The 72,089-nt window shown below is 39.8% G+C and overlaps 1 protein-coding gene and 1 long non-coding RNA gene across 2 annotated transcripts; one reads left to right on the top strand and one right to left on the bottom strand.

The window, feature by feature from the left end:
• The first annotated feature begins 33,251 nt into the window (after nt 1-33,251).
• PTGDR (prostaglandin D2 receptor) lies at nt 33,252-50,968 on the top strand. Its single transcript, XM_004454080.3, has 2 exons — nt 33,252-34,226; nt 43,792-50,968. Exons 1-2 carry the CDS (start codon nt 33,378-33,380, stop codon nt 44,029-44,031), a joined length of 1,089 nt encoding a protein of 362 aa, XP_004454137.1. The 5' UTR covers nt 33,252-33,377; the 3' UTR covers nt 44,032-50,968.
• Nucleotides 50,969-50,977: 9 nt separating this feature from the next.
• LOC139438658 (uncharacterized) lies at nt 50,978-60,591 on the bottom strand. The gene is made up of 2 exons (XR_011648341.1): nt 59,965-60,591; nt 50,978-52,233 (listed from the first exon to the last, which is right to left on the bottom strand). It is a non-coding gene; the product is annotated as an uncharacterized lncRNA (long non-coding RNA).
• Nucleotides 60,592-72,089: the final 11,498 nt, after the last annotated feature.

Here is a 72,089-nt window from a genome sequence, read left to right as displayed (position 1 = left end):
TTTCTGAGCTATTACATATTCCATTAACATGAAATGGCATCAAATATTCCATTTACTCCCTTTCCTACCCTGCCCCTTTGAAGTTAAGGCATGGACAAATGACTTGCTTTGGACAATGAAATGTGAGCAGAATTGATGTGTCACTTGTGGAAGGAAACATTTAATTGCAGGCACTCAAACTCCGAGCTGCTCTTTCTGCCTCGGTGAAGGCAGCAGCACATGTTGGGATGAAGCCTCCCTCAGCCTGCTTCCCTAAGATAGAACAATAAGAATTGTATGCCAAGCTTGTGGGGTGAGCAAGAAATAAGCTTTTGTTATTTTAAGTCACAAAGATTTTTTCTTTAACTCCATTGCAACCTACTTTATTCTAATAGAGGAGCATTAAGGACTACCATGTGAAAAAAAAGGCAAAATGAAGGCTTTCATGGATGAGCAACTAAAGAAAGAAGTGGTCAGCTTGAGGCAAAGGCTGGGGGCCAGAGTTGAAGAGGGGTCCAGTGGTCATGGAATTGACGTTTGGGCTATGTTCCTTGGAGAGGCCCCAAGAGTTGGTGCCAGAGTGTTGGGCCAAGAACAGGATGCCTGTCAAGTGTCCAAAACTGATGGAATATGAGAACAGACCAGCTCTTCTAATCCAGGAAGCACGTGCTTTCCAGGGTTCAAGAGAATTGTCATTGCTAACAATTCTTCTAGATGCTATAGGACTTTAACAGGAAGTTAAATTCTTGATCTGCATTAGCCCAGGTTTCTATGAAGCAGGCACTAAAATGAGATCAAACAAGCAAGAGATTTGTTGGGGCAATAGCAGTGGGGAAAGATAAGGAGGGAGCTGGAGGAGGTGAGGAGAGCTGCCAGACTGCAATGGAGAGGGGGAAGGATGGAAGGGGGAAGTGCCAGTCCACTGTGCAGTTCTAGGAATGTTTTGGCAGGGCAAGGCGGATTAAGACTCCTCGACCCCAAACTGCTCATTAGAAAAGTCCTGTGTTTCCCATGTCTTAGAATCCCTGCTGCACTTAGACATTGGCAGAAAGCAGTCCATGGAAAATATGCCCTTCATGTTTAATGCTGTGATGAATTCCAGAGCTTAGCAGTTGGAATTCTCATTAATTATGCTTCCACAGAGGGAGATCTAAGGGGCAAATTTTCACAGCCACCACAGCATCTTTTATATATATATATATATATATATATATATATATATATATATATACACACATACATAATTATGTTTTTTTTTTTTTTAATTTTTAAAGAAGCTTTAGATTACCTGGGGATTCCCATATCCTCCACTCCCTTCCACATCCTATACATTCCCACATTAACAACATCCTTCGTATATATAGCTTATAAAAGTCTAAAAGGGAAGATCACCTACTGCACACAGCATGCAGAACACCATTTCCTGGTAATAATAATACTACTCTCATATTTGTTTCAGGGTTTACAACTTACCAAGAACTTTCCATATGTCCTCTCATTTTAAATAGTCAGGGTAACATATTCCTCCTTATAAGGATGGGAATCCTGAAGCTCTTTGGGACATAGGACCATGCCTAGGTGAACTGAGCTGAGCTTATACCATCTCATTCTTAGTCCAGGGCTCAGTCTAGTATGTAATGAAAGCACCTGCTGAAACCTGAGGCTCCTGAAATTTGTGTAATATCCTTAAGGTGAAAATTAATCTTAGGCCACTTACTTTACAGGACGCTCCAGAAATAAGTTCACTCCAAAAAAATCTTCTCCTGTGTTTGTTCCTTCACTGGAAGCAGCATAAGATGAGAAAAGATTTGCCTCTGGCACAGAAACCCATGGAGATGGGGCTCAAGATGCCCTGTCTCCTGAGAAACTCCTCCTGAAGGGGTGCACATTGGCTGGTATCTCTGACTGACATGGACATGGAGAGAGTTGTCACTGTGGAGAGATGTTGTCACAAGTGGGGAGAAGGCGAAAGTCTACCTCAGAGATGGAGGTACTGAGGTGAATCCCATCCCAAGAACCATATACTCTTCATCAATGTTAATGAGCATTTTCTTCTTCTTAAAGAGAAAGAACCAAAAACAGTGAAGCTGGAATTACCCAGACTGGAGACAATATCTAGGCCACCGTTCCATTCCCTGAACTGGCACACTCGGTGAGGAGGCTGAAGCATTGGGCTTTCTGTAAAGCCTCTCCTTCTGGCTGGATACTTTCAAGGTTTCACCTAAAATCAAAGAGACCAGATAAAGGCAACCCAATAAATGAGCTATGGCAGATGATGTGAAAACAAACAGGAACCCTCAATTACTAAGAAGAAAGGAACACAGAGTGTCAATTTTAGGATTACTGATTATATGGAAACCATCTGAAAGCAATGAAGTTTTCACTGGGTATAAGAGAAACACCCACGAACAAAGACCTTTTAAATTATAAAGTTATCTCCCAGGGGAATAAAATGGGAAACATTTCTATTGCTATAGTGTACTTCACCGTTCAACTTCCTTTCTGAATGGGACAGAAACAATTAAACTTCTCTGGGCTTGCTTTCAGCAAGAGGAAAATGTTTTTTAGTTATAATGGCACCCCATTAAACAAGACTGGACCTGGCTTTTATTTTTATTTTATACTTAAGAATCACTTATTTGGGAATGGGAAATCACTTTTCTTTCTCATGGAAAACAATTGCCCAGGGCAGCCAAACAGAAAATCCTAGGTTGGTGGGCTGAAAAGGGTTTTCTGAGTTCCAGTCCTGATGCCATCAGTAACTAGATCTTCTTGGGCGGTCACACACCAGCTCACAAACTCCATTTCCTTATTTATAAAATGGAAAGACTGTTAATGGTTCAAAGCCTCTTTGCTCCTTTGAAAGAACTTCCTGGGACCTACCACAGACCTACAGAATTGGACTCTCTGTCAATCTGTTTTTATTTATTTATCACCCCCCCTCCCCGCCTTTATTGTTCATGGTCATTTTTTGCTCTCAGTGTCCATTTGCTGAGTGCTCTCTGTGTCTACTCGTCTTCTCTTTAGGAAGCACTGGAAATCAAATCCGGGATCTCCTGTGTGGAAGAGAGGTGCTCAATCACCTGAGCTACACTAGCTTCCGTGTCTTTCCTCTTTGTGTCTCTTTTGTTGTGTCATCTTGTTACATAAGCTCACCGCAGCTGCCCACCATGCCAGCTCGCCTTCTCCAGGATACATCAGGAACCGAACCCAGGACCTCCCATGTGGTAGGCAGATGCCCAATTGTTTGAGCCACATCTGCTTCCCTGAATCTGTTTTTAAAGCTCCCCTGGTGATTCAGATGCAGTCACTCCACAGACCAGTATTTTAGGAGTACTTTACAAGATGTCCAAGGTCCCTTCCACTTCTAAAACCCTAAAGTTTTCTATGCCACAGAGCAGCAGCTCCTGCATCACCTGGGAGCTGGTCAGAAATGCAAAGTCTTGGCCCTATGGCAGAAGCCTGCTGAATTTGAATCTATATTTTAGCAAGATCCCCAGATGACTCACAGGTACATTAAAATTAGAGAAGCCCTGCTCCATTCCACACAGTTAGGAGTGGATCCATCTACCTGTATTTTCCTACCCAGTCTCTGTGGCATGACCAACCCAGAAACCATCCCAGGGAAACACTGAAGTTCTGGTGATATCTTTTGCTGGTTGCTGTAAAATAACTTACCTAGAATTGTAAAAGAAATCCATGGCTAAGAAGTGAAGTACTTTTTTACTTCTACCTTCATAAATTAAAAATTGGCAAACTTTTGCAAGTGCATTTAGAACTTGGCCGGCCTTAGGACTGAGGACAAGAAGAAGGTTTTCCCTGAGACTTGCTCACTGTCTGCCCCTTTCTGCCCACCTCTGGTATTTTGCTCCCAGCAGCTTTAGCAAACCGAAACACTCATTCTGTAGGGATAGGTGAGTCAACTGGTCATTCATACCAATAGTGTAAATTTCACAGATTGTTATCCTTAGAAACTAAGCAGACTGTAAATATGGGGAAAGAATCTGGTGGAGCAGATTTTGGGGAGTGGGGAGACAGAGTAGTTGATGTAGGGCAGATGCCGTTCTGCTTCAGAGACCCTGAATGGGGAGTCAGCTTGCACTCCGTAAGGGCAGCGTGATCATTCAATGACTTGAAGGTCAAGGATACATGCGAAATGGAAGAGAGCTACAGCAAAGTTAGAGAACATCCGGTGTCCCAACAACATTGTGTCTAGGTCTTTTGATGGCTGGATGAACACCACCTTAGGATGCTTGTGGTCGATTGCCAATGCTATTCTAGGCCACTTCTCCTAAGTGACACCCTCCAACCATCTCTCTACCAAACACACAACTCTCACATACAGAGTCATCAGTAAGTGATTTTCAGGCTTTGAATTCATTTTTCCTAAGCGGAATTTCACTACATCCTGGGGTTGCCCATTTCAATATTGGGCAGTAGTTGTAAAAGATCTCCCTCCCTCTTATAATGAATGGAAATGTTTCCATATAATTTGGCCCTCTTGCACCAAAGGAGAAATCTAATTTCCATTTCATGACACAACCCTTCAGATATCTGAAAAGGCTATTAGTTCTTCATAGAACTATCAATTTGCCATGTCATACATTCAATAAATCATGCACTTAAGCCATCCTTTGTTCAAGTGACCAAAATGAAGCAACTGGTTAAATCACATATTCCTTATGAAGGCCTAGGCAGCCATTCTCAAAAAGTGAACTCTCCCTGCTAAATCTGTCAGGATAATGCTTGTTTATAACTTTACCTTTCCTTAGGTCAACTTGCTTCATTAACTGGGGACACTTTATTTACAATGATTCTAAACCTAAATTCTTTTTTAAACCCAATAGATAGATAGATAGATAGATAGATAGATATAGATATATAAATTGAAGTGTAATCAATATAGCATAAAACTAACCATTTTCATCTTTTTAAAATCAGTTTTGATACATATTCATAAAGCATACAACCCATCAAATGTGTATAATAATTATATCTAGTATAATCACATAGTTGTGCATTCATCACTTCAATCATTATTAGAGCATTGTCATTACTTTACTACTAATAAGAAAATAAAAAACAAAAACCAAAAAACTCTACCCCTTAATAATCACTTCTCAATGTCTCTATCCTTCCCCTGCCATGTATAGTTGCTATTCTTTCCCTTCCCAGTGAGCAGCAAGGGAGGAGCAGAGCTAGCGCTCAAGACCCTGGAATCTGTGCTCTTAGGGAAAATGTGCTCTCACGTTCATTTCAAATCAGCAATATTTAAAATAATCGGAGAAGAGGGTATTGGAACAATTGGCTCTTAATGTGAGAGTTAAAAATAAAGTGGGGAGAAAAAAGATCTCTGACATAAAAAAATCTTTTAAGTGAACTAAAATCTGGAAAGTTAAAAATAAAATAAAAGTATCGTATTTAGTATGGAACATTTTTATAATCTTAGAATGAAGAAAGCCATTTTTAGAATAACATCAAGGCCGGAAATATCAAAGAAAACACATATTTGACAATTTATGTGGACAAAGACATTATAAAGAAAGTTAAATAAACCATTTTCATGGTTTCCTTACTATATAGCCCTAGTGTATAAAATGCATTCACAAATTAACACAAAAAAGATCAGCATCCTGATTTAAAAAAAATGGAAAAGGATATTAACAGGCATTTCCCAAAAGAAGAAAGATAAATTGCCAAAAAAACATTGTTGCACAGATACACCCAAATTCACTAACTATCAAAATTATAAAATACTGAAAATGCCCAAGGCTAGTGAGAAAGTGTGTGCAGAAGCAGGCATTCTCTTACACTGCTCATAGCTGCATAAATTGATACAAAGAAATAAAAATTTCCTTACCCAGAAAATAAAGGAAATTTATTAATTTCTAAGATTCTTTCGAGATCTAAATTTCTAAGGGTCTATAATTTTTATGAATTGCTCTGATGATGTACAAAGGTTGTTAGCAATCAATAAGATATATTTTTTGTATAACTAAATTAAGATATGTTTCCTTCTCTAGTGATGTAAACATATTCTGAGAACTTACGTGACTCTTGTAAAAACTCTTATTGCAACCAACACAAGTATCAATACAAACATTTACCAAGTTATTATATACCAAACATTTAGAAGCACTAGGGGATACTAGAGGCTGCCAGGAGGTAACTGTGCAGACAACCTGAGATGTAAGTAAACAATGCTAACATAGTGAACAGCTTGATCAGCCTAAACACAGGCTGAGGAAGCACATGAGATGGGCATTTAAACCAGGTTGCGGGGCAAGAAGGGTTGGATGGTGTCCCCATAGGTAGTAACTTCTGAAATGTGACTTAAAGCATAGACAATCATTAGACACATGAGAGAGGGATGCAATATATGCAAGGAAGCAATATATGCAAAGACAAGGGGACATTGGAGAGAATGTTGAGTCTTGAGAACTATTAGTATTTACTCAGGCTAGAAAGTTCGACAACTAGAAGTCTAGAGGGAGGTCAGGCTTATATGTCATCCTATGAAGACTGGACTTATTCTTATGGTAACTATAAACCACCAAAGGATTTTTTTTTTTTAAGATTTATTTATCTATTTATTTCTCTCCCCTTCCCCCCCACCCCCCCTCCACCCCGGTTGTCTGTTCTCTGAGTCGATTTGTTGCGTCTTCTTCTTTGTTCGCTTCTGTTGTTGTCAGCAGCACGGGAATCTGTGTTTCTTTTTGTTACATCATCTTGTGTCAGCTCTCTGTGTGTGCAGCGCCATTCTTGGGCAGGCTGCACTTACTTTCGCGCTGGGTGGCTCTCCTTGCAGGGCGCACCCCTTGCGCGTGGGGCTCCCCTATGCGGGGGACACTGCTGCGTGGCACGGCACTCCTTGCGCACATTAGCACTGCGCATGGGCCAGCTCCACACGGGTCAAGGAGGCCTGGGGTTTGAACCGTGGACCTCCCATGTGGTAGGCAGACGCCCTAACCACTGGGCCAAGACCAAAGGATTTTAAGCAGACAAATTATCTAATCAGATTTGCATTTAAGAAAAGTCACTCTAAGAGATTTCCATCTCCAGTAAGATGGTGAATTGAGATACGCAGAAAAATGTCCAGGTACAAACACCTGAAATGGGTAAATGCTTTAATTTTAAAAGTGTAGTTTAAATCACAAAGGAAGGGAAGGAAGGAAGCAAGGAAGGTGGGAAGGAAGGAAGGAAGGTAGAAAGGAAGGAAGGAAGAAGAAAGGAAGGAAGGAAGAAGAAAGGAAGGAAAGGAGGGACGGAGGGAGGGAGGGAAGGAGGGAGGGAAGAAAGAAAGAAAAGAGAGAGAGAAATCTTTAGGTACTACATAAAAAATGGGACTGAAAATCAGAGTGATCTGTTCCTGAGCTGATGCAACACTTCCTGAAGAGAGATTGGATTTAACTGACCCCTGGGGGAAGCAGGGAGTGGAGCTAAGACTCCTTGAAGAGCTCCAGGTCAGTGGTCTCTTCCCTTCTCATCTACTCAAGGGCAGCACTCCAGCATTATTTTATCTCTACTGGATTATTCCCATCAGCATATTTATAAACTATCTCTTCCATTTTAAGAATCTTTTTTTTTAACCTCAGTTCCCATGCCAACTACCACTCCATTTCTCAGTACTCCTTTGCAATTAAACTCCTCAAAAAAGTTGCCTATGTCTATTGTCTCCAATTCCTGTCCTCCCGTTGTCTCTGAAACACACTCCAATCATGTTTAACCCACATGCCTCACTGAAACATGCCAATGACCTCCACCTTGTTAAACCCCTGTTCTTAACTTGCATGTTGAGCAGCATCTCTGTTACACTTGATCACTCCTCTTCTTGGATATGCTTTTGTCGCTTAGCTTTAAGAACACCACGTGCTCTTGGTTTTCTTTCTATGCCACTGGCTGCTCCTTCTCATTCTCTACTTTTAATTCTTTCTCTTCTCTTTCACTCTGAATGCTGGAAAGCCCCAGAGCTCAGTCCTTGGTTCTCTTCTAATTTCTATCTGCACTCATAATAGCAACAATCTCACCCAGTCTATGGTTTTAAATATCAAGGGTTAGTTAAAATTCTCCCAAGAAACAGATGCCACGATGGGATTAGAAGTACAAGAGATTTATAGGGGAAAACAACTGTGATGCATAAAGGAAGACGGAATAGGCAAGGAGGGCCTTCAGATCTACAAAAAGAGAGGGGGAAGGTAGGATGTTTGAGTAGGAAAGTTCTAAGAAAGTTTGGCCAGGCTAATGGAGAGTCCTCGAGCCAAAGTTTCCCATCAGAGTTGTTCCGTGACCCCACAAATGGGTCTGCACTAGTACCGCAGCTGTGCTCAGTCACGGGCTGCAGCAGCCCCAGGGAAGCAAAAGTCCCAGGTTAATTTGGTGGTAGATATGGAGTGGGCAGCAACTGGGCCTGTCAGTGAAACTCTGCCCCCTGCAGGAGATCTAAGCAGCTCAATTCCACAGCTGCCTCAGTCAAGCCCTTACATCATAGAGACCTACTTCTCAATGTGGGTTTGGGAAGCAGCGCTTCCATTGTTCCCGTGGTCGCCATTCCTAAGGAAAAACTTAGAAGGAGCATTATTACTTTGGGACATGACTAGTACTCATTCTCTCCCCGCCACTATCCATTCTAAATTTCCCTTACCTCCAGCCATCTCCCCAGCAGGTCTTGGCAGCTTACGTGGTGGTATGACCCAAAACTTCATTCCTGATGTGTGTGAGCCCTTGGTGATCATACCCTTCTCAGGGTGGGGTTGCTGCATGCATCCATTCACAGTTATAATGGTGCCAGAAAGTACCAAGAGATGGATACCCAAGTGCATCACCTGGGTTCCACTGTCCCCCTTGTGTAAAAGCCTCCTGTCTACATAGTGACACCTCTTCTCACCTGCTTGGCCCTGGATATAAGGAATCCAAAGTGCTTTTGCAGAAGCTCTAGTTTGACATTCAATAGTATCCTGGTAAGAGTGAGACTCTTTGGGGGACTAGTGTGTATAATCTTGCAAGTCCCAGAGTTATAAGGTCAGGAACATAATATCCCCCAATGGATCTTTGGGAATGATGGAAAATGCAACCACTTTTGCTTCTACTCTTTGGTTTCCAGACTCATATATTTGTTCTAATGGGAACACCGTGTCATATGGAGTTCTCTGATTTAACACGTATACTATATCCCATCCTTTTCATAGTATTACCTCTGAGTTGGTGTTTCAGCTGTGTTCTATGAGGCCAGCTTCTGATGTGGTAGGTGATACAACCAATTAATCCTATGGTCATGGGCTCACTCTTATACCTACTTTATTATGAAATGGTCTTCTGTCAAGCCCTATGCTGTGTGGGATCCATTGCCAGTAAGTCAAGCATTCTGTAAAGCCTCCATATTGGGATACTGGCTGAAGGTCTATGAGTAAGAAAAGCAAAATCATGCCCAGAATAAGTATCTATCCCTTTGAGAATAAACTGCTGATCCTTCCAGAATGAAAAGGATTAATGTAATTGACTTGCCACTGAGTGACCAGTTGGTCTCACCAAGGGAGAATGCTTGATTGGGTTCTCAGTGTTGGTCTCTGTCACTGATAGGTTGAACATTCAGAGGTAGCAATAGCTAGATCAAGTCAGTAGACTCTATTTTTGCCATCATGGCCACTCCATTCATGTGCTCATCATGCTGTTTCGGGGGGCGGGGAGGGGCAGCTGATGATGACAAATGCTGAATAGTATTTACTAGTTGAGTCAATCTGTCTACTTGGTGTCTCAGAGCCCCTTCCACTGTGGATTCTTCTTGGTGGGCATTAACTCAATATAAAAATCTTCATTATATACTCCATGCTTACTCCCATAGGTCCATTGACATGCCTCTACACCACACTTCCTTGTACCTCATCTTTCCATATATTTCCTTTTAGGCCCTTGTCTAGACAGTCCAGCCATTGGTCACTGCCCAGAAATCTATATACATTTTCACATTAGGCTACTTTGTCAACACAAAGTACATGACCAGGTGGCCCTCTTGGAGCTGTGCCCATTGGGAAGATTTTCACTCTCCACTGTTTTTCAAGGCAACTCATAAATGTGGCTATAATACACCCACTATCCATTTTTTGCTTATGCAACATCCCAAGCCAAATCATCCATAAACCAAGTCTGGGATTATGCTTCCTTTAGCTGGGCATATGGGACCCACCATGTGACCATAAGTGTGAGCTGGAGAAGGGCACTGGTGCAACTGTGGGAGTGACATGGCCGGGGGGGGGGGGTGGGCCGGGGCGGGAAGAGTGTCTACCTGTCTTAGGATGCTTTCTCATGTCCTCTGGTCTTGCTTGGGCTATCTCAGATGTACCATTTCTTTCTTAAAATGGATTGCTCCTGGGCTCATCTGAATTTAAGACTAGGTGAGTTTGAACAGGAATCTTGAATAGGAAAACTTGATGTATTCTAGAATGTATGTATGCCTAGAATGGTGCCTGGAATATAATAGGAGTGCAACAAATATTTGTTGAATTAGTAAGTAGCAGAAGCTAATGTTTTATAGAAAACAAAAAAATTCAGAGGATTAAAAACAAACAAACCTTTAGTTTTGAAAAACTTTAGCCAGATTTATCCATTTAAAAAAGGAGATAGTGCAAATAAACAATATTAGGAATCACAAACAAGACAGAGCTACCAGTATGGTAGTTTTTAAAAATTAAAAAAAAAAAACACCTTTTTCTTTATCTTTACTGTTCTCATTCTGGTCCAAGCCACTTTTCCTGGACTTCTAATTGTTCTCCCTGTGTCCAAGCTGCCCTACCCCACCACCACCCACTGCCCAGCATTTAGTCTATTTTCTACACAGCAACCAAAATGATATCTTTTTTCAACTTTTAATTTTAAACTAAATTTAGACATACAGAAAAGTTACCAGAAAAAGGAGAGTTCCCATATACTTCTTGCCCAGCTTTTCCTAATGTTAATATCTTATATAACTATAGTATAATGTTCAAAAACAAGAAATTTACATTGGTACAATACTATTAACTAACTGTAGACCTTATTACAATTCTCAGCAGTGTTTCTGCTACAAACATTTTTCTGTTCCAGGGTCCTATCCAGGCTTCCACGTTGCATTTAGAAGCTCTTTTTCCTTAGTTGTGCGGACAGTGGCATTTCCTTAGTCTTTCGTTGTCTTTCATGACTTTGACACTTTTGAGGAGTATTGAGAAGTTAAAGAAGGAAATTATATCACATTCTGAGAGAAAGAACCTATTAAACAATTTTATTCCAATAAATTAAAAAACTTAGATTCATGAACAATTCCAAGAAACATAAAACTAGTCAAAGCTGACTCAGGAAGATAACCTAAACAGGCTTATAGCTATCAAGGAAATTAAAATCTGCCTTCTAAAAAATACAATACAATACAATACAATAAAATAAATACAAGGCCCAGTTAGTTTTATAGGTGAGTTCTAACAAGCCTTTAAGAAACAGATAAGCTCAATCTTAAACAGACTGTTCTATTGAAGAAAAATAAGTGACAACTTCCCCACTTCTGTTATCAGGCAAATATAGGCTTGATATTAAACCTAGACTGGGCAGTACAGGAGAAGGAAATTGCATACCAGTCTCCCTTGTGAATGTAGAAGCATCATTTTGCCAAATACATGGGTAAAAAATATAGTTATCTCAAGAGATTTAGAAAAATGGAATGTGATAAAAACAACACATATTTATGATTTCTAAAAATATCTCTTAGCAAGCTAGAAATACATGGGGATTTTCTTAATGTGACAAAATGTATCTACCAAAAACAAGTAAGCACTATACTTAATGATGAACATTAGAAGCATTTCCTTTAAAGACAGTAACAAGACAAAGATGCGTGTCATCACTGCTTCCATGAACATTTTACTGGAAGCCCAAGGAAAAGATAGAAAAAATACTGTTTGCAAGGAAGGAAACAAAACTGTCATTGCTCACAAAGGATATCATTCTCTGCACATAAATTCAAGAGAATCTATGGATAAATTATTTGAAAAAAGAGAGTTCAGCAGTTTTAGAAATTAAGAGGCAGATCTGATTTGGTGATTGTTTTAGTCAGCCAAAGGGGTGCTGATGCAAAGTACTAGAAATCTGTTGGCATTTAGAAAGGATATTTATTTGGGGTAGAAGCTTACAGTCACAAGGCCATCAAGAGTAAGTTACTTCCCTCACCTAAGTCTGTTATCACGTGTTGAAGCAAGATGGCTGCCGGTCTCTGTGAGGGTTCAGCCTTCCTCTTCCTCTTAAATCTCCATGGTTCCACCTTCTTCTGATTTCAACTGTTGGCTGGCATAACGTTTGTCTCTCTTCCCTGGGCTCATCTCTTTCTGGCTCAGCTGCTCTGTTCACTCCAATGGTCAGCTGTAATCAAGGGAACAGCTTGGCTCGCTCTCAGGGGCTCTAGCCTTAAAATTAAACTCTCTCCTTTGCTGTGTTGTTTTCTGTAGGAGTGTCTGCCCACCAAGGGGGCAGGGACTTGACATCCTACTAACGTGGTTGAATCAAAACCCTAATTTTAATTCAATCAAGTAAAAGTGAAGCCTTTGAATTTAATCAAAGGGTATCACACCCAAAGGAACAGACCAGTTTACAAACATAATCTCTTTTTTGGAATTCATCAATAATATCAAATTGCCACAGTGATTGAGTAAGAGAAGGAAACCACAGGAAATTATGTGATGTCACACCATTTACCTAGATTGCTAAATCTGGAGGAAAGGTTGCATAGAGTTAGAGCACAGCTGAACCAAAGCATGGGCCAGTCAAGCAGCTTCCTGGGGAGTTTATCTATAAGTAAGCATGACTGGAAATGTAAGGAAACGGAAAAAATTTTCCTGATCAGAACTTCTATTAAAGAGATTGCTACAGGTAAAGAATACTCTGAGAGGCCACTTGAGATGGGAATAAGACTCCCTTCCAAGGACCACGATGGTTAATGTGGCAACTCACCAGACTGACTCCAAAAGAAGGTTCTGATTAACCACATGGGTTTTGTTTTTTCTAAAGAGGATATTCAACTTTGAGACCAAAGCTGATTTGAAAAGAGAAGAGAAACTGGATTTTTTTTCTTCAAAATTCCTTCTCTGCCCCTTCCCTTAAGAGATCCCAGTTCTAAATAAATGTCAAAAGAATAGGATGGAGTGGCCAGCTAGTAGGGCCATGTGTCTCAGTCTCACCCTGGGCGGTGGAAGCTAATGAGTTCAGCTCAGCACATGTCAAATGAAATATGGAGATTTCAAGTTGATAGCTGGATATGTGCATCTGGAGCCCTGAAACACATATTGGGGGGTCACAGCATATGAAGAAGAGCTGAAGCCATGGATGTGGATGGCTCGGGTAGGAAAGATAGAGTAAAATGAGAAGAGAAGAGCTCCAACAATGGATGTTGAGGAAGTGGAGCTAACGATGGGTGGCTAGAAAAGAAGGAAGAAAACTATGGCAGTAACATGTCAGAACCCAGGAGAAGAGGAAAAATGTGCAACAGTAACAATTATTAGCTGAGTGAAAAGTGCTCACCATCAGAGTCAGGCAGACAAATTAATCAAAAAGTTCAACCTTCTCTTGTTTAGTATAGTGATCTTAAAACAGTGAACTCTTACTCTAACAAAATCATTACTTAACTCATTTGTAAACTCATAGTGAGGACCCACTGTGTGCAAGACCTGTCCCACCATCTCTACCCTTCCCTTCTCCTCTCCTATTGAGTTAAATCTAAGCTCTCTCTTGATTGTTTCCTGAGCTTCAGAGAACAGTCATAGGCTCAGTATATAACTTCTTTTTCCCCATAATTCCTTAATCCGCTGGACTCAGCATTCCATTCCTGTGTACTTTAAAATAAGATAACAGTTTTTCTGAGGTTACAGCCTACAATTTCCTATATATTTCCCAGAGTATTGTATTCTTTAAGGACATATGAAGAATCCATGTGCTCATTATTTTGCTTTTCCTGTGTAACCTTATTTCAGAATTATTTACTTTGTAAATATATACTTTGTAAAAACATTTATACTGGATCTAACATAATTTTTCCTCACTGGATTAGGGTACATGGTGCTAGGAGATAAAAATACACAGCGAACTGTGAGTACTCATTACAAGCCAGACAGCTTTCCAAGTGCTTTATTATCATCATGCCATTGAATTCTTAAAACAACACAAAGGGTACTCTTCCCATTTCTATTTAACAGATGTGGAAACCCAGGTACAAAGGGATTAAATAACTTGCCCCAAATTGTACAGTTAGTAAGTGGCTAAGCTAGGATTTGAACCCAGAAAGCCTGATTTCAGAGCTACACACTCTTAACCACTCTGTATCGCTGCTAGAGGAACTATGTGAGTGGTGGGAAGAGTCCAGGAAAACACTGGATTATGGATACAAAGAGAAGAAAGAGCTTCAGAAGGCGAGGGTTGTTTATAGTTACAAATCTTGGAGAGAATCCATGGGCTGCCTGGGACTGAGAAAAAGCCTCTTACGTTGTTAATTGGTCTATGGAGTCCTTCAGAGGTGTACTTTTAGCAAAGTAGTGTTGTAGAAGCCCAAGCTGAGAGGATAAAACTGGGAGTGAGTGGGTGGTATGAGCGAGAAGCAGCAACCATAAATCACTTTATCTAGGAGGTTGATGTCGAAGGCAAGGAGAGAGAAGAGAGTAGCTGGAAAAGAGTGATGCATTTATGATTTCTTTTCAGGTGAACTATACTCGTGCTTATTTATATAATTTATAGAGAGATGAGAAGACATTAGTGGAAAGTGTTAGAAGATAACTGAAATAGCAAAGTCCTTTTTGTTGATCAAGGACACTGGAATGCTCAGAGAGTGGAAGAGAGAAGGAAAGACAACTTTTTCTCTGAGACGAGAGGAAGGGAAGGAAGGTGAAGATACATTCGGAGATCGAGAGGTGGAGGCTGAAGAGACTATTTCCGATGACCTTGACCACCCAGGTAAAGGAGGAGACCAAGTCTTAGAGCTGAAATAGGTAGAAGTGTTGGGGATGGAGGTAAAGACTTAAGAATTATGGGAATGATTCGAAACAATCAGTGGAAAGGCAAGTCAGCTGAAGGTGTATTGGGTCTGGACTGGCATCATTAACCCAGAAGCCTCACATGTCTGTTCATGTGATGCATGAGGCGAGCCCCCTGTCGGAGCACACCACTAGTGCCCTCACCTTGTTTGTGCTCTGCTTCCTGAAGCAGCCAGCTCCACCACTCTGGCCCTCTACATCATACCTGTTCCTGTGCTTCTCATTCTAGCTCTTGGATCCACTCCTCTAATAACTTCACTCGACTTATGTGTGCTTTTGTTTTCTAGCCACCTCTGACCTCCGTTTCCCTACTCAATTATGATTCCAACGTACCTTGCTTATAGATAAATAATTACTTTGCTCAGTCTAGCCTCTGTCCTGGAAATTTTTATTTATTTATTATTTTAATTTTTAATTTTTAAATTTATTTATTTTCCTGGAATCTTTAATAGCATATGGTCAATAGGCATGGTCCATTAGAAGATGGTATGTAGAAGGGCTGCAAATGAGCCATTATGTCCTGCTTTAAACATTCTCTGTGCTATTAGTCTCTATTTGCCTTCTGGATCCACGCTGCCTTTTCTACCCTGTTATTTCTCTTTAACATCTCTGTAAAAAATTCCTCAATTTCCCCACTTGAGGTTGGCATCTCTTTCCTGCCACAACCTAACTAATACAGTCCCAATCCAATTAGCACCATTTCAAAACACATTTAGTACAACTGAGAATCCAGGGACGTCAGGGGTAACTTAGATGATGGATAATCTCTACCTGAATGTCCCACTGGTAGGTTCATATTTAATGTATTTAAAACTAAATTCGAGGGCTACAGAGACCCAGAGGTTCTACGGTCATGGCAGATGGACTTCAGTGCCATGTCAATTGGCCCTACTTTGGAGTTTGTGTTTCTGAGTGTGATGGAGTTGGACTCAGATGTGATCTTTGTTCACAAGCCTCTCCTGTCACTTTTATGGGACCTGTGGTAGTCGCTGGGGTTTATTGTATACTCAGGGGATCTGAATCTCTGGACTGTCCATGGGACAGCCAGTTCCTGAGCCTCAACAGACTTGCACCTCCTACCCTCTTGTTTATTGGACTTACCCCATCCAGCTAATAGGGAGGTGAAGAAGGTCAACCACCACACCAGGGAGCCAAGAGTGCCTACAACTGCAAACAGGAGAATTGCTTCCATCATCCAAGTGGAATCTAAGCACCCTCTCGATACAGAGGTGGAGTGGACATAGCCATCCCAGGGTCCACAGAATGGAGGAATAGAGTATGGATTAGAGTGGACTTACTGATATTCTATTCTGGAACTATTGTGATTAGTAATAGAAGTAAATGTAGCATTGAGATGGAGAAAGTGGCCATGGTAACTGCTGAGGGTGGGGAGTGGGAAGAAGAGATGTGATGCAGGGGCATTTTCAGGACTTGGAGTTGTCCTGGGTGGTACTACAGGGACAGTTACTGGACATTGTATGTTCTCCCATGGCCCACTGGGTGGACTGGGGGAGAGTGTAAACTATAATGTGGACCATTGACCATGTGGTGCAGCAGTGTTCAGAGATGTATTCACCAAGTACAGTGAAGGTCCCATGATGATGGAGGAGGTTGTTGTTATGGGAGGAGTGGGGTGAGGGGGGTGGGGGGGTATATGGGGACCTCATATTTTTTTGATGTAACATTAAAAAAAATAAAGACAAAGAAATTTAAATAAATAAATAAAATACTAAAAATAAAAAATAAAAATAAAACCAAATTCATTATGGCATTCCCCTTATCCAAATTTGTTCCTCCTCCAGACTTCCCCACTTTTCCCCCATTTATTCTTTAATTTATTTAAGTATTCGTTATTTATAGACAGCTTCCTTACAGGCTGGGCAGTGTCACAAGCACTAGGGATACAAACATGACAAGAAGGCAGATCCACCCCTCTAGTGGCTCACTTAAGTGGGGGAGATTCACACGTATCCAGTTGACTATAAAATGATGTGATACATGCTTTTTATTTAAAAATTTTTTTAAATTGTCTCTTTTTAAAAAAAGATACATAGATCACAAAAAATGTTACATTAAAAAATATAAGAGTTCCCACATACCCCACACCCCACCCCATCCCCACTCCTCCCATAACAACCTCTTTCATCATTGTGGTACATTCATTGCATTTAGTGAATACATTTTGGAGCACTGCTGCACCACATGGATTATAGTTTACATTGTAGTTTACACTCTCCCCCAGTATATTCAGTGGGTTATGGCAGGATATATAATGTCCAGCATCTGTCCCTGCAATATCATTTAGAACAACTCCAAGTCTCGAAAATGCCCCCACATCTCATCTCTTCTTCCCTCTCCCTGCCCTCAGCAACCACCACAGCCACTGTCTCCAGATCAATGCTATAATTTCTTCCATTACTAGTCACAATAGTTCTATAGTAGATTACTAGTAAATTCACTCTAATCCATATTTTATTCCTCCAGATAGGGACTACATGCTAGTAAAGCATAGAGGAAGAACCCAAGGTAGATCATAAGCCAGATGGTTACTCTAAGGAAGTAATATTTGTGTTGAATCTTAAAGGATAAGTAAGCTTTCAACAGTGGGGGAGTAAGACAGTTAAAGAGCATTTTAGGCAGGGACAGAATAAGCAAGGAGTGGAAACATGAAAGTGCACGGTGTGTTCAGAATATTGAAAACTGTCCTGGACAGCTGGACCATAGGATAAATGGTGAGTGGGCAGGGCAGGCAGGTGGCTGCAGGGTGGGGTGGGGTGTGGTGAGGAAGGGAAGGGAATATGTGATAAGGCTTAAAAAAACAGTAGGGTTGGTCAGATTATGAAGGTTGTTAGTTGTAAAAATATGTTTGTTGATGGCATCTAGTGCATTGAGATACACTTTTAAGCATCTTGTATCTCTTGGCCTATCCCCAGAGCCAACAGATAGGACTTTGCACTTTTGCCTTATGGAAGGGATATAAACAGGAGCCAGAAAACTGAGAAAGTAAGGCCTGCCTTTTGAGTTTCTAATCAGGATTTTGAAACTCACAGTAGAGCCTATAGATCTGAGAGGGAAAAAAACCATAAAAGCCTTCTGAGTTTCTAAAATCTTGAGCCCTGAAGGGTTTAGGCATGTAATTTATGCCTTATGCTCTACTTGTAGATAGAAGAGTTGGAGAGTCAAGTGCCTGACCTTAGAGTTTTTCCTTTCCCATTTCAAATGCCAGATTCACAGACTACAGCTGGGAATGGGAAAGAATGTGAGGGAGCATATACTTTACTGCTTACGGTGATGTTAGTCATTGGGGGAATATCCAGATGAAATGGAGCAGGGCAGGACAATACATCTGGATAGGACACAACAATATTCATTAGGGTAAAGTTAAAAATCACTACAGCAACTCTTTCACATGTAAGTATATCAAATTGGAAATTCATAAATTACTATAAAAATACACTGGTGTGAATTTTAATAAATGTGCAGGTACACATGCCAAAAACTACCTATAAATGTGTCCTGAAAATAATTACTGAACAGTTGAAAAATGCAATATAGATCTCAGCACTTTTCTTCGTTTCATGTCATTTAACCTAGTTTACTAATTCAGGGAAAATATTACATAATTGCAAAGTTATTTTAGGTTATTTCAAGTTATACATCTTTTAGTCAAAACTTACTGCAGGAGTTATTTTTTAATCTTTTTTTTTTTTTTTTTTGTCATTTTGGGCCTATCAATAAAGTGCTTTTAAGTAAAGAAGCATTTTAAACAAACTTATGTCTATTGTGGGGTGGGTTCAAACAACCATTCTAGATGAAGTGGCCTTCTTTCTAGTTATAGTACAGCTTCCAATTATTTGCTAGGTCTTCTACTCTCCTTGCTCAAATCATCTTGAACTCAAAAGGTTTTTTAAAATGCTCGCTGAAAATATGTATGGGATTTTGATGAATTCTTGCCTGAGTCACTCTTCAGATAGCATTTTCTCCCTATATTAGCCCCTTTTGCCCTGGTACTTGCCACTTACTGCTCTGAATAATTTGGATACATTACCATCTCAAGACAATTATGTTTTTACAAAATTATTATTAAATGTAGACTTAATCATCATGCCACTTATACAGTTTGTTGTTATTGTTGTTTTTAGAGGACTGATGCTGTTCCTTTCCATTATTTTGCCTTATAAGCTTCTGAAGATTTCAAAGCCACAAGCTTTGGAGAGTCACAGCTTGAACTGAAATTGCTATTTTAAAAAACCCTACATATTTCCATTCCCATTTTTCCTGTAATGGGAAGAAGTGAAAACAGGGCTACTACTGGCTGATAAACATACCTTTGTACAAATTGAAAGGAATACCCTTTGGGCAGCTGCAGTTCACCCCAGAGCTCATGACTTAGAAAACAGAGTGATGGTTTTTATTTCAGCCCTTATTCCCTCCCTCAATCAAGTCAAGCCTCACAAAGATTGCAACCTACCCTCAAGTCATTTCAGCCTCTGAAGGGATTACAGTAATTTGCTGTCACCAGAGTTATCTAGAGAAATATAACTCATCTCTGGAGAAGTTATCATCTAAAGCCTATGCAATTTTTTCTTACAATGTTCAGCATCAATCAAAAATTACCAGGCAGGACCAAGAGAAAAAACAAGACAGTAAAAACATACTTACAGATGTTTCTGATTTTGGAGTTATCTACCACAGACTATAAGTAACTGAATAAAATGTTCAATAAGATAGATAGGGTAGAGAATTTCCCTCAACTAACTAGACTCTATAAAAAATACAACCAAATTCCAAAACTTAAAAAATTTTGTATCCTTGTACGTACATTGCAAATCATTATAATTGAAGAGTAATGATTTCATTAAGTCATTAATAATATTAATCCATTTATTTTCATGCCTTAATCAACATGATAGTTGAAGACTAATGACTTCAATAAATCACTGACTGTGACTTTCCAAAACTTGTCTGTTTTCTCTCTGAAAAGAAAACAAAGATAACTATATGACAGAGAATGGGAAGAGGCCTTTGGAATATAGCCATGGAAAAGTGAAAGAATCTGAAGCAAAATCTTTCTGGGCCCTGCACCTGCATTCCTGATGCTGCAGTGGGGAGACAGCTGAGCTGTCTGAACATCAGTATGCTGATGTACATTGGATGGAAGTTTTCAGGAGAGTGCCAAGTTTTTAAAATCTTAGAAACGGGGTAAGGGATTGAGAAATAATCCTGGGTGCACATGGAGAATTAATTGTTAGATAAACATTCCAAAACCAAATACTTCAAGCTATGATGGGGTCCAAGAAGAAGCTATGAATAGTTCCAACCATAATACCCCAAAGGAATGGAACCTCTGAGTAAGACTCAAAGGAAGCATTTTCTTCTCAAAGGCAATCATATTCTCCTTCAATTCATCGACTAAATTGTATTTATTTGAAAATCATGTTTTAGTTTCAGAAAAAATTTTGAAGCTGTTCTTGACTCTCCTAAAGTGCTTTTATTATTTTTTTGTTCAAATCCTCACCAGTCCCTTTCATGGGCTCTGATGTGGCAGGGCCTGTTTTAGTTGTTCTCCCCTCTATTGGTACTTGATCCTTTCAGTTTGTTGTATTTTATCTTGGTGCTGCTCATAGGGCTCAGTCTACTTGATATGCCACAGAGGAGACATTTCCGTTCCCTGGTATCCCCATGCTCTCTAAGGAATAAAAAGGTCCTAAGAACTCAGAGAGTCTGGGCATGGTCCCAAGAGTTAATGCTGATCTTCCTTCAAAGGTCAAAAGTTCCTTGAGCCAAGAGATCCCAGGCATGGATGTTTGAGCTTCCTTGTTTGAGGGTCTTCTTCTCTTGCCTCCAAACTCTCATTTGTACCGTAGAGAAAGGAGCTCAGCTACAGCTCTCTACAACCTGAGTCCTGGTTTTGAAAGTGATGAGCCATCACCATCATAATTGTTGTTATTTTGCCTTTTTACAATAAACTCATCTTAAATCATTATTACAATGGCTTAATCTATTTGATAATGTACTCCAAAGTATAGATTTAACAATGGAGTCTTCATTGGGTTTTCACTACTATATTTATTGCTGTTGGGCTTTGGGAAATTGGTATGTACAAATATAAGATCTGCTAAAAATATCTATTCAAAACACGGATATGGCCTTCCAATTCCCTTGAAGTTTCTTTTGGGTTCTGTAGAATTACAGTACCATGTCCTGTGTAGTAAACCAATTCTTCCACAGCTTTTCTTTGTTAAACGAAGAAATATTTCTTCTTAGGCCATGACAAAATAAGGCCCTAACACTAATGTGAAACACATGGGAACAATTCTAGGCCATATTGACTAAATGACCTAGAATAGATTCCTGTAAAATTTAAAATGTATTTAAATGAAAGTACAAGATTCAACTCCTTATGGAACTTGTTCACCGTAAGAGATATGTGTGATGGTCCAAGTTTGAGAAACCTGCCCTAAAGACTGCCACCAAATCGTCTCTGTCTAGCCATGAGTCCCAGAACCCACATTTAAAAAAGACTTGCTAATCATCATATTAAATAATTTACTTTCTTTAGAAGGAATATTATTTGCTTTAATTTATTTATCCACTGTGACATGCAACCAGATTCCCAGTTCTGTTTTTAAATGTTTGCAGTTGAATTCATGGGAATTACTTTCCATCAGCACTTTTCCTGGAAAAGAAATTGAATTTATATGCTGATAACGTGCAATTTCATTTATTTTCTGGTATTTCAAAAATATTAAATACCTAGTCCCTATTCAAATCTTTAATGCCAGCATTTCACAAAGGCTCTATAAATCAATTTTTAAAAACCTTTTTATTGATGTTTACCATTCGTACATGAACATACATGAAGAATAAGTGTATAGTAAAAGTGAACTTACAAAATAAACATGCACATCAGGGTAGTCCATGGATGTAATATTTCATTTGACAGGAAGCTAGAGAATAATCTCAGGACTGTGTAAGTCAATTTTAAAAGAGTTGCAAGTTCTTTCCCTTTTTCAGCTTAGTTTCCTCCCGATCACCTGATCACCTCATTGCTGATTGATATTTTAAACCCTGGGTGATCTCATTTGAAAAGACAAATTTATGGTTAGCAAAAAACTATTTTACTTTTAAACTCACTGTAATTGATACATAGATTCCTAATTTTCTAAGTTTCACTGCTCCTACTATGTGCTATGTTCTGTTAGCCAGTGAGAAGCAGATTTTTTTTTCAAATCCAAAATTTCTAATGACTTTATTTCATTTGCATCTAATGTTATTGCTGTTATATTTGGATTTCTATTTACCATCTTACTATTTTTTATTGGTCCCACATTGTTTTATATGTTTCCTCTCATTTTTTCGCTTTCTTTTTAGTTAACCAAATGTTTTAAATATTGCATTTTTCTTCTCATTAGCTTGCTAGTTATATATTATTTTTCTATTATTTAGTGGTTATTCTAGAGATTATTACATGAATTCTTGACTTTTATAGTGTTTATTAATACATTTACCACTTCCTAGACAGTGCTAGAACTTGAAAACACTCTAACTCCATCTACTCCTCCCCCTATCTTTTCTGTTATTTTTGTCAGGAATTTTAATTCTACTAATATTTAAACCACACAAACCATTATTCTTATTGTTTTGAATAGTCGTGTATTCATTTGAATTGACCCACATATTTACTCTGTATTTCCTCCGTTTCTATTTTTCTCGCTGGGGTGATTTTCCTTGTGCCTGAAAAAGTCCCTGTAGTATTTCCTTCAATGTGAACCTTCCGAAAATGAATTCTGTTAGCCTATGTTGTCTGGAAATGTCTCTCTTCTTTTTGGCCCCGGATTTGAAGAATATATTCAATGGTTATAGAATTCTAGGCTGGCACCCAGTGATATTTTCCAACCCTATTTCTCTGTTCCTAAGATTTTAAGAACTTGGCACTCCCCTGAAAGTTTTCCTTCAGCACACACAAGCACACTAATGCTCAGGAAGCTCAGCTGGCTCCCTGCTGTGGCATCAGGAATGGAGTGTGCAGGACCCAGCAAGATTTTGCTTCAGATTCTTTCATTTTCCCGTGGCTGCAATCAGAATACCTCCTCCCATGCTCTGCCATAGCCTTCACTTCTCTTTTCTCTTCACATTGCTTCCATTAATTTTCAATATTAGTGACTTGAAACCCACCCAAAATTTTCATAATTATAGAAAAGGTAATGAGAAGTAAAATGGTAGGCACTAAAATTTTGTGTTAAGAAATTTGAGGTTGGAAAGAGATTGCTACACTTCAGACTAGATAGTTCATGAGTATTAAATAATCTGATTTAATACTTCAGTATAGCTTCTCAATAATCTCATTAATAATTATTTAGTTAAGGGAAGAAATGCTAGTTTGCTATACCAAATAAACCCCAGAATCTCAGCAGCCTGACACAATAAACGTTTACTTTGCACTCAAGTAGATTTCAGTAGGGTTTTCAATGGGCAGCTTTCCATGTGGAATTCTGGGACCCAGGTTCCTTTCATCTCCTGGCAGGCAAAAGAAAAAAGAAAATGGAGGATCAGGCATGACTGGTTTAAATAAGATAAGTCTGCAAGTGACACACACCACTTCCACCTACAGAACCCAGTCAATACCATATCCTATTTTAAGGGAATTGGAAAATGTCATCTGGCTGTGTGCCCAGTAAAGAAAAGAAAATGGTCTAAGGAGTATTTAGTTTCTACCATAGTTAGTAATGGGAATTCAATTTAAAATCATTAATGTTTTCCAAACTAAGCTTAAGACGCTAAGGATTATTTAATGCATGTTCAATGTGTGTTCAAATGAACTCAAATAGGATAAAACCAATGTTTATTAAATATTAATGTGCAATTTATCTTATTAGTGATTTTTTCTCATTAACTAACTTGCAAGAAAAATAATAAAACTAATAGTTTCTTTTAACTTTATTTTGTACATTTAATAATTGAAAATATAAACAATTAAAAACAAAAGAAAACAGTTGAATAAAAACATCCATTTCTCAACTAAATGTACTGGATACATATAAATTTTTTTTTTAAAGATTTATTTATTTATTTAATCCCTCCCCTGCCCCCCCACCATGGTTGTCTGTTCTCTGTGTCTATTTGCTGTGTCTTGTTTCTTTGTCCGCTTCTGTTGTCGTCAGCGGCACGGGAAGTGTGGGCGGCGCCATTCCTGGGCAGGCTGCACTTTCTTTCGCGCTGGGCGGCTCTCCTTATGGGGCGCACTCCTTGCACATGGGGCTCCCCTACACGGGGGACACCCCTGTGTGGCACGGCACTCCTTGTGCCCATTAGCACTGCGCATGGGACAGCTCCACACGGGTGAAGGAGGCCCGGGGTTTGAACTGCGGACCTCCCATGTGGTAGATGGGCGCCCTAACCACTGGGCCAAGTCCATTTCCCTAAATTTTTTTGAATTATACATTATGTTACACAATATATTTGATTCATAGTAATGCAATCATACAGTATTTGTCCTTTTGTGTCTGGCTTGTTTCACTCACCATAATGTCCTCCAGGTTCATCCATGTTTTCATATGCTTTATAACTTCATTTCTTCTCACAGTTGCATAATAGTCCCTCGTGTAAATACACCACAGTTTGTTTATCCATTCATCTGTTGATAGACACCTGGGTTGTTTCCATCTTTCAGCAGTCGTAAATAACGCCACTATTAACATCAGTGTACAGATGTCTATTCATGTCACCGCTCTATGTTCTTCTGGATATATACCCAGTAGCATTATTGCCAGGTCACATGGCATATCTATATTCAACTTTTTTAGGAACTGCCAAATATTCCTCCACAGTGGTTGTATCATTCTGCATTCCCAACAGTGAGTAAGTGTTCCAATTTTCCACATCCTTTCAACACTTGTAGTCCTCTGTCTTCTTAATAGTGGCCATTCTGATATATATGAAATGATATCTCATTGTAAAACCTAATGGCTTTTAAATAGTCTACTGTATACAATTTCCACGAATTTGGAACATCATTCCAAAATTTACTACATTTAACAAAAGAGGTAGATATCTTAGGTATTGCCTCCAGGATTTCGTGTCTCTGTTCCTGCCTCAGGGCCACGGAGTATGGGTGCTGAGAAAGGATCTGTACTATGGGATTCCCTACAAATTCATGCTCACCTCACTTGCGCTGTTGCTGTTGTTTGTCAACCACCACCCACCCCACCCAGTCACCTTTGGGCCATATTTTAGGACCTTCCCCACAGTGGTTGCCCCAGTCTTCTCATAATTCCTCATTCCCTTGACATGCTTTATTTTCAAAATAAATACATCTCTTCACTCTTCTTGTTTAACTGTAATTTCTTATTCAATTATCAGGTCTCTGCTTTCCGTGTTTGAACAAATCTTTAATGTTCACAGCTGTATCTCCAGGGCCATCTTTATCACCTACCCCACTTTTAACCTCAGATTATCTCTGTCTAAATATATACTACCGTCACATGATCAACACATCATGGGAGAAGAGCTTTTTTTTTCTTTAAATGATTCATCTCTTTACCACGATGTCCCATCCCGATATCTTTGAGCCTTCCTCTTCAATCATCTTTTCCTTTTCCAGCATCTTTAACTCTCTCTTGCCAGTGTTTTTTTTTTTTTTCCTTTGTTAGCATTCAAGATATGAACAACGTTTGCCCAGTCTGCCTCTCAAACTCCTAGTTCCTTCTTTACTTTCACAGACAAAATTACATTATTGCCTCTGGTGACTCATGGCCACTACATGCCATCTTCTTCAATCTGATAATTACCCTACTCCATGCTGTTAAAGGTCAGCAGGAAATTTCTAATTGTCAAATTGAATGATCTTTTCTCAGTCTTCATTTTCCTTGATGGTTTTGCAATAGCTGAACTTTTACTGTGGCAGAGACTTTTGGTTGCCCACAAAATATCCCATTCCCCAGTTATTCCTTATCAACACAACTCCATTTTACTCCAGGTGGTAATGTGTCTGACTAAAGGAGACTATTTCCCAGCCTTTCATGCAGTAGACATGACCTAAGAAACGTAAGCTGAAGAGTTTGTATTCACTAGAGTTATGCCAGCTACTGTAATTGATAAATTCTACATTCTCATAAGCTTAGCATAATATACTTCCATACATTTAATTTGACTTAGTGACACTGTTGAAATACAAAGTTCACTGAGAAAGCTATGAATCAGCTATGTTGCTTAGTTTCAGAAACGGAGTGAAACAGGTCTTACTGACTTCTATGCACATATCTTGATTTAGGGACATTATTGAAATACAAGTTTCACTTGAAAGCTGTGAATCGGCTATGTTACTATTTTATGTTTTTGCTCACATAAAGTCCAAAATGTGTGCTCCTGGTCAATAGGAAGCCTATAACATGGACATTCTGGGACTCAGGCTCCTTCCATATTTTGCTTCATCTTCTTGTAGGGCTCCAGAGTTCTCAGCACTCAAGTAGAGGATGGGGAAGAGAGAGTTATGGAAAACAACCTGTGGGAGGCTAGCACTCAGCTCTTTGACAACATCTAAATGTAAGGGAGGCAGAAAAATGTAGTTTCTGTGACTTTCCAAGAGGAGGAAATGAATTTGGTGGACAGCTAGCCAGGCTCATGCTTCATGGCTAAGGTTATTTTGGCCCAGCCAGATGACTCGAACAGGCCATGGTCATTGCGTCCTGCATTCTAGGGCTGAAAATCTCACTTGAGTCAAAGATTGGTGTTTCTTCTTCACCCTTCACTCTAATGAGTTTATTATGCTTCACATTTTCTCTCTCCATATTATTGTTGTTGTAACCCATGAGTTAATTTGTACACCAGTCACAATTAGCCATTCCCAATCAGCTTGGAAAAGTGAATTTTGAGAAATAAATACTGAGATAACGGAATAGATAAGACATAACATGAATTTGTGTTTAAAAATTTCCAGAGGCAAACTGCAAACTTTGAGTGATGTTGGTTGTTGTCACAATAAGGCAATGTAGGTTTGTGTTTTTTGCCAAATACAAAAAAGTACAAATTGGGTTTATAAGATTTATGCAGATCACAATGTCCTCTCCAGCATTCTTTCACCACATTTACTGCCTTAGATGAAGTGTAATGTCTACTTTTAACCCACTGATTCTAGATGTCATGCCTAAAGATCATGCTTTGTTCAGCTCAGATTGCCTTCTAACAGGAGGATTAAATTATTTGTATTTAAATCCAAGTTCACAGAAATATCTGAACCAGATAATTTCTCTTCCTCTCTCTCCAATGGTGTTAACAGTAACAACAATAATTCATTCTTTTTTTATTTTAAAGATTTATTTATGTATTTATTTCTCCACCCCAAGTTGTCTGTTCTCTGTGTCTATTTGCTGCATCTTCTTTCTTTGTCCACTTCTGTTGTCAGCGGCATGGGAATCTGTGTTTCTTTTTGCTATGTCATCTTGCTGTGTCAGCTCTCCATGTGTGTGGTGCCATTCCTGGGCAGGCTGCACTTTCTTTTGCACTGAGCGGCTCTCCTTATGGTGCGCACTCCTTGCACGTGGGGCTCCCCTACGCGGGGGACACCCCTGTGTGGCACGGCACTCCTTGTGCCCATTAGCACTGCGCATGGGATAGCTCCACACGGGTGAAGGAGGCCCGGGGTTTGAACCGCGGACCTCCCATGTGGTAGACGGACGCCCTAACCACTGGGTCAAGTCCGCCGCCCAATAATTCATTTTTAAAGATGAGAGTTTCCAAATCCTCCAATTGTTTGTCCTCAAAGCTTTTGTGCTAAGAAACAGTGCGTTAGTTTAAATGATTTACCTTTCATATAAATTAACGTAAGCTGGTGTCACAGATATAGAGAAAAAAATCAATGTCAAAAGTCAATTTTAATTATTTTCTTCAAGTCTTCCTCCAGAGTCACATCCAGGTATATGAAAAAATCTTGAGACCCAGACTTACATTTGCATGTAATATAATTTGTATTTATTTAACCCAGGCTTTCTGCTTGGTTGTAGGACACAGAAGAAAGTATTAGCTTCTCAGAAAAAGAGACCAATATTGTTTAAGCCTAAAGGACCAGGACAAATAGTAGAAGGTATTACGGTTATTTATTTATTTAGTAAACATTTAATGAGGGCCCACTGTGCACCTATCAGTGTGTGCTGGTACATAAGGGTACAAAGTTGAGTAAGACATAGCCTCTGCCCTGAACAAGCTCACAGTCCAACATGCAAATAAACACCACAGTATTATATAGCAAATGCTGTATAAGGCAAGTATTGGGCATTTGAGGTGGCCCAAGAGAGTGGGTAATGTAGTTTGGGAATGAGGGTAAGGAGTTTTTGGGAAGAATCTGAAGAAAACTGTTATGTGATCTGAGAGGTGAAATAAAAATCAAATACTATGCTGAGGAAAGCAAGACTTAAAACAGTATGAATTTTTAAAAAAATGGTGTAATGTTCATGCCAATGGTATTAACATTTAGTTATAATAACTCATTCTTAATGTTGGAGGCTTCCAACCCCTATAATTGTTTGTGCTTCATTGTTAAGCATTGGCCTAACCTTCCTGAGGTCACCGTAAAGGTATTCAGAGAGACTCCTTTAAACTTAGGGTACATATAGGTGGGAACTTAAGGGCATGCTGACTAAGGGTCTCAACCGAGATGCCCTTGTTTAGTTTCCTAGGCTGCTCAAGCAAATACCCTGAAATGGGTCAGGTTAAACAGTGAAAATTATTCACTCATGGTTTGATGCTGGGAGAAAGTCCAAACAAAGGCATCATCAAGGTAATATTTTCTTCCCCAAAACTGGAGTTTTGGGGCTGACTGGTGATTCTTGATCTTTGACTCCTTTGTCACATCATAAGGCACATGGAGGCCTCTCCTGGCCTCTCTGTGTTCTTCCAGGTTCCAGTGAATTTCAGCTTCTTGCTTCCATGGCTCTCTCTCACTGTGAATTTTATTCCATTTATAAAGAATTCCAGTAATGGGAATTAAGACCCAGCATGATTGGGCTGGGCCCCACCATAACTGAAGTAACCGCATCAAAGGGTCCTACTTACAATGGGTTCACACCCACAGGAATGGATTGGGTTTAAGAACATGTTTTTCTGGGATCCATAGAGCTTCAAACCACCATACCCCCAGTAGAATCTGTGATGAGCCATCCAGATCCCTTTCAGGACTGAAGGACATATTCCCCCTGCTGTTGGAGGACTGCCATAAGATAACCCTCAGTTAGCCCTCCCCAGGCATTACCTTGGCTCAAGAGAATTGCAGTACCCAAGGCCACTGGCCTTCCCAAAGCAGTCTGCACCCAATGCTTGGTCCACCCTAGGGCATAAATGCCCAGCCCCTTTCCACAAATTCAGGGCCACTTTGAGGTACCCTTTCAGCTTCTGAGCTTTCAGTAGGGTTATTTGCAATCTTTCTTGAAACTGTTTCACACCCCAGCATTTCCTTCTGCCCAGTCTTGCTTCTTTCCCTTCCCTTTCATAGGAGTTAATCCCCAAAGGATACCCTAATAAATATCCTATACTCTCATCTCCACCTCAGAATCTGCTTCCCAGGGAACCCAACTTGCTACACCCACCAACAACCAGTAAAAGAACCACAAGCAAACTGTTAGAAAATCTCAGTAATCACTGAACATTCACAACCTCTAATAGAGTGAATAAATAGTTTACTTCATAATTTATTTAGTCCCAAAAACCATCACCAAAAGACATTTTAAAAAATTAATTCCTATCTTTAGGGTTTAAGCTATAGCCAAGTTAAAACTGAAAGTATGTTCTCTTCAAGTCTTGGACATATAGAGATCCTAATCCTGATTTACATGTGGCCCATGTCTCAGAATCTCGGGAGGATTTGGCAGGAAAAGGCATCAAACAGGAATTTCTTGCTAGACATAATGTTGGGGAACTTTTATGAAATTACCTGCAGATTTTTGCAAACAGATGCTGAAATAACATTTGTGCAGACATGGCCACAAGACATTATGCAACCAGCTGAAAGACAGGGAGCTTGCATGCCACCTGACCCTGGCTGGAGCTCTAACGCCCCACTACTGAGCAGGTTCAGAAAATTGGTTTCACCTTGCTTTCTCATCCTCTCCTCTTCTCCACTTTTCTCTTTCTCCAAAGAAGAGGCCTGAGGAATCCAAAAAAACTACATGCCATTCTAGACTCATCACTTACTAGTTATGTGGACTTGGACAAGTTATTAACCTGAGTCTTGTTCACTTTATCTGGAAAACAGGAGAAAAATTCTGTTGGTAGGACTAAAAACCATAATTAACATCATTTAGAGAGCCATGCAGAGCATGTCATAGACACCAACCTCCAGTGGCTCTCACCTAAGTTGCACAATAGGGCACTTCAAAAAATACTGATGCCTGGGGGCACATCTAGAAAGTCTGATTTCATTGATGTGAGGTGCTGAAACATCACACGAATTTTGAAAGCTTTCCATGTGATTCAAAAATGCAGCCAAGTTTGACAGTTTTTGATTTAAGTCTCATAACTTCTCTATGAATTAGGAACAATGATCTCCCCCAGTTTTACAGATGAGGAAATTGAGGTTTAGAAAGGTCAGAAGATTGCTCAAGGGTCCAGAGCTGGCAAGGGGCAAAGCTAAGATTTGAATTCACACAGATGACCCCCAAATCATGCCATCACTACTCTATGAAGTATCTAGTTCAGGCACTAGCTCACAAAGGGGCTCCAAAATTGGTAACTAATTTTGTTCTGCTTTTAAACATCCCCCTCTCCATTCTTTGCACTTCACAAACCCCAACCCAAAGTGTTACTTGGAGTTCCGTATGAATGAGGAAAGGATAAGATTTAGAAGCACAGTCAATAGTGATCCCAGGAAAAAACTTTCTCTTCCCCTTCCTAAAGTCTGGGCCAAGAGCATACACTGTTTTTCTCTTTAAAATCTTTAAAATAACTGTTACAGGTATACCATATTTAAAATATTGAAACCCAAGGAGAAAATATTTACTCTCCTTCTCAGGTTTAAGTCAGTTTTCCTTTGTCAACTTCAAAGCCTTGTCTTTGTGCATATATAGTTTTTACATTTACAGTAATCATAATATAATTTTATAGTCAAAATCATCTGTTCACATTGGCCCATATGTATGTTCCCAGAAGATGTCTTACAACACAATTAACCAGGATGCTTCAGTTCTTCAGATAATGGAGATAATTTTACCTTGTAATTGGGGCCTACAATATTTTCATTAAAAGTTTACCTCTTAGAAAAAAATAAAGAAGCTTAGCTTCATTTTTCTGAAAGCTGACATTAATGTTTATAAGCATATAAAACTCACGTGACAAGTTATTCACTTTCCCTTATTTGCTATATCCTCAGTGCCCACATATCTCACCCTCTCACCCTGAAACACCCTGGCACAAAGTAAAAGCTCAAAAAATACTGGATGCATGAACAAATTATCCTTCTTTTTGCAGAACAGTGAAGTTATAAAATAAGATTATTTTGGAGCAGGAATAGGAGACTCCAAAGTTTAGCCTGAGAACAAGGCGGGGCAGACAAGAGCAAAGCAGCCAGGAAAGGCAGCCGGAAAACCCATGGTAAAGGCCAGCTACATTGGCCAGAAGGAAACATGTGGTTTCCTGAATTGTACCCGTTCAAGACTATCAAACTTTGAAACATGACATATGTAAACCATGGCAGGCACCCACACCACAGCTGGCCCATCAGTCACACTTTGGGGTTATTTTTAATGAGTTGTTTACATTCTTGGCTTCCTTTGACCCTGTGTACTACTTCTGGAAAGGGTATGGAGGGGAGGCAGCTGGAGCAGAAAAATAACGGTGCAAAGAACTGGCATGGGTATTCTTCTGGAGTACACCCCTGTGCAGAGGAGGGCTTCTTAAGCTAGAATCTGTTGGGCCTTCTCTTGGCACCGTGGGGGGGTGGGGGGGGAGACTTCAGGAAACTGAATACCCTGTAATGATGTACAGTGAGCATTTGTGTGTGTGTGTGTGTGTGCATGTGTGCATCTGAGGAGGAGACCTCAACTTTCATCAAAGTCTCATGTCTTTTGGTATTAGAGTCTGTTCTTTCCATTTCATCAATGAAGGCAGGGCTCTTCTAAGCCCATCATTATTAATTACGGCTAAAGGTTGGGGTGAGTGGTGGGGATGAGAGAAAGGAGGCTAGTTAGACAAGGGAACTAACCCTATTGAAGGACTTCATAGAAAGGGGAGTGTGAAAGCCCTAAACCAAATCTACTCTTTCCTGGTTTCACAATTCCTGCTAAAAACTGCAGTTAAACACCAGCAACCTGCCTGCCATCACCTGAGAATCAGGACCACATTGTACCAGCACTCATTATGTGCCCGCATTTTACATGGTTATGTCTATGCCTGAAAGAGCCAAGCAGGTCCAGCAGATGCTATTGCCCGAAAGGATAAGTAAGTCCCTGAGAGTCACATGGGCAGTGAGTAGCAGAAGCAGGTGAGCCCAGGTCTATGTGATGACAAATGTCACTGCCCGAAGTCATTCTCCTCCCACAGTATCTACACTGCTGCTATGATTCCTGGTAGCCAGGCCAACCTTGGTCCTCACTGGAACCATTTCCCTGAAATGTGGCCAACCTCTTGGGGTGGAGGAGCCCTGGAGGAAGACAGATGGACTCTAAATAGAAAATCAGGTCCAACTCTGCCACTTGGTAGCTCTCATCACATTGGACAGACTGCTTAGCCTTCCAAGGCCTCAGTTTTCTCATTTGTGCAATGGAAAGAATTGTTCATGCCGCACTTTGCCTGGCTCTAGAAGGGGAATAGGAGCTAAGGCTTAAGAGCTATGCAAATGTTAGTTACCTTAACCCTTCCTTAAAACACTAATCCAACAAAACTAAATGGTAGCCTCTTCTCGGCCTCCTCCTCTGTGCTCATCTTCAGAGTCCCACCACCACCTCCTCCCCTCGCCCGCCTTCTCCCTTGTGGATATTGCTTAATTTCTCCTCCATTTCAGTAGTGCTCAGGAAGGACTGCATTTCGGTCCTTGAACACTGGCTACTTTCCTTCGCTTCTTCCCACTCTGGGCAGGCGGTGCCTCCCTTGGGTCCCTGCGGGTCAGGGCCAAGCCCTCATCTCCGCTGTTCCTCGTTCTGCATTGCCAGCACGGTGCGCGCCCGGCCCAGCGTCCCGCCCCTCCCGAAGGGGTGTGACCAGAGAGTTTAAATAGGAGGCGCCCGCGGTGGGGGACACCCGCCGGCCCGCGGAGCTTCCTCTGCGGCGCAGCCTGTTGGCCCCAGCCGCGCGCAGACGGCGGGGGCGCTCCTCCGCACCCGGGCTTCGGGGCCCTACCCGTCCCTTAACCTCCCTGCCCGCCTGCCGCGCCCGCCCGCCATGAGCCCGCAGCTCTACCCCTGCCACAACATCACTTGGGTGGAGAAGGGCAACTCGGCGACGATGGGCGGGGTGCTCTTCAGCGCGGGCCTCCTGGGCAACCTGCTGGCCCTCGGGCTGCTGGCGCGCTCGGGGCTCGGTTCGTGCCCGCCGCGTCCGCAGCGCTCGCCGCCTTCGGTCTTCTACGTGCTGGTGTGCGGCCTGACAGTCACCGACTTACTGGGCAAGTGCCTGGTGAGCTCCGTGGTGCTGGCCGCCTACGCGCAGAACCGGAGCCTGCGCGGGCTGGTGCCCACGTCGGGCAGCAGCTCGCTGTGCCAAGCCTTCGCCTTCTTCATGTCCTTCTTCGGGCTCGCCTCGACGCTGCAGCTCTTAGCCATGGCGTTGGAGTGCTGGCTGTCGCTGGAGCACCCCTTCTTCTATCGACGGCACATCACTCTGCGCCGGGGCGCGCTGGTGGCGCCCTCCGTGGGCGTCTTCTGCCTGGCTTTCTGCGCGCTGCCCTTCGCGGGCTTCGGGCAGTTCGTGCAGTACTGCCCCGGCACCTGGTGCTTCATCCGGATGGTCCACCGGGAGGGCTCGCCCTCGGTGCTGGGCTACTCGGTGCTGTACGCCAGCCTCATGGCGCTTCTGGTCCTGGCCACCGTGCTGTGCAACCTGAGCGCCATGCGCAACCTCTACGCCATGCACCGGCGGCTGCGGTGGCTCCCGCGCTCCGGCACCAGGGACCCTCCGGAGCCGGGCGCTCGCGAGAGGGACGCGTCCGCACAACCTCTAGAGGAAAGAGATCATCTCCTGCTGCTGGCCCTCATGACCGTGCTCTTCACCATGTGCTCCCTACCGTTAATTGTGAGTCTTTGGGGGTGACTGGGTCGTGGGTCCACGCATGCTGTGCGGCAAGGGTGGAGCGCATGGCATGCAGCAAGTAGCTGCCCCTGGGCCAAGAGGTTTGTTGCGGAGCCCCCTAGGTCGGGCTCCCTGTTTGTCGAAAAAAGGGAAAGTCAGAGTCTGAGAGTGTCCCCTTAGCGCAGCAAAACCCTCTGCGGTTGCCAGAAACCCCTCCTCTCTGCTTCCCTCCAGCTAGATATCTGGGTCATTTCGCACCTCAAAGGCAATACGGGTCCTCTACTTCTTCTCCTTGGCTGGGTAATGTTTTCTTTCTTTAATCATTAGACCTGCCCATGATTTTTAATGGTATCAGAAATGGCGAAGGGCCTCTGGGGGTTCTCCGGCGTGTTGGCGTGGAAAAAAGTATATGCGAAGGTAGAATCTTGCCAGTTATTTGCTGAGGTGAGTGACTAAAAGCCTAATTTTAGTTTTGAAAGAACTTGTGCATAAACTTTAAGGCGCGGTCGCTGCTGTTTCTGGCTGCCTTCACAGGCAGAGATGTAAGTATCATTTTGATAAACTGCCTTGACAGGTTTTACTTCTGTCTTGGCCAGTGAGTGTAGAGCAGCGGGTAGGGGTGCGAACGATGATGGTGGAGTGGAAGTTGAATTACCTCCTCCTTTTGAAGGTGTTCCGAGCTGGGGTACCCGCCAAGACACCTGGGAATGGCTGAGACTTGAGAAACCTTAAACAAGAAGCTCCTTCTCCTAATCCACCCCCATCCCTAGTGTTGAGCAAGAATAATATTTACATAAATTAGATTGCCAGGTCAACGTCTTTGAAGTCCAAAAACTTCTGTGAATAGGAAAGTGTAGCAATATGGATGCTGCTTTCAGTGGTGGATGAAGGTGAAATATAATGTGATTTTCTCTTAAATGGATGCCTTAGTGCATGGGCAGAGAGGTTTCTGTAGCATGACCAGGTAGATTAGAATCTGAACTCCAAAAATACAAAGATGATGGATAGATAGATGAAGATATAGACAGATAGCAGTGGCTATTAAACTTAGCATGATGAGAATTATCAGCAGGGCTTTAAAAAATACAGCTTGCTGGGCCCTATCTCCCAGAGTTTCTAAAGAATTTGCATTCTTACCAGGTCACCAGGTAGGATGTGAATAGCCCTTGGACCAAATCCTGCCTACCAGTTGTTTTTGTATAGCCCTGAAGTTAAGTGGTTTTTTGTTTTGTTTTAAGTTGATGAATTCTGCAAACTAGTTGGTGACTGGGAATGGGAACTTTGAACCTGATTAAGCCAAATGCTATTTAAACAAACAAACAAACAAACAAAAACAAACAAAATCTGACTTTCTTTCTCATTAGTATTATAAAAAATTATACTCAACATTAATACATTTTGACTTCCATTGATTAAAAAAACCCCCTGCAGTATATGCTTTCTCTTGTGTTATAAAGATACTTACCAAATAGTCACAATTTTGTCCCTTGACTCAGACAGGCTAAAATATTTACTATTTCCAGAAAAGATTTGCCAATCCCTGCTCTACAGTATAAGCCTCACTTACCCAACCTGTGATAAAAAGCAGACAATAGCCAAATAATTCGTGGAAATTATGTCCCGAGTATGACTGTGTTAGTAAGAATAATGCAGAAAACAGCACTATACATTCCAAATTTGGGCAATTGGACATATCTCTAAGGGGATTTGAATAGTAGAGAAGTTGTGAGGACTGAAGGAAATGATGGAATTGAAAATAATTTTGTATAGACCTGTGAAGTTTCTAAATGTGTAATGCAGACAGCATTCTTCACATCTAGAAAGGGTAAAGGCTTCAGCATCAGACCTTGATGTGAATCAGGCATCACCACTTACTAGCTGTGATAGTAGCTCATTTACCCTTTCTGATGCCTGTTTCTTCATTTGTAAAATGAGGATCGCTGTAACTGTCCTTTAAGAAATAATATACATATAAAACAGCAAGCCAAGTACCCAGCCTTAATATTTAGTGTTGCCATTATTACTAACAATAACTTCTACTTATTATCATTACCTGGTAGATGCAGAAAACTCATCAAGAAATATGACCTGGAAAAATGGCATTATATTCTAAGGCAGTGATTCTCAAACTTTTTTTGGTTTAAGGATCCCTTTTTAATTTTAAACATTATTTAGGACTCAAAGAGCTTACTAATGTGTAATACATAAGTAAATAAATATATGTATGTAGAGAGAACTTAAAACTAATTTTTAAAAAATTGCTGCAAAAAAAGATAAATTGTATTTCTTGTGTTTCTGCATTGGTGCGAGGAAAACTTTGGGATTTCAAAATAATGATTCATTGAATGATAATAAAGTTAGACATTATGGCAGATAAACCTATTAAAGCATTTTAAGACCAAAGTAGAAGTATGAGAACAAACAGTCTCTGAATATGCTCATATTTATGCACTAAACCCAATAATCCAGGGAGGTCTGGAAAACAAAATACTATGCAAGCACATTTTCCATTATCCCTGACAGTGATATAATCACATAGCATGTAGCCTCTGAACAAAAAAGGCAAATAGCATCCTAGCGTTTTTATGAACATAGTTTTGACCTCGCAGACACACTGCTAGAACATAAGGAGCTCCTACACTTTAAGAGTCACTCTTCTAAAGAAGACAGGGACCCAGTGACTGTAAAATAAGGTTGTATTTAAACATTTTCTAAATGAAAAAAGAGCTTAAAAAACTTACCTATGGCATATATTGTATTTCATTAAACTCATTAAGCTGGTGAAAAGTTTGTTGGATAATGATTTTTTAAATTAGTAACTTGGCTATAATGCTGGATTAGAACGAGATAGTTAAATAGACTGAATATTCTTCAAAATTCGTATTTGATACAGTAGGAAGAAAGTATAGAGATTATGGAACTGAGCTTTAGAAGCTATTTGTGGTTCTCTAATGCATTTAATATATTTTCATCAAAATTAGTTTTGCCTTAGAAAGATGCAGTGTATTAATGTGGGATGGGAGATCAGGGATGGATAAGACGTAGTAATTGAGAAGTTGTAAGCCAGTAAAGATAAGCACAAGCTTGTTTAAGTGCATGTGTTAGAATCCATGGAGTCAGATAATTGGTGGAGGACATCTGCATGTATTGGGGTAACTCTTATGTGTATCTCATTTTGGTGGGTAGAAAGAATGGGTGGGATGCTTTTCTGATCAAACTGGCTGTTAGAGGCATATAAGGGAGTATAGGCAAAAGATGAGCACAGGACAAAGATTCTGGAGTAGATTTGCCTCCTTGACCCGTGTGGAGCTGGCCCACGCAGTGCTGATGCGCGCAAGGAGTGCTCTGCCACGCAGGGGTATCCCCCGCGTAGGGGAGCCCCACACGCAATGAGTGCACCCGTAAGGAGAGCCGCCTAGCGTGAAAGAAAGTGCAGCCTGCCTAAGAATGGTGCCACCCACACGGGAGAGCTGACACAACAAGATGACACAACAAAAAGAAACAGATTCCCAGTGCTGCTGACAAGGATAGAAGTGGTCACAGAAAAACACAGCAAATGGACACAGAGAGCAGACAACTGGGAGGGAGGGGGCGGGGTGGGGGAAAGAGAAATAAATAAATAAATCTTAAAAATTAAAAAAATTGAAAAAATAAAATAAAAGGCTGGAGCAGAGAATTGGGGTTCGGGGTGCATGGATTGGCCAGAAGAGGGCGTCAGTACCAAGAGAACTCTCAGCAGAGAAGTCTAGCTAAGGTAAATCGCAATTGGCAACAGTGACACTTCTTTATGGACTCCAAAATCCATAAGAGGGCGCCCTTCCCACACTGATTCTATTAGTGTAAATTGAGTTTTTAAAAAAATGCCAGTTGTAGAATATAATTCTAATACAAATCAAGTCATTTGAAAAGACAAATAACATAATATGCAATAGAACATAGATAAATACTGCATAATAATAAAAAACTTTTTTAAAAATTAAAGTAATCCTTCAGTTGCCAGATCCCAAATAATCAAGCATTCTCAAATTACATTTTGCTGTACCTCAACTGGGGAGAAATAAGCAAATGTAAAGACAACCTAAATAAACTGTTTACTTTGTAAACCAAATTAAGCATATAGCCTATTGTCATCCATTTATCCGTTCAGTATATGTCTGGTACCTATCACATCCAAGACACTAATCCATTGAGGGGTCAGAATAGGAGAAAAGCACCACGTCTTCCCATGTAAGCTATAATACTGGGGTGGGAAGCATGATTAGGGTCATAGGGATTTTAAAGGAGGAAAGGAGTTACTTCTAATTGATATAGTAATAACACTAGTTAACTATTGACTTGTTATATACTAAAATCTGTTTTCAAGTTTCTATTTACACCATCTCATTCAAACTTCACAACAATCCTGGAAGGCAGGTACATGTATCCTCATTGTATAAATAAGGAAACAACGTAACTGGCCTGAAGTCACACAGTTAGTGAGGAAATTCTGGTCCAGATAGTTGGTCTCTAAAGCTGATGCCTTAAAAAGGTTTCCTGAAAGGGGTAATATCTGAGATGGGCCTTCAAGGGAGATGGGATTGGGGAATGTAATCACTTTCTGCATCTGTGAAATGGGGATAATGATTAGTACCTTCTTCATAGGATTTTTGTGAGGATGAAATAAAAATGTTAAAGTGCTTAGAACAATCCCTGGGAAGAGTAAGCTCATTATATACATTAGCCATTATTATTACTGTTTGTATTATTAATGATGATAGGAAAGGTATTCAGATTCAGGGAATGACTGAATCTAAGACATTTTCCTAAGTGCACTAGATAGAAGTGACTGAGCCCACTGCGTGCTTGGTAGGAATGAGAGTGAGTAAAAAGATAAGGAAACAATTATGGGAAAATGCTTCTTCTCAAAGGCTTGTTCCTTGATTGCCCTGAATGGGTCTGGTCTCTGCACTTAACCATAGTTCCTCCTGCTAATGTTGATGATGCGTATTATCTGTCTCATTAGGGTCCATTTTGCCCATTATGATTTAGAATCTCAATAGGCACCAAGTAATGTAATGGCGTCAAGTAAAGGTGGCTGGCCTCCAGCGGAGGGGGAGGCAGTGGTAGTGGTGGTCTAGAGATCAGTGCTGGCTGAAATAGCAGGAAAAGCCATGGGGTAAAGCTGTTTGCAGCGTTCTGAGGACCTCAGGGAAGACAAAGACAATAGGAGTGGCTGGCATAGGTAAGTAGCCTTATTTTTTGCATGTGTTTTATTTTCTTTTCATAGTCTGAAAACAGGATGTCAGCCATGGAAAGAACAATCTAGTTTAGTAAAATAATTGACAATAATTTAGATTTTGTAAGTCTCCTCGTGTCTTTTCATTGGAGTGTATGTCGTCTCTTCATATTGATTGTAAGTTTCTGTTTCATTTGTGCCTCCATACATGTGACATTTCACAAATGTCATTTCTGAGCTTACTACTAAAAAAGGACAGGAAGCAGGCAGAAGAAAGAAAAAGGACTGAAAAAAAGTATGGGTTTAAGGATACTAGCTGTAAAGAGAATCTGAATTTATGGAAGTGTGGTGACCCTGTTTGTTAAAGATTCCATGGATCTGTTTGTGTTCCATTTTAGTTCTTTAGCTGCATAGCCTGGCAGGGACCTGCAGGGCTCACGATATATAGAAAATCTCAGGGACTTAATCAGACTGGGTTTCCCAGGTATACCTCAGATTCCACTCTGATCCTAGGTCTGTCCCTGTCATGTGAATGCAGTTGTTGTAACAAACTGAAAGATCAAAATCAAAAGTAAATTTAGCACTTAAAAGCAGATCTGGAAGAACTCTTAGTTTGGACGCTCAGTGCGATTTATTTGCTTGCTTGCTTGATCGCGTTCAAAGGTGGAGAATATAGTCTTTTTTTCTCTCTCTCTTTATTTCTTTTTAAATGCTACATTAAAAAAAATATGAGGTCCCCGTATACCCTCCATTCCCCTTACCCCACTCCTCCCACATCAACAACCTCTTTCGTCATTATGGGACATGGTCTTTAAAGTACACCATCCTGAGAGCAAAGGGCCTGTAGGCAGAGCTCTAACCAGGGGCTGGCTCGTGAACCAGGTCCCACAAGGGCGTTTAGTGGAGGACAAAGCTGAAGGTAGGAGGTGCTGGTCACAGGGCTGCAGTGACAGCAGCACGAGTTTCTTCACAGCACAGCACAGCACAGTCTTGGAGGCTGAGAGTCAGAGTGACCTGGTGTTAATTAGCCACAACCTGATGCTCACCAAAGAGCCAAAGAGGTGTCTGCTCCAGTCTTTTTTTTTTTTTCCCCCCACACAGTTTTAGTTGGCTAGCTTGCTGGAATGTGATATACCAGGAATGGGTTGGCTTTTAAAATGGGGATTTATTATTAACTTCCAAGCTTACAGTTCTGAGGCCATGAAAGTGTCCAAATCAAGGCATTATCAGGTGATGCTTTCTCCCTGAAGACCAGCGGGCTGTGGTTCTGGACTCCTCTGTCACATGGCAAGGATCATGGCAAGGCATATGGTGGCATCTGCTTTCATTTCCAGGTTTCCTTGCTTTCAGCTTCTGGTTTCAGTGGTTTTCTCCTCTTCATATGAATTTTGTTCTCTTATAAAGGACTAGAGTAAGAGGAATAAGACCAACCCTGGGCCACACCTTCTTGAAGTAACATATTCAAAGGTCCACCCTATAGTAGGTCCACACCCACAGGAATGGATTAATGTGACAGCTATGAACTGTCACATGCACCATACCATCCATCTACATTGTACAATCAATGACTCTCAAATATGACTGCAGAGTTTGCACCAGGTTTTGTGCTTTTGTTTTTTTTTTAATAGAAATTATGTAGATCAATTTTTGGGGATGTATTTCACAAGTGTAAGTTTGGAAGGACTATTTGACAAGTTTCAGCATAAATTCCAAACTCTGTAGATGTTGGAATTTACTCTTGGCCTTTTAATACAGGCAAAGTGTCATATTGCATCACAAATGATAGAGATACAGTAACAGTTTTAAGGGTATAATGTTAAAGAAATGAAATGTTTTCTTCTAACTGCCCTTTAGCTAATAAATAACATAATACAAACTATATTAATGGCTATCACAACCACCAATAAATCAATTTGCAGGATAAAAATCTGTAGGCCTACCAACTTAAAAGGCAGAAAATTAATAAAACTGTAAAAATCAGTGCTTTTATCCTTAGGTTAACAATCCCAGAGACCCAATTAAACTTCTTATTAACTAAATCAACCACAAGTTATATTAAATCAATATTTTTCTTCAAATGACTTCTATAGAAGCAAAATTTCTAATTAAATATTTTAATATGGATATGTTCCACCTATCATGTAAATTACTCTAATTTTAACAAGCCTAATTCACTGAGCTCATCATAATATTTATTTCAGTTCTTCCTTACATAGGCTCCTAGGCCAGTCTTCTCAAGTATTTGTTTCATCATAAAGTTCCTTTTATTTAAATAATTGTCAAATATTAATTATAATACAGCACTCAGAGTGGGTAATTAACAACTGAGAAATTATAAGGAAAACACCATTATTAGCTATAAATACAGCATTCCACAGAGCAAATTTAAAGAATGAGAACATAGGTGCCTATCCTTCTAAGGATACCAAACAGTCCAACTACATTTGAGTCAAAGAAAGAAAAAAAACAAGGAGGAGAGAGGGGCAAGGGACATAGGGTTGAAGCCTCTTATTCTAGCATTCCCAAAGTTGACCGTGGAAGAAAAAAGAGCCTACATTTTAAAAGTTTATATTAAGTATGTGAATTGTAATTTTCATAATAGTCAGAATGAAATATTCAGCATAAGATAAAAGATATGCCTAAGCCACATATCATATTTGCACAAAGCTACCAAATGTTATGGATACCAGGACCAAATGAAAAAGGTTTAAAATCTATGGCAGACGGAGTAAAGATTTGAGTTTGGTATTCTGTAAGTCCAAGATTGTAAACTATTCTTACTATACAAAAGCTCTAATGACATACAGAGATTTGTAGGAACTTTTGGCACATCTACTTTTTAAAGTGTGAAATTAATACAGACGTTTGTGCGAGGTTGTGCAAAACTATTGTATTTACAAAAAATGACCCAAAAGTGAATTCAACAGTTAATGCACATGTACTCTTCATTCACATCTTCAACAAAAAGTATTCTAACACTACAGACTGAAAGAACACTAGCTTCAAGAGTAGCTTTTAAGCACTAGAGTCACATAAGTTACACCACAATGGGCAAATATTGCCCAAGTAAAATTCTGTTAAAGCTGAAACAGGTTTAAGACGATTCACATTCAAGCACAGAGATACAAATCTTTCAAAGCCACATCTATTTGTTTGTGTTCAATATACATGACTTGTCTCCCAACTTGTGGCCTTAAACTTCTGTTTTACAAATTCCAAAAGAAAGCAGTACAATAGAGGTTATATTAAATAAGCATAACATACAAAACCATAATTAAGATGAAGTATGAAAAATCCAAAATATTAAAATTGTGAAACTGTTTTTATTGGAATCAGCACTATGCTCGGAGTTACGTTGTATATACAATGATTTTCAAGTAGGTTATTTTATGTTTTCCTAAGGTGTCATTTTCATCACCAACTGTTATTAATCAAAACTCTACACGCATGTATTCTCTTACAATTGCAGCACACACTACTGCTACCTGCAAAGCTGTCTGTCTCACATGACTCAGTGAATGAAAGAAAACAAAAAACTGAGAAGTAACATATTAGGGAGAAACATTGGGCGTTGGAAGATACATGAAGCTCAGCACTTTTAAGCAGCCAGCCAGCTAGCAGCAAGGGATGGTTTCCATTGAGGAAGGTTCTGTGGAGCGGGAATGAGGTCACCAGTGACCTCGCTCTTATCTGGGGCTACCGTAGGAGGTTGCTGGTTCTTCATTTTTGCGTTAGTCATGTTTTGAATCCCCAGAATCAAAATATTTTTGTCCTATCTGTAAAAGTTTTCTTAAGAAAGAGGAACCTCCAAGCTTTTGTCCCAGATGAGAATACTTTGCTCTTAATTTTGCTTCTTCTGATTTCCCAAGGCTAGCCGCGTTATCTTGCATTTCCTTCGGCTCCTCCACTGAGGCTGCCTCAGGGATTTGAACTAACAGGGCATTCTCTTTGCAGCTGAGATGCCGCTGCACCGGGTTTTTATAACAAGTCCCTACCTGCCTGGCATAGTGCCAGTCCAAATCATTTCTTCACACGAAGGTCTGGTTATCATTTATTACAAAAATGTGCTTTTTCTTTTTAAAATTCTAATTGGGGACAACATGTTTAGAATTTTTTTTTTTTGGAGATTCAACATCATTAATATAATTTCAATACAGCATCCAAAGGCTCCTCACTTTGACTTCAGCATCAGCTGAAATAGGCTTAACTTCTTATAAATATGTCAAAAATAAATATTCCAAGCCAAGCTGCCATGTTCTCATAGAAAAAAAAAAGTTTACTAGGTGAAATAAGTGAATTTGTTGCTGCTCTCACCCATTTCTGATTGTAATGGGATTATTTTCTTCAAAACAGATTCGTGCTTACCATGGGGCGTTTAAAGCCGTGGACCAGAAAAACGGAGACTCTGGAGAAACTGAAGACCTCCGAGCCTTGCGTTTTCTATCTGTTATTTCTATTGTGGACCCCTGGATTTTCATCATTTTCAGGACATCAATATTTCGGATATTTTTTCACAAGATTTTCATAAAACCTCTTATATACAGAAATTCACAAAGCAGTTCCTGTAGAACTAACATGGAATCCAGTCTGTGACAGTATTTTACTCTCTGGTAAGCTGCCAAAGAAGCATGACAAATATTCTTACTATTTAAACCCTCAAAAGTAAGCTCCCATAACAGAAACATCCAAATGCATTTTTAAAAAGCGTTTGATCTACCTTAAAAATGTGTTGTTACTCAGTATTCAAAAACCAGTTTAGTGTGTGTTTTCATTCTGTGCTATTAACGGTAACTTAAATTTTATATCATGTAAATGTTAAAAGTCTTAAAGTAAGGATATTCATTGTTTTAATGTTTGCACTTTATGTCCCTAATTTTTTTAGAGACATTTTGAGAACTAGGGGTCTTTATTTAAATATAGTGGAAACATCACTGTCTACAATTATGTAATGGGTAGTCTTAGAAACCCTAACAATGTTTTACCCTACTCATGTCTACTGAACCCTGATATCATTTGTTTCTTATCATAATTGCCCCCGTTTAATTACTTTCTTTGCCTGTGTATCTTTGTATAATCTGAGTTATAATGTCCCTCAGAAAAGCAAGTTGGGAAATATAGACAGGTCAGGAGCTTGGAGGGTGTGAAGTTCATGTGTCAACTTGGCCATGTTATGGTGCCCAGTTGTTTGGTCAAATAAGCACTGGTCTGTTCTGTGAGGATAGTCCATGGATTTAAATCATCAATAAGTGGTTGCGTTTATGGCTGATTATATCCGTAATCAACTATGGAGATTGCCTTCAACAATGAGAGACATCATATCCAATCAGTTGAAAAATGATGATTTCAGCAGTCAGAAGAGAATTGCCATCTCTACTTCAGCCAGTCAGCTTCTCCTGGGAAATTCATCGAAAACCTTCATTTGAGTTCCCAGCTTGCAGCATGCCCTATGGAATTTAAACTTGCCCATCCCCACAGCCATGTGAGCAAATTTGTATTCTAAAATATCTCACAAAAGGTGAGGGGCAAAGTGTGACCTATCAGGAGGGTCACACTTGAACTGCATGATTTTCCCAATTTAGGTAGATAGTAATAAGGGAATTGTGGGTGAGAATGGATATTATGGGTTTGGGATAATGGTGCAATGAACATGTAGTTGGATTAGGCTGAATTTATTGATATGCGCCCACTAAGCAGAGATTCTGGATTCAGAGTCAAAGCTTGAGGGTTTAGAAGGGGCTCTAACAGTTTGTTTGAGTAGTTGGCTGAAGCATGGACCAAAAGGTTGTCTACAGTGCCTGAAGTTAAATGCCAGAATTGTCCCGGTAAATGTAGATGAGGGGATCAAAATGCTTAGAGAGATTGGAATGTTATATTGGATTTATCATGTAAGACTGCTCACCCACCCCAGGAATGTCCTCACTAGAACTGTGAGGAATAAATTTATGAGACTAACTCCATCATCCTTGAAGTGCTCTGTGGTTGCTCTTCTCTGTTAGTCAGATACCACTGCAGGAACTACTGTCACTGAGCACGGATGCTTAAGCACAATCATCAGACCCTGGGTTGGCAGAAGCCAAGTTGGCATCAGACCCTGGGTTGGCAGCACTTACTCAACAAAGACAAAGTAGGTGTGGCTACTATAATGGACAGCAGGCTCAAGGCAGTAATCAAAATAGCCTGATACCCAGAGCCCTATGGTGTGGGCTAGTAGATCATGGGGTGCTTAGAAGTAAAATAGATAGGCAGCCTACTCAATTCTTATTTGATCTGTTTAAGCGTAAGAGTTTTAGATCAAGAGAACTTAAATTACAATAACAGAGTCATGGCCCCTTAATCAAGTCCCTGGCTTGAGATAGTTTACAGACCCAGAGCCCCTTGAATAAAAGGAAGTCCTCCCAGTCTTGCCTAAGAGACCTACAGCCTTTAACCAGAGTAACTATGCCCTGGGGGAAAGGAAATAAGCAGATGTTTTGGGGATTAGTAGACACCAACTTGGAAGGGACATTAATTCCAGGAGACCCAAAACTTCAATACCATCTACCAGAACAGGGGCTTATGGAGGTCAGGTGATCAATGGAGTTTTAGCTTAGGTCCATCACACAGTGAGTTCAGTGGGTCCTCGGACCCATTCTGTGGTTATTTCCCCAGTACCAGAATGCATAGTTGGAATAGACATTCTCAGCAACTGGCTGAATCCCCACATTGGATCCCTAACTTATGGAGTAAGGGCTATTACGGTAGGAAAGGCTAAGTGGAAGCCACTAGAACTACCTCTACATAGCAAAATATAAGTCACTGAATTCCTGGAGAGATTACAGAGATTATTGCCTCCATCAAGGACTTGAAGGATGCAGGGATGGTGATTCTACCACATTCCCATTATTTGGCCTATGCAGAAAATAGATGGACCTTGCAGTAGATTATCATAAGCTTAAACAGGTGGAGACCTTCAATTGCAGCTGCTGTCCCAGATATGGTATCATTGCTTGAGCAAATCAACACATCGCCTGGTACCTGGTATGCAGTTATTGATCTAGTAAATGCTTTTTATTTCTCAATTGCTATTACTAAGGACCACCAAAAACCATTTGCTTTCAACTAGCAAGGCCAGCAATACACGTTCACTGTCCTACCTCAGGGATTTATTAACTCTTCAGCCTTATGTCATAATCTAGTCCACGGGACCTTGATTGTTCCTCCCTCCCACAAGACATCACAGTGGTCCATTATATTGATGATTATCATGTTGATTGGATCTAGTGAGCAAGAAGTTGCAACTATTCTAGACTTATTAATAAAGCGTTTGCATGTCAGAGAGTGGGAGATAAATCCAACAAAAATTCAGGGACTTTCCACCTAGTGAAATTTCTTAGTGTCCAGTGGTGTGTGGTATGTTGAGAATCTCTTCTAAGGTAAAGGATAGTCTGTTGCATCTGGCCCTTCCTACAACCAAAAAAAAAAAAAAAGAGGCATAATGCCTAGTTGACCTTTTGTATTTTGGAAACAACATATTCCTCCTTTGTGTATGCTACTCCTTCCCACCTACTAAATGATTTGAAAAGCTGCTAGTTTTGAGTGGGGACTAGAACAAGGGAAGGCTCTGCAACAGGTCCAGTCTGCTGTGCAAACTGCTTTGCCACTTGAACCAGCAAATCCATTGATACTGAAGTATCAATGGCAAATAGAGATGCTGTTTGGAGCCTTTGGTAGGCCTTTACATAAAATGGAAGTGGAATATACGAAACAGGGCTTGAGCAGGCCCTGAAGGCTTTAGAAAGGTACATAAGGAAGTGACCCAAATGCCAATCTTCTCCACTCCTGACACATTACCTTCTCTTTCCCAGCCCACAGCTATAGCTTAGTGGGGAGTTCCTTACAATAAGTTCTATGAAGAAGAGAAAATTGGGCTTTGTTTACAGATGGTTCTGCACATTAAACAAGTACCACCTCAAAGAGGATAGCTATAGCACTATAGCCCCTTTCTGGAACATCCCTGAAGGAGAGAGGACAGAAGGGAAATCCTCCCAGTGAGCAGAACTTACTGCAGTACACCTGATTGTTCGTTTTGCTTGGAAGGAAAAATGGCCAGAGGTGTGTTTATACACTTATTGGGCTGTTGCCAGTGCTTTGGCTGAATGGTCAAGGACTTGGAAGGAACACGATTAGAAAATTGGTGACAAAGAGATCTGGGGAAGAGATATGTGGCTAGAACTTTCTGAGTGGGCAAAAAAACATGAGGATATTTGTGTCCCATATGAAAGTTCACCAGAGGTTGACTTCAGCAGAAGATTTTCATAATCAATTAGATGGGATGACCCATTCATTGGATATCAGTTATCCCCTTTCCACATCCACTCCTTTCATTGCCCAATGGGTTCATGAACAAAGTGTCCATTGTAGTAGAGATGTAGGTTATGCACGGGCCCAGCAACATGGACTTCCACTCACCAAGGCTGACTTGGCTATCACCACTGCTGAGTGTGCAGTCTGGGAGCAGCAAAGACCAACAATCAATCCCCAATATGATTCCTCAAGGTGATCATCCTACTACCTGTTGGCAGTAGATTACATTGGACATCTTCCATCATGGAAGGGGAAGCCTTCTGGTCTAACTGGAATAGACATATACTCTGGATATGGGTTTGCCTTCCCTGCATGCAGTGCTTCTGCCAAAACTACCATCCATGAACTTACAGAATATCTTATCCACCATCAAAGTATTCTGCACAGTGCTGCTTCTGATCAAGGAAACCACTTAACAGCAAATGAAACAAAAGTGTGAAAATAGGTACACACTCATGGAATCCACAGGTGTTACTATGTTTCCCATCACCCTGAATCAGTTGGATCGATAGAATGGTGGAATGGCATTTGAAAGACTCAATTATGGCACCAGCTGAGTGGCAGTACTTTGAAGGGCTGGGTCATTGTTCTCCAGGAGACTGTAAATGCTCTAAATAAGCATCTGTTCTATAGTGCTGTTTCTCCCATAGCCAGCATTCACAAGTCCAGAAATCAAGGGGTAGAAAAGGGAGTGGCACAATTCACTATTACTCCTAGTGATCCACTAGGAAAATTTTTGCTTCCTATCCTTGAAACTTTAAGCTCTGCTTGTCTACAGGTCTTAGTTCCAAGGGGAGGAGTGCTTCCACCAGGAGACACAACGTTTCCATTGAACTGAAAGTTAGGACAGCCACCCAGTCAATTTGGGCTCCTCATGTCTCTGAATCAAAAGCCAAAGAAGGCAATTACTATACTGGCTGGGGTGACTGATCCTGCCTACCAAAGGGAAATAGAACTGCACTACACAATGGAAGTAAAGAAGAGTTTGCCTGGAATACAGGAGATCCCCTAGAGCATCTCTTGGTACTACCATTACCTATGATTAAAGTCGATGGAAAACTGCAACCACCCATAGCAGACACTTCAGGAATGAAGGTTTGGGTCACCTCACAGGGCAAAGAACCAAGACCAGGTGAGGTGCTTGCTGAGGGTAAAGGGAATGTGGAATGGGTAGTGGCAGAAGATAGTTATAAATACAGCTATGACTACAACACCATTACAGAAAGGAAGACCGTAATGGCTATGAATGTTTCTTCCTTGTTTTATTATGAGTATGTGTGTGTGTGTATATATATGTATGTATCAAATATCTTTTTTGATACATATAGGACAGTTGAGTATTGTTAGGTGAAAATATGACTGTTAACTGTTTTTATTTAGAAATTACATATGGTTTAAGGAGATGTGAATGGATGCCAAGTTGACAAGGGGTGGACTGTGATTATTAAGTTCATGTGACAACCTGGCCAGGTTATGGTGTCCATTTGGTTGGTCAAGCAAGCACTGGCCTGATTATTACTGTGAGGATATTCCATGTATTTAAATCATCACTAAATTGATTGCATCTGTGGCTGATTACATCTACAATCAATTTAGGAGATTGACTCGACTGTGAGAGAAGTCTCATCAAATCAGTTGAAGGCTTTAAAAGGAGAAGTGATCATTTCAACATTTCAGCAACAAGAAGGGAGAATTTCCATCTCCATTTCAGTCAGCCAGCTTCTCCTGGGGAATTTATGAAAAACCTTCATTGGAGTTCCTAGCTTGGTCTGCCCTATGGAATTTGGATTTACCTTTCCCCACAGTCACATGAGCCAATTCCTATTTTTAAAAAAACTCATGTCACTCATATCTGTTCTGTTTCCCTAGAGAACCTTGACTAATAAAGAGGGGCTTTCTCCAGCCATCATCTGGCTCATGTGGAAAGGCTAAATGATTTAAAAATGCAAGGCAGGAGTGGCTGTAGACCACAATCCAGGGACAAAAAACAAAAAAGAATTTTTATCGCTTGACCAGTTTCTTATGTAGTGAGGCAGGGGTTTCAATAAGAGTCACTATGTTTTGGTGGTGGGCTACAAAATGTTTTCTTTTTTTAAGCATTTTTTAAATTGTATTTTTTTGAAGATGCATAGATCACCAAAAAAATGTTACATTAAAAGATATAAGAGGTTCCCACATACCCCACTCCTCACCCCACCCCCACTCCACCCACATCAGCAACCTCTTTCGTCATTGTGGCACATTCATTGCATTTGGTGAATAGATTGTGGAGCACTGCTGCACTGCCTAGACTGTAGTCTACACTCTCCCCCAGTACCTTCAGAGGGTTATGGCAGGATATAGATCCTGTTGTTTTCATTTTTGGAAATTTCTTTTTTATAGGTTTATCACGTTTATGGGTTTGGGGGAGAGAGGTTTATGCTTCTTTGAAAAGCAGTGATGTATGATTTAACAGAGAGCCATGTTTACTACATGAAGCAGCAAAGCATTTGGTGCAATGAGAAGCCCACCCAGGGCTCCGTCATACTTAGTGAGGGTGGTGGTGACAACCTTAGCATCTACCTATCAGCAACCCTATTCTGCTCTTTGTGAAGACAGGCTATGTCTAAGAAGGAGCACAACTGAGCACTTTAAATGTACATTTAAACGTTTACAAAGGTTAGCAACACTATGACCTAGAGGGAAGCATGGAAAAAATGAGCTGCAAGCTAAGCTGAACAGACAACTAAACCCAGATGGCAGGCAAGAGCTTTTACTTTTGATAAAAGAACAGATGGGGGCGTTTGAGGGTTTCCTGCATCTCAGAGGCCCTTTGTAGCCCAACACACTCAAAGTCTGAAATGGAGAGCTGGCTACATTTGAATAGTCCCCAGATATCAGGTTCAAGACCCCCATCCAGAAATCCCTCCCAATGACAAAATTATTTACATTATTTCCAGCTTAGCAGCAACCCCATTTTTTTCATCTTTGGTTTTTCCAGTATTTCGGAGATGGTATTAACCTGGATATGTATGTATGTTTTTTAAATTTTGAAGAGCAAAACTGTGAAGAATTCTATGGATTATTTGAGAGTATGGCTGATGAAAAAACTGAAGTTGTTTTCAATTTGATTTTAAATTGTATGTTTAATATATAAGTGAATATACTTTGGAAGCATGTTATAATAATCACCAAGATAATTTGAAAAGGCTCCAAATAAATCAATAAATATAATTTTTTTAATATTTTGCAGAGGAAATTATTTTTCTTCAAATTAAAAAAAATGCTCGTTTTTGAATTTGAGTCAACAGTTGCTGGCTATATTTTCTAGCAATTTCATAATGTGTATTTCTATATACTATTTTGTTAGCTCTTATATTGCTTTAAACAAGTTTGAGTTGGTTTATACAAGGACTTAATTGGCTCTCTCTAATTTCATACAATATGTAGATATACCATCTGTTCTAGTTTCCCAGCTGTTAAAATGAATACCATGTAACGGGTTGGCTTAAACAATGGGAATTATTAGTTCACCAGTTCGAGGCCAGAAGTCTAAAATGAAGGCATCAACAAATGATGCTTTCTCCTTGAAGACTGTGGCATCCTGGGGCTGTCAGAGGCTAGGAGAAGTCTAAAATGAAAGCATCAACACGGTGATGATTTCTCGTTGAAGACTAGCATCCTGAGCCTGTCTGCCAGCCATCCTCGGCTTTTCCATCACTTGGCAATGTACATGGTGGCATGTTCTCTTTGATCTTCCAGCTTCCGACTGCTCTGTGGCTCCCTTCCCTTGTCCAATTTCCTTTGCTTTTAAGGACTTCAGCCATATTGGATTAATGCCCACCTTCAGTCAGTTTGGAAATGTCTTACCCAATAAAATCTTCTAAGGTCCTAATTACAGGTGGATTCACACCCACTGGACCAGGGATTGGGACCCGAACATGCCTTTTGTGGGGGCATCCCCACCCTTTGGACCCCAAAAAGATATGTTCTTCCCACATGCAAAGTACATTTTTTCCACCACAACATCCCAAAGCCTTAAGTAATTTCAGTAGCAATGCCGAGTACAAAGTCTCATCAAAACTGATTACAAATGTGGTGTTTCTGCTTCCAAAATACACTGGAGGGACAGGCACAGGATAAACATTCTCCATCTAGAGGGGAGAAACAGGCAGGAAAACAGGGGTCATAGGTTCCAAACAATTCTGAAGCCCAGCAGGGACCAACTCCATTAGGTCTCAAGGTCTGACAGTCATCTATGGCTTGATGTTTCTGTCCTCCAGGCTGCTCTTGCGCAGCTGAGCAGTCTTTGCAGTGGACCACAGCGCCCAGCTGAGGAAGTGATTGGGGGTAAGATACAGTCCCAGCTCTGACTTGCTGTGAGCTGATCAGCTCAGAGGAAGTGGCCCTCTGTTATGATCTTCCTACTTGGAGGGAGCATAATTGCAACATTTATGCAGGCCCTGGAGTACCCTGTAGCAAGGGAGAGAAAAAGACAGGAAACAACTGAATTCAAGTAGTGGAGACGGAGTGACGAAATGTACAACTTTTTAGTAGGTAGAGCTGAAAGGATTTCAATTATGAATCAGCCATGCCTTTTTTTCTTCTTTCAGCTGCATATATTTAGCCATTTTTTGCTTCTTAGTTTCAGTACACTCAGGAAAACATTGGGAAAGGAAAAAAAGAAATTCTGAAAAAGTCAGTGTTCCTACCTTTTTTTTTTTTAACCTTCCCAGTTTACCTGGACAGAAGACTGCAGCTACTGACTCATATGAAATTTCTTGGTTATCTGTATTTTAGTTATATACTCTCTCACCAAGTTAAAGAAGTTCTAACTGTGAGGACTGACTTGACCAGGTGTTCCCGGAACTTTAGGAGAAGATCTCCCACGAATACCATCCACCTCTTGGATGATTCCAGACACTCACCAGCCACACAACGTTCTCCTCCACCTGCTCATTTAACTGAAGCTCTTCATTCTCCAGACAGTGCTTCTCAAAGGAAGGTCCCCCCAACAAGCAGCATCAGCACCACCTGGGAACTCATTATCACTTAGAAAATTGTTAGAAATGCAAAGTCTCTGCCCCCTTGGCAAATGTACTGAATCAGAACCGCTGGGGGTGGGGCCAGCAATCTGTGGTTTAACAAGTCCTCCTGGTGATTCTGATGCTTGTTAAAGTTTGAGAACCATTTCTGTGCAAAACACAGAAAAATGCAAAATAGGAAGGAAGGGAGGGAGGAAAGGAAAGAAAATATGCAATAGACTCCATACATAAGGTTCGTTTAAACTCTGGTTCTCGGAGCTTTTCTGTTGCAGGTAATCCTCTGTATCTGATAAGGAATCTTCCATTATTCCCAAAATATAAGGATTTTTCTCTTAGGTGAAAATAATAGCTACAGCTGAAAATAACAGCTGGAGAAAATATTGCTTCATATTTTTCCTGCTATCATAGACAATATAGAGGTTAACATAAATCTTTCTGTGTTCTCTGGGAAATAGCAAGGCTAAATGAGCTTAAATTAACAATATTTAAAGTTTTTTTTTTAATTAGGCAATTTTAACATTGTTAAAACAGCTAATAAGGGCAAAGGAGCAGATTGTTCCATGCCTTCTCTTTTTTTATAATTAATTTTTTACTTTTAAAGAAGCTTTAGATTACGTAAGTGTTACATAAAAACTGTAAGGGATTCCCACATGTCCCACTCCCTCCCCTTCCCACACTTTCACATATTAACAACATCTTTCATTAGTGTGATACATTTGTTTCAATTGATGAACCCATATTGAAGCACTGCAGGTAACTATGGACTACAGTTTACATAACAGTTTCTCTGTCTGACACAATTTTGTATGTTATGACAAAATATACAATGGCCTATATCCATCACTTCAGTGTCATGTAGGACAAATTCAATGTTCCAAAAATGCCCCCATGTTACACTTATTCTTCCCTCTCTCATCCCTCAGAACCTCTGGTGGCACTGCCTTTACATCAATGATAAGGGTTCTTCCATTGCCCCACCCCTTCTCTTATAATTACTCCGAGCTAGGCCAGGATTACTGTTCTAGGTATTCTCAATAGGGTCTTTAGGTATTGAAAGCTGAGGTCACAGTCAGGGAAGACTCTAGAATTAGGGTTTACTTTCCCTGCCTTTCCACAATTGTCTAATTCATAGAAACAAATTGACAGCTCTCCCCTGATAACAGTGAAGTAAACATTTCAACCTTCCAGTTATGAAGGTGCATGAAAGCAGGCAGGAGTCAGTTCAGTCTTAACAATATTTGTAGTGAAGGTGTTTAGAATTCATTATGCTCTGATTACAGAATGCATGAAATCAAATATAGGGGGAAATAAACTTGATAAATTTTTTTGCACTTGAGCTAAAAGCAATGAGTCAAATCTGATAAGAAAATATATTTTAAGTGATGCTTGTGGGAACTTATAATGATTTTTATACCCATAAAGACTACTTAGATTCTACTCTAAGTTAAAAATAATAAAAGGTAGTCAACATATTACAAGTGGGGTCTTCTGGGGAAGAGGGCAGAGCAGGGAGTTCCAGGACTCAATACTTCCACCCAAACAACTATTAAATAGACGGGAACTGTCTGAAATGACTATGTTGAAACTTTGGAGACCAGAAGAACACTGTGGAATATCCATGGAAGAGTGGGAGGAAGAGGCTGATAAATTATGATAAAGAACTATAAATTGCTCTCTCCAGGAGTTGGCTACTTGCACCCATTCCCATACTCTTGTGGAAGGTAGCCACTGGATCCAGTCCCTGAGCAGCAGCTTCTGAAAGAAAGGGCCATAAAAATGCTCTTCCACAAGAATAGGGGTGTGCATGCTGCCATGATTTTTGATTAACAAATTCAGATCGCTGGGTTCTGGCTCTGAGGACAGCTATTGATTCACCCTGACCTGGATAAAGACAGCAGCAACCATTGTTTTACCCTTCCTAGACAGGGATGGAGGTGATGGAAATGTAAAGACAGGCCTTTCTCAGAGCTACAGGAAAAGGTAGCAGAAGGGTTCCATTTATTCAAGAGGCCAGGAAATCTCAGCTTTTGGAGAGCCATCAGAGAAGTTTTTGGCACTCTTCCTGATATAATAAGACAATGAAAAGAGTGTGAAAAACTATAGAGACAGACAGTCTGAGACAAAGGCTTGCAGCTCCAGAGACCTGGGAAAGGAAAGTTTGCCCCATAGGAAACCGAGGGGACAACCAAACTCCTATAAAACAGGGAACTTCAAACAAATAACGAGCGAAGGCCTAGGACAAGACAGAGACCCAGAAAGACAGGGAAACCCTGCACAATGCATTCACCTTAGCAGACCTTTCTGATAGGAAGCCTGAAGCTGAAGAAAATCTCTGTCTTATCATCAGCTGGTTACAAAATCAGGAAACAGGCACACCAGGGAAAAAATTCCAGAATTGTTCACATTTTAAAATATTAAATGGTACAATGTGCAACAAAAGAGTGCAAGAGAAATAGGAAATGATGGCCTATTCAAAAGAAGAGGATAAAAATCCAGAAAACACCAGTTAAGAAGATGAGAATGTGGACATACCAAACAAAGCCTTTTAAAAAATTATCTTAAAAATGCTTCTTAAGGAGATGAAGGAAAATACAGAGAAAGAACTACAGGATATCAGGAAAACAATGAATGAACAATATGAAAATCTAAGTAAAATGAAAGAAATTTAAGAAAAGTCCCAAACAGAACTACTGTTGAAGACCACAATAACTGCAATGAAAATTGCCCAGGAGGGTTTCAAGAGCAGAATGGAGCTGGCTGTAGAAAGAATCAGTGAACTTGAAGACAAGACACATGAAATGAGTCAGGTTGAGAAGCAAAAAGAAAATAAATATTGAAAACAAAAATAACCTAACACAGCTATGCAACACTGTCAAGTACACCAATATAAACATTATGGGAGTCCCAGAAAGAGAAGAAAGAGAAAGGTGCAGAAGGAATATTCAAAGAAATAATAACCGAGAACTTCCCAAACTTGGCAAAAGACATGACCCTCAGAGAATACCAGAAAGAGAAACATGAAGAAAAATACAACCTGTCATTTATTGATTACACTATCAAATACAATTGACAAAGAGAGAGTTCTGAAAGTTGCAAGAGAAAAGCAACATATTATATACAAGGTAATCCCCATAAGATTGAGCACCAACTTCTTATCAAAAAAACATGGAGGCAAAAAAGCAGTAGGTTGAAATAAGTAAAGTGCTGAAGGAAAACAACTGCCAGCCAAGAATTTTATATCTGGTGAGACTCTTTTTCAAAAATGAAGGGGAGAGTAAGCATTCAAAGATAAACAAAAGCTAAGAGTGTACATCACCACTAAATCTGACCTGTAAGTAATGCTAAAGGGAATTTTTCAGACTGACATGTCAGGATACTAGACAGTAGTTCAAAGCAGCATAAAGAAATAAAGAACTACAGTAAAGGTAACCATTTCGGTAATCATAGATGCCAGTACTATTGTATTATATTGTTTGGTATATTGTATTATATTGTTTGGTAACTCCACTTCTTACTTCTTACAGGTGCTAAAATGCAGATGCATAAAAAGTAATGATAAATCTAGGTTTCTGGATATATGATGTACAAAGATGCAAGTGGTAACAGATACAAAAAAAGTGGTGAGTGGATAGAGGGGTATTGGAAAAGTATATGTACATGCTGCTGAAGTTAAGTTGGTATCAAACCAAGTGTAATTGTTATATATTTAGGATGTTAAATTTTAATTTATGGTAACCACAAGGAAAACAGATGAAAAATATATCCACATAGAAATGAGAAGGCACTCAATATTGTACAACACAAGAAAGTGAAAAATATAAAAGTAGGTTTTAATGGAAGTTAAGGATCAAAAATATAAGACTTACAAAGGTTAAATAGCAGAATGGCAGAAGAAAGACTTGTATTATCAGCTGCAACTTTAAATGTAAATGAATTAAACTCTCTATTCAAAAGGCAGAGATTGGTAGAATGGATTAAAAAAGGACAACCTATCTATATACTGTCTGTAAAAGACTCACACTAAATTCAAAGATACAAGTAGGTTGACAGTGAAAGGATAGAAAAAAATATACTGTGTGAGTAGTAACCAGAAGAAAGCAGGGGTGCTATGCTAATATTGGATAAAATAGACTTTACCAAGAACAGGAGGGACAAAGATGGACATTACATACTGATAAAGGGGACAATTCAATAAGAATATTTAAAAATTATAAGTATATATGTACCTACCAGTGTTTGTTATTTGCTTCGTATATATGAAGAAAATAATAATGGATTAGAAGGCAGAAAATGATGGTTCTACATTAATAGCAAGAGAATTAAACACACCATGGCAATAATGGATGGAACATCTAGTTAGAAGATCAGTAAGAAAGTGCATGACTTAAACAATACTCCAAACCAACCAGATATAGCAGATATATATACAGAACACTTCACCAAGGAAGATAGAATACACATTCTTCTCAGTGCACATGGATCATTCTCCAGGATAGACCATATGTTGGGTCACAAAACAAGTCTCAATAAATTTAAAAATATTGAAATCATACAATGTGTATTCTCTGATCACAATGGAATGAAGCTAGACATCAATAACAGATGGAGAAAGGGAAAATTCATAACTATGTGGAAATAAAACAATTTACACTTGAACAACCAATGGATTAAAGAGGAAATCAGAAACTAAATTCAGAAATATATTTAGGGAAATGAAAATGAACGTACAGAATACCAAAACTAATGGGATGCAGGGAAAGCAGTGCTAAGAGGGAAATTTATAGCTCTACATGATTGCATTAAAACAAAGAAGAAAGACTTTAAATCAGAGACCTAACTTCAAATCTGGAAGAACTAGGAAAAGAGGAGCAAACTAAATCCAAACAAGCAGAAGGAAGGAAATAACAAAGATTAGAGTGGAGATAAATGAAATGGGGAAAAAATACAGGGAGAATTAATGAAACCAAAAGTTGGTTCTTTGAAAAGATCGAGAAAATCGACTAAGATTAAGCTAGATTGACAAAGAAAAACATAGAAAGGATACAAATAATGAAAATCAGAAATAGAAAGGGGGACATTTCTACTGACCCTGCTGAATTAAATGGGTCATAAGTGGACACTATGAACAACTGTATGCCAATAAGTTAGATAACCTAGATGAAATGGGCTAATTCTTAGAAACACACAAACTACCTACACTGACTCAAGAAGAAATAGAAGATCCTAACAAGCCTATTACTGTAGAGAAACTGAATAGTAATAAAAAACCTCCCACCTAAGAAAGTTGAATACAGACTTGCCATGAGACCCGGCAATACCATTGTTAATGTATATATACCCGAAGTACTGAGAGCAGCAGCACGAATTGACATCTGCACACCAGTGTTCATAGCAGCGTTATTCACAATAGTCAAAAGTTGGAAACAACCCAGGTGTCCATCAACTGATGAATGGATAAACAAATTGTGGAGTATACACATGATGGAATATTATGAGCAGTAAGAAGAAATAAAGTTGTAAAACATATGACAACATGGATGAACCTGGAGGGCATTATGTTGAGTGAAGCAAGTCAGACACAAAAGGACAAATACTGGAGGATTGTCCTATTATGAACTAAATATATTATGTGAAATATGAATATGGGTAAAATTGCATATATCAGGCCATTTTTCTTTGAAACTGAACAAATGCAGGTTAATACTACCAAATGTTCATATCAGGCAAAAAAAAAAAAACAAAAAACCCACATACTAAGAGAAGACCAGACACAGAGTACTACATATTGTATGATTCCATTTATATAAAATGTAAATATAAACCAATTCATAAAGATGAAATTCGATTAGTGGTTATGTAGGGCTGAAGAAGAATGCTAAGGGGTGTGGAGTCTTTCTTTTTTTTTTTTTTTTTTTTTTTTTTTATCATTTTGGAAGAAATCTTATTCATATAATTTAGGCTTTAGTAGCCACATAGCTGGATGATATTTTTGTTAAAAATGGATTTGAGACCCTCCCCCTGTTTAACAGATTTCAGTAGCAGAACAGGATAAGAATTCAGACCTTGGGCTCTGCTCTGACCACTAGACACCACTCAGTCTCTGGCATCCACAGGCCACTGTAAGGGAAACTGGGGCAAAGGGACTTAGAGCAATGATTGTTCTTTGTGTAAATATCATTATTTATAAGGAGGGAACAGAGTGCTAGTTTACACAGTAAATGCTGTTTTAAAAACCATGCATCACCTTTGAAAAAGGGCAGAGATTGAGAAAAAAATGACACATAAAAAACAGGTGCTGAAAGATACAACCAAAGCAAACTATGGACAGTAGTGTCTATATGGTAATGTATTAATAATCTTCTATTAATGGTTTAAAAAAAAGAAGTATGCTAAGTGAAAGAAACTAGACAAATAGTACTATACTCTGTTGGACTCCATCTATACAAAATGTAAACACAAATAAATGATAGAAGCAGAAAAACAAAATGAAACAAAACAAAAAACTAAAACCATGTGCTGGAGAGCAGACGTAGCTCAAGTGGTTTAGCACCTGCTTTCCATGTACAAGTCCAGGCTTGGATCACCAGGACCTACAAAAAAAAAGCAAACAACAACAACAACAAAGCAAGAAAACAAACAAAAAAACCCCAGCTCTCACTGGGGAGCGGGTTGAGTAGCTGCTTCCCTTTATGAGGTGCTGGGTTCAATCCCCAGTACCTCCTAAAAAAAAGCCAAAAACAAAAGACAAAAAACCCCACATACTGACCTACAAATAAGAATTGAAATATCTAAGAAACATACTGCTTCAAGGGATCTGTGGTAATCTGTAATGCATAGGCTTGAATATAATGGAAAAATATAACAGACTCTCCTCTTTTGCTGCTCTTCGCAGAGTAACAAGATAATAGGCATGCAAGGGCTAGCTATCCTGGACAGGAATCAGTCATCCTAGGCTCACACTTGGTACGTAACTTCTAGTTTATCACCATCACTGAGAATTGGCTAAGTCTGGCTTCACTGGGCAGGTCGTCAAAAGTTATTTGTGCGTGTGGGCGTGATGTCTGCACCGGGGCTGAAGCAAAGCTTGTGCGCTGTAGCTTCTGTGTTGTTGCAGTGAAATTACCAGTTAGATAAAGGACCACATCTTTCCTCCTCCTACCAAGGATTGCTACGGTGGAAGGTGTCCACAGGGCAAGCGCTGTAGCACGGAAGGAACTTCCAAGTTTTGAGTACTTTGGAGCTGGCTTCTGCTGATAGTTTGTGAATTTCCAAATCCTCCTCATTTTGAGAGTATCAGCTGAAATTTTCATAAGAGCATTCTCCTGGATATCCGGGCCTCAGTCGGTTCTCTCACTCTGCTCATCCAATCCCAACAGCCCCGAGAGGCGGGCGGCGCGCTTCTCTTTGCAAACGGGTCGCACCCCGGCTCGGTCCGGACAGAGGCCGGGTGAGGCCGGGCTGCCCCCGCGGCCGGCTCGGGGTGGGCGGGACGGGGATCTGAGGTCGCAGCCGGCCGGGCGAGGGAGACCCGCCCGGGCTTTGTCGGCGGCGGCCGGGCCCGGCCTCGGCGCGGCCCCGGGCGGGGGGCGAACGGCGAGCGCGGGGCGAGGCCCGTGACCCAACAAAGCGGGCGGCCCGCGGGGGCGGGCGCAGGGGCCCCGCCCGGCACTCGGCCCCGGTCAGGCCGGCGGCTGCTCGCGCCCGTCCGCAGCGCCTCGGCCGAGGGTGTGAGCGCCGTCGCGGGGCGGGAGCCGCGGGCAGGCCGCGGGGAGCGCGCGCGCAGGCCGGGGCGACGGCGAGGCCGAGGCCCGCGGGGCCGCCCTCAGCCCCGCCCCGGCGTCGGGCCTCGCCCCGGCCCGACTCCCCCGCCGGAGTCTTTCTTTTTGGAGTAATGAAATTGTTCTAAAATTTTTGAGATGATAAATATGCAACATTGTGAGTATACTAAAAGCCATTGATTATACACTTTGAATAGACCATATGGTATATGAATATGCATCAACAAAACTGCCAATAAACAAATAAATAATTATGCAAGAATAGCTAGAAATAGCTGCTATGTACAGCGGGGGAAACAAAGAGATTGCGAGGTGAGGAATTTTCTTGTTTGTTTGTTTTTTTGTTTATCTTCATCATTATTAAAATAATGAAAATGCTTTAGTAATGATTGAAGCAGTGAACACACAACTATGTGATTATACCAAATATTGCTGATTATACACTTTGGAAAAATTGTATGCTTTATTAATATATATCAATAAAATTGATTTGGTAAAAAAGACAAAACCTCCCAACAAAGAATTCCAGGTCAATTCTACTAGATATTCCAAGAAGACTGACTCCAATTCTGCTCAAGCTCTTCCAAAAAATTTAAGAGGCGGGAATACGCCCTTTATCATTCTACAAGTCCAACATCAACCTCATATCAAAGCCAGATAAAGATACCAAAAGAAAAATATTTCCAAGCAATGTCTCTTATGAATATAGATGCAAAAATCCTTATCAAAATATTACCAAACAGAATCCAAGAGCACAGTGAAAGAATTATGTACCATGATCAAGTGGGATTTATCCCTGGTATGCAAGCTTGGCTCAATGTAAGAAACTTAAATAATATAATACACCACATTAACAGAATGAGGGGGAAAGCACATGAATAACTCAACTGGTGCAGAAAAGCCATTTCACAAAATAAGCACCATTTCTTGAAAAAACACTTCGAAAAATAGGAATAGAAAGAAACTTCCTCAACATGATAAAGGACATATATGAAAATCCTACTTAATGCTGAAAAGCTAAAAGCTTTCCCTGTAAGATCAGGAACAAGACAAGTATGCCCACTGTCACCACTATTATTCAAAATTGTACTGAAAGTTCTTACCAGAGCAATTAGGCAAGAAAAAAAAGGGCATCCAAATTGTAAAGGAAGAAGTAAAACTTCCCCTATTTGCAGATGATATGATTCTACATATAGAAAATCCTTAAAAATCCCAAACAAAGCTCTTAGAGCTAATACATGAATTCAGTAAAGTAGCAGAGTGAAAGATCAACACCCCAAAAACAGTAGTGTTTGTATATATAAGCAAATAACAAGCAGAACAAGAACTCAAGAACAAATTTCACTTCACAATAACACCTAAAAGAATCAAATATCTAGTAATAAATCTAACCAAGGATATAAAGATCTTGTACACAGAAAACTACAAAACATTGCTACAAGAAATTAAGGAAGACCTAAATAAATGGAAGATATTCTGTTTTCATGGATTGGAAGACTAAATATCATTAAAATGTCAATACTACCCAAAGTAATTTATACACTCAATGCAATCCCAATCAAAATTCCAACACCTTCTTTGCAATAATGGAAAAGTCAATCATTAAATTTATGAGGAAGAGTAAGTGGTTCTGAATAGCAAAAGCCATCTTGAAAAAGAAAAATGAAGTTGGAGGACTCACACTTCCTGAATTTTAAACTTGATACAAAGCCACAGTAATCAAAACAGCATGGCACTGGCACAAAGAGAGATATATAGACCAATGGAATAGAATTCAGAGCTCAGAAATCAACCTTCACATTTATGGCAAACTGATTTCTGAAAGGGTGGCAGAGACTGCTTAATTGGGAAAGAAGAGTCTCTTCAACAAGTGGTATTGAGAAAACTGGATCTCCATTTGCAAAAGAATGAAGGTGGACCCCTACCTCGTACCATATACAAAATCAACTCAAAATGGATTAAAGACCTAAATATAAGAGCCAGAACTATTAAGTTCCTAGAAGAAAATATAGGGATGTATCTTTAGGACCTTGTGTTAGGCAATGGTTTCTTAGATTTTACACCCAAAGCACAGGCAACCAAAGAAAAATATAGATGAATGGGACTTCAACAAAATTTAAAAACAAAATTCTGTCCTCAAAGGATTTTATATGAAAACAAAAAGACAACCTACATAATGGGAGAAAAATATTTGGAAAGTGCATATACGATAAAGGATTAATATCCAGTATATAAAAAGAAACCCTTCAACTTAACAACAAATAGACAAACAATGTTTTTAAAAATGGGCAAAAAACTTGAACAGACATCCCTCCACAGAAAATGTACAAATGGACAAATGGCTAGAAAGTACATGAAAAGATGCTCAATATCATTAGTTATCAGGGATATGCAAATCAAAACCACAATAAGATACCATTTCACACCCATTAGAATGGCTGTTAGTAAAAAATGGAAAATAAGTATTGGAGAGGATGCAGAGCAATAGCTCATTCATTGTTGGTGGCAATGTAAAATGCTGCAGCCACTGTGGAAGAGAGTTTGGCACTTCAACAGAAAGCTGAGAACTACCATATGACCTGCCAAACCAACTCCTAGGTATATACCCAAAAGAACTGAAAGCAGGGGCTCAAACAGATATTTACACGCCAATGTTCATAACAGCATTACTCGCAACTGCCAAAAGACAAAAGCAACCTAAGTGTCCATCAACCAATGAGTGGATAAATAAAATATGGTAGGTATATACATACAAAGGAATATTATTCAGCTGTAAAAGGAATGAAGTCTTTATATATGCAGCCATGTAAATGAGCCTTGAAAAGATCATGCTGAATGAAATAAGAATACAGAAAAGGACGTATAATGTGTGGTTTCACTCATTCGAAGCAATCTGAACAAACAAACTCATTGAGTCAGAATCTAGAATATAAGTCACCAGGGGATGGGGTAAAGATAGGGAATGGGGAGTTAAGGCTTAAAATGTACAGGCTTCCTATTTGGAATTACGGAAATGTTTTGATAATGGATGGTGGTGATGGTAGCACAACATTGTGTTTGCAATTAACAGCAGTGAAATATATATCTAATGTGATTTGAACGGAGAAATGTTAGATTATATATATAGTAACAATAAAAATTTTTAAAAATCCTTGGAATTATATTGCACAAACAGTAAAACCCTAAGTTATATCATGGGCTTTAATTAATAGCACAATTATAAAAATGTGCTATCATCTATGGTAATAAATGTTCCACACCAAAGGAAGGTGTTGGTGGTGGAGTGGTGTATGGGAATCCCATATTTTACACTTGATTATTTGTAAATCCATAGCTTCTCTAATAAGGAGGAAAATATTATGAAGTGCTACAATATGGAGTGTACATTTTAGAACAGTGTCATATCAGAGTTAGATGATGTTTAATAATAGTATTATGGTGCATTGTGGAAACAGCTGGGCAACAATGAAGTTGGTAGCTTGCCTACATAGTTTCTTAGTACAAAATAGGATATGCCAAGTTGCACAATTCATCATGAATTGAGAAAGACTTCTTTCATTGCCCCCAAATTAAAAACCACCCAGAGTTCTCAATTTTGTTAAAAAGACAAAGTTCAAAGATTTACTGATTATGAGTGGCATACCCAAAGTAAAATGACCCCCTAGAAGAGCACAAGATGAAAAATTGGGCTAAAAATCTATCTATCCTCCAAATATGAACAAAAGACAGTATCAGACAAAGTAGAATTTAAGGCAGTAAGTTGTAAAGAGAGGTTGAAAAGTCAATAATGTGGTTCATAGATACACTCACTAGTGAATACATTCCAGCACTGAGCCATTTTGATAAACTAACAAGGCAATAAAATACAAAAGGAAAAACTTAAAATTTTGAGATTTTTATGCCCCACCATCAATTAAAGGTAGATCAAATATGAAAAGAAATGTGTTTTAATCTATGTTTCTATTGCCACATCACTCTGAACTCATAGAATTTCATCAAAGATTCAGGGTATGTTCAGGATGCTCTCTTTTAAAACAGGCTATGATACAGACCTAGAATTCATTTTGGGGACGTTAGAGGCACCTGGAGAAAGGTATACCGTTATTCTCTGTAGCAGCTCAAACTGAGATTCAACAAGAAGCTTGAGTGACTATGAGAGGTACATGCCATACATAAAATGATGCTCTGGGCAGAGAATATGATCAGTATTTGAAATTCAAGTCCCAGACTGAGTGTCATAAACATAGAACCTCTGACTGCTGGGTGTTGATTTGTGATCCAGCTGCTTTATGCATGCAAAACTCTGTATACTATAATCCAGGATGAGTATCAGTCAGGATTTTAGCTATTTAAAAGGTTAATGATTCTCTAAAGCAACCCAGGAGAAGCCAGCTGGTGAGTTTTGTCATTCTGTCAGGCAGCTTCTAAGATAACTCCCAAGGATCCCTGCCTCCTGTTCCTGTATTCATGCCCTTGTATAATCCCTTCCCCTGAGTATGGGCTGGATGTAGAGACTTGCTTCAAATGAGTGGAATCTGGCCAAAAACATCTGGGATGTTACACTCCTGATCCGGTTACAAAAAACCTCTGCCTTCTTGCACCAGTGGACTCCAGCCGCCATGCTGTGAGCTGCCCTGTGAAGATACATACAGGGCAAAGAACTCAGAGAAGCCTCCAGCCAATAGCCAGTGAAGAACTGAAGCCCTCGGTCCCACAACCCACACAAAACCGAATCCTCCAATAACCTTGGGTGTCATCTCGTAAGGAGATCCTTCTGATCCAGCCTTTAGATGACTGCAGCCAACACTGTGATGGCAGCCTTGTGGAGGCCCAGCTGCCCATGAGGTAAGTTTTAATAAACCACTAAATTTGGGGGTAATTTGTTCTTCAGTCATAGGTAACTAATACAATCAGTACTATTAAGTTAAAGTATATCAAATTGTCTGCAACTCCATAGTGTATCTTATTTATAAATATGATACATGAAATAATTATGAACCTTGATTGTATACTAGGCTACAAGGAAAATCTCAACAAATTTAAGAAAGTAGAAATCAGTTTGTTTTCTTTGATTAGGAAATATATTTTTATTTAGGTTAAGAACAGAAAACCTCTCTAATTACTTGGAATTTTTTTAATGTATCAATTTGTATGTACTAAGTAGTGCATAAAACATGTATATACAGTATAAATAGTAATCCTAAAGTGAATATCCATGTAAACACCATGCAGGTCAAGAAACAGAATCGAAGCCCTCTGTGTGCCTACCCCGATTACAATTCCTCCCTCCTCCCACAGATAAACATTCTCCTGACTTTTGGGATAATAATGGCTTTGCTTTCCCTTATCTTACCACTTATGCATACATGATAATAAATATATTTTGGTAGGTCTTTTTCTCTAGTTTAGCATTATGCCTTTGGTCAGACTCCTTAGGTGCAGTGTGTTGGACATGGTTTCAGATGCATGTGATTTTTGAGTTCACGTTTCCAGGAGACAGAGAGTAAAGAAAGCAGGTAGTAAAGAAAGCAAGGATGAGGTCTCAGCTCTGGAGCATGAACTCTGCCACTGTGCTGGTCTCATTGAAACTGGTAGCTGACCACTTGTGACATCATGTCAGTCAGGCTTTGGTTAGGATATACTAGGGGGGCTAATTTTGATTGACACAGCTACCCTTTGTCCAAGGCAATTTTCCAGAGAAAGGGCCGGCTGTGAGGCTTTAGCAACCAGTACTCACAGGAGCTGGGGGATGGGTGCCCTGGCCTGGAAAAGGAGATCTGGATGGCATCTACTATGTATTATGCTTATGAGATTCATCTGTATTGTATGTGTAGTTGTAGTTCATATGTTTTATTTTATTTTTTAAAGATTTATTTTATGTATTTCTCTCCTCTCCCACCCCCCACCCCCCATTGTCTGCTCTCCTGTGTCCATTTGCTGTGTATTCTGTGTCTGCTTGCATTCTCAGCAGCGCTAGGAATCTGTGTCTCCTTTTTGTTGCGTCATCTTGCTGCATCAGCTCTCCACGCATGTGGCGCCACTCCTGGGCAGGCTGCGCTTTTTTCACAGGGTGGCTCTCCTTGCAGGGTGCACTCCTTGCGCATGGGACACCTCTACACAGGGGACACCCCTGCGTGACATGGCACTCCTTGCAGGCAGCAGCACTGCATGTGGGCCTGCTCACCACATGGGCCAAGAGGCCCTGGGTTCAAACTCTGGACTTCCTATATGGTAGGAGGATGCTCTATCAGTTGAGCTACATCTGCTTCCTTCATACGTTTTAATTGTGTAAGAATATTCAATTTAATTATGTATCACTTGCTTTCAATGAACACTTGGATTGTTTCCAGTTGTGTCTATTACAAATAACACTGCTTTGACTCTTATCTTGTATTATGTTGGACATAAGTAAGAACATCTTTGAGGTGTATACCAAGAGTGGACTTGTAGGGTTGTAGAATATGAGCATCTCCAATTTGCTGTGTTATAAACAGTGTTTTCCAATTTACAATGCCACCAGCAATGGTTGATAGTTTCTAATGCTCCACATCTTTATCAACAATTGTATTGCTAGACTTCTTGTAGCCATCCTGGGTTGAGTACCTTTTCACACATACATTGGCCATTTTGAAAGTCTTTTTTTGAAAAAAAAAAACAGATCTGTTTTATTGATACATATTAATAAAGCTTGCAATTTATCCAAAGTGTACAATCAATGGAATTTGGGATTATCACATAGTTGTGCATTTATCACTTCAATCATTATTAAAGCATTTTCATTATTTCAATAATAATAAAAAATGGACAGACAAAAAACAAGAAAATTCCTCCTCTCTCAATCTCTCTGTTTCCCCTGCTGTACATAGCAGCTATTTCTGGCTATTCTTGCACAATTATTTATTTGTTTATTAAGTAGTTTTACTGATGCTTATTCACATACCATATGATCTATTCAAAGTGTATAATCAAAGTTTTACAATCATCATCTCAAAAATTTTAGAACAATTTCATTACTCCAAAAAGAAAGACTCCACATCCCTTAGCACTCTTTCCTCAGCCCTACATAACCACTAACCAAATTTCATCTTTATGAGTTGATTTATATTTACATTTTATATAAATGGAATCATACAATATGTAGTTCTCTGTGTCTGATGTCCTTCACTTAGTGTTATATGCTGTTCTATATGTCAAAAAATAAATAAAAGCTAAAATAAAATAGCAGGCAAACCTGGGGAAAATATTGCAAGGGCTAATAACCTTGCTTTATAAAGATACCTTATTGTCTTTATTTGAGGCAGAGATTGCAGTAGAAAGTAACCTGTCCCAATCTGTATGGCCTTGTGCTGCATTCAGCTCACAATAGGTTGGCTCGAAGGGAAGGCAACGCAGAAACAAAGGTAGAAACACAAGAGGGGAGACAAACCTGGGGCCAGGGGACTTACAGCTTCTGAAACTGAGAGCCCTGACCCTAGTTTCCACCTCCTATTTATTGGAAACTACCAAGCAGCTGTTTGCTATTTGAACTGCAACATCATTTACAATAACAGGGAGTAACTGCAACATCTAACAACTGCTACATTTAACAGGTGTAACATTTACAATAACAAACAGGTAAGCCAGTTTCCCACAACAGCCTTGGATAAGTGACTTAGTTTGTCCGGGCCTCAATTTCTTTTCTTGTAGGATTGTGGCAAGAATTAAATCTATGTAAAGTTCTTGGCATAGTATTTAACATTTTTGATAAATAATAGCTAGTTAGTGGTGGTGGTGGTGGTGATTCTAATAGTAAGAGTTCACATAAAGGAAAACATTAAGTCCCCCCAAAATAAGTGTGCAAAGATCATGAACAGATTGTTCTCAACAGAGGAAATAAAACTCCTAACCTAGGAAAAAAGTTCAGACTAACCAAAAGTCAAAGAAATGTGTCAAAACAATGAGATAGTTTTTGTTTTGTTTTGTTTTGTTTTTTTTGCTTACTGAATGATCAAAACATTAAAAAAAAAAAAACCAAAAAACTGTAGTTCCCAATGGTGGGAGGATTTGTTGAAATTGGAGTTTTTATGCATTATTGCATAGATTTCACATTCTTGGGAAATGATACAGAAAGAGAGATCATGTTTTTTGATTCAGTAATTTCACTTCTGAGAATCAATCTTGGAAACATAACCCCAAATATGGAAATACCACATGTATAAAATGTTAAGTGTAGTTGTGAGAAATTAATTGGAAAAAATCCAGCTGTCCAGCAATAGGAGGGATTACTAGGATTTACTCAATGGATATAATGGTGACAATGTTACTATATGGAAATGCTTATCATAAGAGGGGAAAAAGCAGGATGAAACATTCTATGTGTATTACATAGCCGATAAAACTGGATGGTCATACTTCAAATTAGAAATAGTAATCATAAAGTGGTATGATGAAGAATTGCAATTTTTATAATTTAAAAAATTACATTTAATTAAAATTGGAGTTTTCCAAATTATTTTCAAGTGGGTTCTTTATCTTTAAACGACACCAAAATTTAACCTCAAAATTCTTGACTGATGCTAGGACAACTTGGATTTTCATATATATATGCAATGTAATTATCTGAAATCCCTCTAGAGGGAGCACAAGTGCTTAAAGTACATTAGAACCATTATTTGGTCTCAGTAACAATCTTTTTTTCTTAAGATTTATTTTATTTATTTATTTCTCCCCACCCCCTTGTTGTTTGCACTTGCTGTGTGCTGAATCTTTAGGAGGCACCAGGAACTGAACCTGGGACCTCTCATGTGGGAGGGAGGCACCTAATAACTTAAGTCACCTCTGTTCCCTGCTTTGTTGTGGTTCTCTTTTATGTTTTTTTCTCCTTCTTGTGCCTCTGGTTGTGTCATCTTGTTGTATTAGCTTGCCACGCCTGCCTGTTGCATCAGCTTGCAGTCTTGTGCGTTTTCTTTAGAAGGCACTAGGAACCTCTGCTCCTTCCTTTTATTTGTCTCTCATATTTTTCTTCTTGTGTCTCTTGTTGCATCATCTTGTTGTGTCAGGTTGCTGTGCCCTGCCCGTCTCGCCAGTTCATCATCTTCTTTAGGAGGCACCCGGAACTGAACCATAGACCCCCCCCATTTGGTAGGCGGAAAATCAGTTGCCTGAGCCACATCTGCTTCCCTCAGAAACACTTTTTTTTTTAGGATTTATTTTTTATTTCTCTCCCTTTCCCCATCCTCCCTTCCCCGCAGTTGTCTGCTCTCTGTGTCCATTCACTGTGTGATCTGTGTCTGCTTACATTCTTGTCAGCGGCAACAGGAATCTGTGTCTCTTTTTGTTGTGTCATCTTACTACATCAGCTCTCCGTGTGTGTGGCACCACTCCTGGGCAGGCTGCACTTTTTTCACACTGGGTGGCTCTCCTTACAGGGCACACTCCTTGCACGTGGGGCTCCCCTACGCCGGGGACACCCCTGCATGGCACTGCATTCCTTGCATGCATCAGCACTGCACATGGTCATCACATGAGTCAGGAGGCCCTGTGTTTGAACCCTGGACCTCCCATGTGGTAGGCGGATGCTCTATCCATTGAGTCAAATCTGTTTCCCAGTAACACTCATAATAGTTAAGAATTTTAGAACTGAAGAACCTTCAGAGATAATCTGTTGTATTTTCATTAGTCTTAGGATTGTACAGAAGATAATCCCTAGCTATAAATCATTCAATTTTCATTGTTATTGGTGCTTTTAAATGACACAGACTTTCTCACATTGAGTTGAAGAGCTTCTGTTGGAGAGGAAGATGGTAAAAAGGGAAAAAATCAAGAATGTGAACTACTCTCAGAACTCTAATATTATTGACATGAAATTATAATCTAGTAGCTATAATCTAGTAGCTATTATCTGAAATTCTAAAGAAAAATGCTATGTTATATTATATTTTATTATATCATATTATATTATATTAAAAGCATTGGAGGTTTTTTTGTTTGCTTTTTGTTTTTTGTTTTTGTTTTTGTTGTCCCAGTAACATTGGGTTCCACAGAGTGCCAAGAGAAGGAAAGAATTTGTAGCTTTGATTTGTGGTTGGTTTAACTAGGAATCTATCCAAACAGGAAAACTGATCAAGGATCCACTTTGGGGTCTGAAATGTGTTTCTCCTGCTGTGCTGATTGCAAAAAAAAAAAAAAAAAAAAAAAAAGAGCATGGGGTTTAGATTTGGATAGTCCTTGACTTATGTTTAGTCTCAGTCACTCTCTGATCCACTCTAAATTTCCTCATCTGTTTCTTTTTAAAACACTAATTAAGGTGTGTAATCTATTTTATAACCCAGTTTTTCCTCAAAGCTACTTTGAACCAAGAAAAAGTTGCGATCTCCAGCTTTCTTAAAAGTATTTATTTTACCTCCACCTTTATATACTCAGACAGCAACATTAGCAACGTAGGATGGAATGGCAGGAGTCTGGAAACTTTTCTTCTGTGTTCTTGATCTGAATAATGAAAATTTTTGATAATAAAAAGTCCTAGTAGCTTTCTGAGATCGTAGGTAGAGGAACAGAGGAGAGAGATATTTCTCATGGACTCCAGAGGTGGAAATTGGCCCATAAAATTCTTCCGTTGGGGGTATCTTGCTCAGCAAATTCCCTTGATTGAGAACATTACAATGGATGAAATAAAGGTCAAGGATCCTGGACTACCACCATGGCTGTGGAAAACAGGCCCAAAGTGGTATGCTTCACTACCTGCCATAGGGGCCGCCTCATTCATCTTTGTACTTTCCAACTCTTACTCATTATTCGTATTCTTGTTCTTCTTATTACTAACATGTATAGGTGCCTTATAGAAAGTTACCATCCTATGCCAGAGGAACAAAAATGAAATCAATCACCATATTCCTACCACCTAGAAATTACCACTGCTAACACCTTCGCGCATTTCCTTCCAGACATTTATGCATGTGTGTGACTATTTTACCAAAATGAGATCATACTGTGCTGTTTTATCTACTTATTTTACATAAAGTTCTCCAACTTTCCATGTTGATATGTTTTCTTTTCAATTTATTTTGTATTTTTTTAAAAAATTTAGGCCAGTTGTAAGTTTACATAAAAACCATGCAGTAAGTACAGGGTTCATATATACCCAGCTCCCCAGTTCCACTCAAGCAGTTTTTCCTATTAACATTTTGCATTAGAGTAGTACCTTTGTTATAACTGGTGAAATAAGATTGTTATTATTATATTGTTAACTGAAGCCCATAGTTTACATTAGGGTCCACTCTTTGTGTTGTAAAGTTCTATGGTTTGTTTTTAAAATTGTACTGTGGTAACATATATGAAACACAAAATATCCCGTTTTAACCACATTCAAGTATAAAATTCAGTGGTGTTAATTACATTCATAATGTTGTGCTACCATCAACACTATCAATTGCCAAAACTTTTCCATCACCTCAAGTAGAAACTCTGTATCAATTAAGCATTAATACCCCATTCCCCATCTCCCCCACTGCCCCAGGTAAACTGTATT

This window comes from Dasypus novemcinctus, chromosome 3 (assembly GCF_030445035.2).
Source record: "Dasypus novemcinctus isolate mDasNov1 chromosome 3, mDasNov1.1.hap2, whole genome shotgun sequence".
NCBI classification, from domain to species: domain Eukaryota; kingdom Metazoa; phylum Chordata; class Mammalia; order Cingulata; family Dasypodidae; genus Dasypus; species Dasypus novemcinctus.
The sequence above is the reverse complement of the archived record's forward strand: the minus strand, read 5'-3'. Positions and strand labels throughout refer to the sequence as shown.

What these genes read in the sequence shown, in the direction of transcription:
- PTGDR (XM_004454080.3), top strand. Translation starts at nt 33,378, where the DNA reads ATGAGCCCGCAGCTCTACCCCTGCCACAACATCACTTGGGTGGAGAAG. An exon ending in TGTGCTCCCTACCGTTAATT is followed by an intron (nt 34,227 to 43,791) that starts GTGAGTCTTTGG and finishes TCTTCAAAACAG; the next exon opens with ATTCGTGCTTACCATGGGGC.